Source organism: Syngnathus leptorhynchus, chromosome 11 (genome assembly GCF_054491065.1).
Source record: "Syngnathus leptorhynchus isolate UIUO chromosome 11, UIUO_Slep, whole genome shotgun sequence".
Classification (NCBI taxonomy): Eukaryota; Metazoa; Chordata; class Actinopteri; order Syngnathiformes; family Syngnathidae; genus Syngnathus; species Syngnathus leptorhynchus.
The window spans coordinates 10,823,137-10,884,084 of record NC_141205.1 but is presented as its reverse complement, the minus strand read 5'-3'; the positions used below and the strand labels follow the sequence as shown (position 1 = coordinate 10,884,084).

General features: G+C 41.2%; 1 protein-coding gene across 1 annotated transcript; it reads left to right on the top strand.

Annotated features, from left to right (window-relative positions):
- Window positions 1-1,864: 1,864 nt before the first annotated feature.
- cntn3b (contactin 3b) lies at window positions 1,865-28,329 on the top strand. The gene is made up of 23 exons (XM_085923520.1): window positions 1,865-2,010; window positions 6,558-6,695; window positions 7,977-8,112; window positions 10,755-10,930; window positions 12,704-12,802; window positions 14,212-14,415; window positions 14,851-14,953; window positions 15,172-15,356; window positions 15,638-15,774; window positions 16,297-16,426; window positions 16,858-17,008; window positions 17,595-17,722; window positions 17,909-18,084; window positions 19,514-19,631; window positions 20,309-20,467; window positions 20,737-20,886; window positions 21,727-21,797; window positions 22,119-22,353; window positions 22,729-22,838; window positions 24,460-24,646; window positions 24,906-25,018; window positions 25,102-25,267; window positions 25,943-28,329. Exons 2-23 carry the CDS (start codon window positions 6,641-6,643, stop codon window positions 26,032-26,034), a joined length of 3,081 nt encoding a protein of 1,026 aa, XP_085779646.1. The 5' UTR covers window positions 1,865-2,010; window positions 6,558-6,640; the 3' UTR covers window positions 26,035-28,329.
- Window positions 28,330-60,948: the final 32,619 nt, after the last annotated feature.

The following is a 60,948-nucleotide window of genomic DNA, read 5'->3' as shown; positions in this document are numbered from 1 at the left end:
CCTAAACACCTTTATATGAACTAACAGTGCCATCTAGAGGAGCCAAAAAACAACTGGTTCATAAAGCGAATTTAAAGCTTCATTTTCCCATAACAAAAACCAAGTGCCGACTCCATGGATAGTGCACAGATCTCAACTCGAGCTCGGCATTGCATACGCCCGGCTTCGGGTGAATTTCACATTTTTATTCTTCATTCTGACAATGAACAGCAGCATTGTTGTTGACAAGGTGAGCCAAGATAAAGGCAATGCTTTCTGGGAAGGGCGGTTTCAGAACAGCTCTGTCTTGAAATTGGAACGCCAGTTAAAGGTTAATGGAGCATTGATGATAAGTCTCATCCACCCACTCTCTTCCAGAATAATGGAACTTCACAAGCATTGTGTCATCTCCTGGACAAGAGGGATATTTGGGGTGTACACTCATATTGTTTTTTTTTTACAAAACATTTTTTTCTGTGAATTCCTTTTATGCTGTATTTGTGCTTTTTTTTCCCCACTTCTACTTTAACCGGCTGCCAAGCTCTCTCACTGCTGTTAGCCGCTCTCAACAAAATATCTTGTTTTATTTTACTTTGGACCACATAGTAATCAAAATGGACCAATGAAACATAAAATAAATAAAATGCTATTGTTGCCTGTAGATGTTGTTATAGTTCCGAACTTGAGAGAACTGGCAGTAACAACAATGAGAGCAGGACAGTATGCTGCCAAGCCTCAAGCAGAAAAAAAAAACCTCACCGTTCTCTCAGTCAAAGCGATATCTCACAGGGGAGCACAGCACAGCTTGAGGTGAATTTCTTCTTTGTGATCACTCCGCACCTGCCTTTGCTTTACCTCACTTTTCTCCTCTGACAATTTTTAACAAATAAGTTCAACTCACAGTCTAGAAAGGGTTTGTCACGCCACGGTTGTATTTAGCATGTGTATTGTACAGATGGAATTGTTGTCAATGGGAACAATTGTTTCGGAATCTAATGGCATGGAAAGGTGCGGATTTGAACTGCCGTTTTGAGACCCAGTAAGGAGCAGAAAAACGAAGCTTTCAAGGGGACATTTCAGTTGCTTGCATCATAAAAACAATGACCTGAAATTAGGCAACATCAAGGGGTGAATTAAACTCCCGTATGTGTTGTCTCATTCACTCTTTGGAGCAAATTGATCTCAATAGAAAACATTTATACTTAATGTAAGACCTTTTTCAACACATTTGAATTTGACTTAGGTCGTTTTTGACCTTCGTTTTGAAATTGTGCTCAGCAGCCTACCTGACACTAGTAGTGGGTAGGGGAGCAATTATATGAGTGCCCCCCCCCCCCCTAAAAAAAGTACTTATACTTACAACGTTAGCATAGGGAATGTCACGTCACAGATGTTTGTCGATTTAATCCATTAGTTGGTACATATAGGTGTCTAAATTTAACATGACATATTTTAGAATCTTTGCATATATTTTCCCCAATGTAATTAATAAAAAGGATTAAACTGCCTTTCTCTGCCACTTTGGCACATTTTGGTGCAAAATCCTCCAACTTCAAATCGAGACTTGCACTCAATTGAGTGAGTGTGAGGAGAGGCAGGTGCTGGTGGCGCATTACGGTGCCGCAGCACACACACAGCAGCGCATTTCCACGCGTCACCAGTGGGCGCATGTTTGTGCGCCACGCACAAAGAGAGCAGATCCCGCCGTGGGATGCGCACAACGAGAATCGCCGCTCAGTGGCACCGCTGTCCTCTCTGCTTGCTGGCCGCCTATCTCGTGGTGAGACAATCCGGGGAGAGGATCGAGGATCACCCCGTTAAACTGCGCTTTAGCACCCACAGACTGTGGAATCGCGGCGTGGGGGGGATTTGTGGAGGTGGGCGCGCACCTACAGGGAACAGGAAAGTGAAGAGCGCACGGGATTACATCTTTGGGTTTACAGACAAGCAAATGTTTTCAGCGCACTAGTGGACATTGGAATTACAATTAAAGCAGTTTTAGAAAAAGCAAAGAAGAGCAACAAAAGAGAAGTAAGTATCAATTCGCCGGTTTTAATTTGATGCATTACACGTTTGGGTGGGAAAAGACAAGTTGGCATTCAATTTGTATTGAAATAAAATGACAGGTCATTTACCTTAATTTATCAACGTTGGCAAATAAATGGCTCCAGCATGGGTTGGTTGAACTGATGAGGATATGTTAACAAAACGTTCTTAAATCAGGGGAAGGGACATCGATTCATGGATGTTGATAGTGGCCACTCATGCTCGATGCTGATGAATGCGTTTCGAGACAAGTCTCAAATGCTTTCAATAGTCCTACTGGGACTTAAATGGATGAGGCTCATTTCCTTCATCCAGCACACATTCCATATGGTACCACGCTGCTCAGTCATGCAGACAGAGAGCAGCAGGGCCAAAGGAAAGCTTACAACTTTCTTTGTTTTTAGACACACTGTTTACCCAACATACTAGCTTCTGTGCTTAATCACAAATTGGATTCTCCGAGGTGTCCATTGCAGAGCATCTTTGTTTCTCGTTTGGTTCAGTTGCTCCTGGGATGTTAAACACTCGGCACAAGTCAGCTCGAATATGAATTACTCTCAAAATCTAAATATTTACCTACTAACTTTTTTTTTTTTTTTAGACACAGACCTGATGGAAAATCGGCACCTTCAAAGTATCACATTATTCAGAAGGGATTACAATCCTTCGGCTTGACATTCATGTTTATTTATAGCTCTTTGCACATAATTTGAAAATATCAAGCAGCAGCTAAATGGGCGGTGAAACATGTCTTTGAAGCCATGCAAATTATTCCATAGCCCAGCAAAATCCAGCGTGCCAATGCAGGAATGACTTTTCATAGCATAATTTGCGTTCAAAACTATTTGGCAGAATATGAATGGCAAAGATGCATTGCAGTCAGTCAGAGATGAGGGGGTTGAAAAATGACGATGATTCTATGAGCACATGACCGTCAGGGGCTCCAGAAATTAGTATTTGCAGCAGTTACAGCGAGTGCTGGGATTCTAGTGTGCCCCCCATCCACCCACAAGCCCTGACAGCACTTTTCCAGCCAGCTCGGTCTGAGTTTGTTTTAAAACTGTAAAATTATTTTGTAAAGCTACACCAAGATAACGGGGGAGGACGGTGTTAAAGGCACCCTGTATGTTTCTTGTTGGTCATCCTTGACTGCCAGTCATGTGTTTGCGGCAGCACTATCTGAGATGAAGGTCTGGGGATGTGCCCGGCTGATGATGGGGTTGCGAAACGGATCACTGCTTCTCTGTCTTTTAAGTGCGCTCACTCCCATTCTGGGTGTCAAGCGGCAGCTGAGGGTTGCAGCCACACTCAACGCAGGAGGGACTCACTTGGGCCAATGTCTTTGTGTGAATCGGTTAATCGCACATTGAAAATGCACACTCGGCCATCTAATAGCTCAAAATGTATATTCTACCTTTTTACCACACTAATTATACTTTGTTTAATTTTCACACACCAGCCTTCTTTCACATTGGCCATCCATGTAATGCTTTCTCGCAGGATGAAAAAAAAAAAAGGGAGTGACTGTACAGCTCTTAGTGGTTATCACGTACTCGATAATGTGTCACGTCGGTAAAACTTTTAACCAGCAAGCCTATTCTGCAAATTAATTCAAGACAATTTTTGTGTATTTTAAAAGCACGGCACAATCAATACCTCACAATAACTTCTCGGCTTTTCTTTTCATCAAGGTTCTGCTGAAGTTAGCCTAAGTGGTGAAATACAGACATTAAAGCCCGCCTTTATTTGTTAATCGCTTCAGTTATTTTTTCGTCCTTGCTGGATTATGTGAAATGGGCTGCTGCGCAGGTCTTCAGTCAGAGTCAATTAGGAGGCATCAGTGCACGACTGCCTGGGAATCTTCATTCGTAGGCAAAGCGGCTGTGCTTGGCAGCCCTCACTGGTGGAAGCTTGTCTTCCAGGCTGCATGCAATTGAGAGACATTAGTCATTGGAAACTGAGTCCTGAAATGATATGCATTGAACCTTTTGAGGTTCAACATTGTGTTGACTCGCATGCAATCAAAATGCAGCTCCACTAGAAACATCATCCTCTTCTGACGCCATTATTAAATTCCTTTGCAACAATCCAACCCTGGAGGGTTGCAAAGATGTCGCTAACCAACAACAACGGGCCTATTAATCCTCGAGTCATCTCGCGGGATGCCTTTCAGCCAATCACACCAATGAAGTGGCGCTTCTGCAATGGTGAATACAGAACGACTCTTTTCATTCTGTACAGCAATTTGGTGCTCAGTGGTATATCTCGTTCAATCCATGGTTAAGAGAAACGTAAGTTGTATTGTGACGTCTATTCTTCTTTTTTGCAAACCCACTTTTGCAGTTCTTCATGAAGGTATATAACAAATACAGCAAGACAAAATAATATAGTTTCTTAGAATGGAAGCTCTTGAATTAAATATGTTTTTATGCTAAAAAGGAAGTGTTGTTTTTCTTGAATTTCAAAACGTAGGTTTTTTTCAGTGAATTTAAAAAAAAACCTGTGAAGTCCGTAATGCGCCTTTCTTTCTTAGCATGTCAAATTATATTTGTTTACTTGCATCCCTCAACAAAAAAAACTGTTTTTGATCATTTCCAGACTTTAGGAGAAAAAATCTCTTCAGTTTGACATTATTCATTTCTATTCAAAAATAGTAAAATGTTGGTATTGAAATTGAAAGAGCTTTCATCCAAGCCCTTTCACGATCCCCTTCGGCCTCTTTCTACCGAGCAATCTAACAACACATTTTCTCCACCAATGTGTCAAATCAGCAGAGATACTGTGCCACTGAAAACAACAAAACAAGAAACTTGCAGCCAAATTCATTCCGGTAGCTTTTCCCCACTCGAACTTGAAGCTTTTTGAACGGCTGGGTTAGGATATGGCGTTGGAGCCCATCGAGAGGCAGTTAATACCTCGTTCGGATCGTTTGTGTGTGGTAGAATCCGAAAGCGTGAAATTCAATGCGATGGCTTTTCAGAGTGGCGAAATTTGGAAATACAGCAAATCCACTCTTGCTGTGACTGCATTTACGTCACACTCGGAACCGTTCCGAGCAGCTTAGTTACAACAGCACCGCCAGTCAATTATGATGGAACTCTTCTTGTTTCCTCCTTGTTCTTCTTTTTATGACAGTGACGGCCTTCTCATGTCAAAATTGTGACTGACGGTATTTTAGGTCTATTTGAGGAGTTCCCAAAATAGCCCAGGGTTAATCACCACAACCGGGTTATGTTGTAAGGACGGCGGCTTGGGTCGGTTTCTTAATCCTGAGAGGCATATCGGTTTCCACTTGCTGTGATGTAGGTCAGAGCTTGAGCAAAGCCCCTTCTGTGCTACCGATACCACAATTACAGTCGTCAAGGTCCCAAGCGCATCCGCTGGTGAAAACTTTGGGGCTATTTAGGTCATTGATTGGCGGGTGGGATCTGGTAGATCTGGCAGATTGACTGCATGTTGAAAAAGAAAAAGTGAAAATAAAAAAAACATCTGTAAAGTCATTAAAAGTTGATGTATTGGTTTTGAATATATATGTAGTCTCCAGTATGAATATTTTTTATTGAATATTTTTGGCAATCGAGTGAGCCCGCATAGATGCGCAATTTGGAATTCACGCAATTGTGGATTTATTTTGGATCCTGCCCAAAGGCCAGAGCAATGACACAATTTAATGTGTTTAGAATATTTACTGTGGGTGCCAGTATGTCCCCCTCCCACCTCACGTGAATGCTGACTCTTGATCCGGAGCTTCATTTGGCTCTCTCTGGTGCACAAATGCGCGGTCCCGCCTCCACCTTTCAACCATAGAAAGCATTAACAGAACAGAGGTGAAGTACTGGCATCCGCAGTAAACCGTGAGCTGAAACCATTGCAGGCCTTTGAGTCTCTGGACCTCAGCAGGCACAACCCCCTCCAGTCCGTCACAGATACCATGCTAGACTGTGAGTAAGCCATTCATTCATACGGACTGAACCAATGTGAGTCTTCTCAAATTGTTTTTAAGACCTTTTAACATGATGGACAAATGTTTATTTTTGAATTATTGCAAATATAAAGACTGAGCACATAAATAGAGTTAGCTTGCTCTGCCTTGAACAGCAAACTCTTTGTTGGAGTGTGAAGTGGCGTTTTGCAGAGTGCTGGTATACACAGCCTGCCAGCTCCTATTAATAGTCAAATAGGGAGAGAGTAAGTCTCTTTTGAGGTCATTCATTCCCTTCCTCACTTCTCTTTTAAGCCGGAGATATGAGCTTGTTAGGCAGGATGAGAAACAAGCATAGTGGAAGAAAACGCACCCATTAAGCAGCTGTTTCTTCTTCAGTGCCACCTGAAAATTGCACTAACGCTTTGCATCCCCGATATTTTCTGTTACTTTCCGCAATGTAGCTTCCGGCTTCTTTTAGACTCTCTCCCCATGTTTTGACTTCCAAATAACTCATTTTTCAGGACTATCATCACTTTTTGTCATGCTCGTTGTACTGTATTTATATCCAAATGTCATCTTTTAATCATATATAATTGCTTCCCTTCAGATTAAAACTCTGGAATTCACAAGGAGCGAAGTCCATTCACAAGTAATTGGATGAGAGTCCCATTAGCCTTTTGCAACTAAAAGATGATGTTCCCATGGAAACAAATTGTTCTGCTATCACTCACAGGATGCCTTGCAGGTAAGAGATTTCAACTCATTGGTGCTGAGAGACGGTGTCCTTGTTGCTATTGTTTATCACACCGCAAAACAACTTGATGATTTTTTTTTGGACGGGGGGGGGGTGCAATCTATCTTTGAAGTAGATTTTCCAATTAAAAATCTTATTTTATAATGCCGACATGGAATATAAAATTCCTAATAAGGTAGAAATCCAATTAGTACATCTGTAAACAACCCCAAGACATCTCCAATGCCAGGATAGAAATACAGTCTGATGTCCTTCACACTCCCAGGAGGGCTGTGCTCACACACGTCAGCAGAAAGCTGTCAGCAACAACTGAGAGTCCAATCACCAATGCTGTTGGTGGACTGTCCAGATCATTATCAGGAACCATGCAATGAATATCGCCAGTCATTGAAGCTCGATTCAACTCTGCCCTTGTGGTCATTTGGGACCAGCACAAAATAACAAGCTTGTTTCAAACGACGTGGAAATTCCATTTGATTTTCATTGTCCCAGGAGATTTTTTTTTATGAGTTATTCTCCTCTAGAGGGCAATACATTTATTTATTTACACTCACACAGGCATGGACCGGGTGGCATTCCCATCCCTGATCGAATACGACTCATGTGTCCAAGGCACATGCGGCACCAATTAGTCCTACTCTGACCGCCTGTTGGCTCTGCCTTCATTTGATTCCAGAGTTTGTTCCACATGCTTACCTTTGAAGCTCTGAAAGATGTGTTCACCCATACAGCCCTTAGTTATGTGCACGCTGAGTCCGAAATATATTATCTGACTCTGCTTTATCTACTGTATTGCTTACAAGGAATTATTTATTAGTGCGACATTCCTCTTCATCAGTCGTCAACCTTCGTCTTTGCTATTGTTTTACTGTGCTTATTCATGTGGTGCCCGCATGCTACACAAACGTATACGACACATTCTATCTACCTCGTGTAGACTTTTCATAGTATTGGAATCAGCGTATGAGTTATTACCAACATTTGTAATCATTTGCATTTTCGTTTTGAAGCCGGGTGATACTGTGGAGGCAAATATGTCTGCATGTGCAGTTAAAGCCCAAGATAAGCGGGATGCATTTTGCTCACTGCAAGATAAGCAAATAATATACACACTGCACCATGGGAATAGTCCTGGTGCATTCCCTCTTAGAAAAAACAACCAGGTTCAAAGAAGCAATAGAATAAAAGAAGGAAAAACAAACAGAAAAAGGTGCAGTCACTATTGTTATGTTGTCCTCTCAGTCTTTGTGCAACTTCTGTCTTTGTCTGCAGCCTTTACAGACGATGTCATATTTCAAGGGCCGAGATTGAGAACGGAACCAGTTGACCTCATTTTGCCGATCAACTCTCCTAACCGACAGGCCACCATTACGTGTGATGCAGAAGGGAGCCCACCTCCACAGTACAGGTAAATAAATGACCCCATCAAATTTACCTGCCTCACAAAATCTGCTCTGTGCTCCACACGATTCTTCTTGAGTTGTTTGCAACGTTGTTTGCGTCATCTGGCAAAATCTCACGATGCATCTTCACTGCTGTGACCGATTCTTTTAATTTTCCCCAACGCTTGGAAACCGATTGAGGTTAACTTCATGAATAATGTCGCCAACATTTACTAATTACACATGTTCTGTAGAAAAGGGTTCGTTAGTCTACTTTGCAGCACGTGTTTTCAGCACTGTCTTTCCTGCAATGGGAGTCCACTTTAAATGACCTGCCGGCCATGTTGTGGTGGATTCTGTTTCGGTGCTGGGTCAGCACCATGTTAATGCATGGCTAGCGGGAGAGCGGGTGCACTAACCTCGTGAATGGCATTTCTTTAAACACAAAAATATATGAGCAATTTGCACCAAAAGAAAACATAAAACATGTAGGAGGAATGAAAACGCTGAAAAACCGCAACTTTGCCTACCTCTACTTATGAAATGTGACAATGTCGCTGCAAATACTGCCTGATTGGATGTTGGACATTGAATTTAGTTGCAAGTTGTGTTAAGGTTTGCAAAAATGTTCACTCCATCACCATCCAAGCTCCTTTCCCTGCTATTGTGGGTCCCTGCGAGTGTACGGAGAGGAGCCCTGACAGAGTCTCGTTTGATAAATAGTCCGGTGAAACCACGCAGCACATTCCCGACCTGCAAGCTGGGCTTTATGAATACACCTGTCACTGTGTTTACTATGAATCTGCTGTAACACAAGATCAAGGACACAGCAGTGATTGGAGGGGGAAAAAAAAACGCTGGATGGTCTCCTATCATGGAATGTGACATCAAGCAGATTTATGACTTTGGCTGTGTTTATGGCTCTGCACCAGGCATAATTACAAGTGAGGGTGTGTAAAGATGAAGATGTTTGTTCGGAATTCAGTCACAACACTTGGGCGCAAAAACATAGCCACTAGAATTATATAACCCGTTATCCTTTGAGACCAAAGTCTGCATTTATCGGCGCAAAATCTTTTAATATATTACGATATGAGTATTTGCCATACATGGTCTGTATACGCGCTCCTTTGCAAACACACACGACAATAAAAGTAGCTCAAGCGCTGTTTGTTATCAAATCACTGTCACATCATCCAGTCTGCCGAGATGATTAAGCAATGCAGTAATGTCACTGAAGATGTAGTAGCAGGTCTGCACCATTGCATTCACGATTGCAATGACAATGTGGAGCAGAGGTCAGTGAAAGCCAGATGTTCCGAGAAACATATGCTGAGTGAAAATGAATATATATATATTTTTATACGCCTGACTGCGCATGCAATGGATTGAATCTAAAACTCAATACCCAACATTCAGGTGAGTTTTATTTGCAATTAACCTGCTTCACCCGGTTCTAATAATGCAATATTTCAACATTAGTTAAAGTACGTAAACCCTCATCTGCAGGAACTATTGTGAAGACATTATTCCTTTTCAGGAATTACTATCGCCTTAGATTTAGCGTCAACTATTTTTCATAGAGCAGCAATGATAATCTCTGAAATATAAATGAAGATTCTTAGTGTGTGTGTGTGTGTGTGTGTGTGTGTGTGTGTGTGTGTGTGTGTGTGTGTGTGTGTGTGTGTGTGTGTGTGTGTGTGTGTGTGTGTGTGTGTGTGTGGCATGTGCGGTCTCTGTGGATGTCTGGCCGAAAGGAAATGTAGATGAGACAGTGCTACATTACAGTCCCCGGTCGTTTTGATGATACTTCATGCAAAATGTATGTGAAAGTCAAGGTTACGCTCAGGTCACCCGGGAGGCTCACATCTGCCCGTGCCTATGGTGCAGCTCAAAGAAGATAAGATGGAGATACAATGCAGTCTGTTTGATTTCGAGGTTCACATACTTTTAAGTCCTGACCGGCTTTTTTGTGAAGTTCGCCAAATTATGAAAAAGAATTCCTGCGCCTCTCGCTTTGAAATCATGTAGCTGTAGCTGTCTTCCAGCACACAGACAAATATGGTAGGAATACAGCAGAAAATATAGAATCAAATTCAAGGTACCAATATGTAAATGTCAAAATGTGTTTTGACGCATAATTTTCGATGTGACATTCTCACTGGAATATAGAAAATTGGTCAGATTTGTGATTGCCACAGACTTTTAGATGAATCAATCGTGCAGTCATGAAGATGAAAGACGGCCGTGTCTTGTCGGCAGTCAGGCGAGAAACCCAGTAGGCGTTGATTGGTTTTAAGTCAGTGTGAAGCATCATTCCAACTGCCTGTTAGCTTGACTAAAAGAATAAAGTAAAAGTTACTTTTTTTCTGAACAACTGTGATGTGATTCCTGGGCAAATCTGCATTTTTACATGAACGGAAGTCGAGAAAAGGTGGAAGGGATCAGGTAGATTTTTTTTTAAAATGGGACCCAAGGTGTACTCACAAAATAACATTACAAAAGTTGTAAAACGTGAAACCATAAGTATTCCTCGCACCAAAAAGAAGCTACATTCCCTCCCAACATCTTTTAGATGTGGGCCGAGCGAGATATTGATCTTTGTGATAAATACTGAGTGCGCATCTCCCGGGGGCTCAGCAACTGATTGTGTTTGCGTTTTTTACAGTTGGTCACTAAACGGAACACTCATTGATCTGGAGAATGACTACCGGCGTCGCATGTCTGGGGGCAGCCTGATCATTAGCAACCTGGACAAGGACCAAGATAGCGGCGTGTACCAGTGTAAAGCCTTCAACACTCGAGGCTCTGTCCTGAGCCGCAAGGCCAGCATCCAATTTGCATGTGAGTACTTGGAGGTCCGTCTACATTTGCATTTCATAATTTATGATTTAGATGCCTCCAAATAGATTTTAGCTGGCTTGATAGTAATTGAATGAAATGCCAGATGCAACAAACGCTGTGGGAAGAACAGCTTCGGAACAGCATTGATTCTAATTAGTGCTTCAGTGCTCAATTTAAACCGACAGATACTTTGCCAAGTAATCAGGAAGGCGCTGTGATCCACTCTTTAAAGGAGAGCAACTCCAGCAACGTTTACTACGTGAATATCAGTTACCTCTTTTTGTGGATTCGAAAGAACACATCTTATATGTTTGAAAGACTTTCTTCCATCTATACGAGTAAAGTCAGGCCGTGAAGTGAGGTGCTCGCTTCCTGCAAAGGAAGCACTATACTCTTGATCAAGATCTCTGACTATTGATTATATCCCAAGGATGAAGACCCTTTAGCTTCCTCTCACGAGCTGTCGTGCCGTTATCCATACAGGCCCGTAATGAATCTTACATGCGGGGGCTGGCTGAAGAGCGATGCTGCTTGACATTTATTGTCTGCCAAATGTACGCTGAGGGAGGTCTCAGAGATCAGTCGGGCTGATGCACTTTCTCGGTGTAATGAGGACAAAGTCCCTATATAGATAGAAATGCTGCACCTGCTTTCTCGCCGGTGTCCTTTTGAGCCCTTTTTCGAGAGCCAAAGTTCCAATGGTGCAAAGAGATTTGCATTCAGCACCTTTTAGATGTTGATGATAAATTATCAGTTCACTTCTAATCCTCCTTTAAAAATGAAATTTTGTTTAAATCAGCAAGTGTTTCTATTCTTTGGGTTGCATTAAACCTGAAAGTCTTTGTAATGTTCTCCCAATAATTTGTATTCGTGGCACGCATCTGCAATCAGCTGGGTATGTGAATCTCAGCATTGCTCGCAATTGTATATGAATGAAAGTGATGAACTCATCACAGCAGCCCCGCTGAGATCACAAGGAAGTCACCATTGTCTGGATTTCAAGTCAGCCCTCTCCTCCCGTGACCCCCGGCGTCCTGTCGTGACTTGGCACTGTTTGATTCCACTGGGTTCATCAGAGGCCTGCTCATTAATCTCAGCGATGCTCCGTCCCACTTCTCGCCATAATCTTCTCTCTCTTAATTTTCCTTATCGGTCACACGGACTTTCTTTTGTTTATGTTTGGAAGGTTTACACCGGTCTGTTAGCCAGAGGGTGCGGGCAGATTAGAGAACGGACAGCAGCAGCTTACCTCCATCGCTCATCAAGTCAGAGGTGCTTTATCATCCCAGGTTTCGGTTTTGTCCGACAGAAAGCGCTCATTAATTTGAAAGGGGGTAACTTGTGCTGCAAGTATGGACGGGGAAGCGAATACTTTTAAGTGCAAGATTACACCACATTTAATAATGATGCCACTTATGGCTGCTGGCAGCGCAAACTCATTTGTCATGCATGCTCCCAAGTGTTTGTTCAGTCCGCACGCCGCCTAATCTTTTCCTTGTGCAAAACAGTCAACGTCATCGGGCGCTATCTATTGCTTTCATCAGCACTCCAGATGCTTTCAAAGCATTACAGGCTGTCAGGAGATGTCCCAGGGCAACCAATGATGTCCTATTAAAGTCCCATGGCTCAAAGCGTAACATCAAATACATGCCTCAGTGAATAAGTGAAAGCTGGGGAGGGAAAGCACATGATCCCCAACAGATAGTCCAATACCGTCAGTGATTTTGTGTTTCGGAGCTGCCATCCAAATCTAATTTGACCTTATTTTCTCAGATCTCCATAACTTCAAAACGCAAACGGTGAGAAGTACGGTCAATGTTCGAGAAGGTCAAGGAGTGGTCCTTTTATGTGGACCGCCGGCGCATTCCGGAGGTAATTTGCTGTAACCTTTTCCAAGTTATTTTTAGCCCTGGTAATTTTCTATCTGCATAAATTCATCCATGGTCTTTTATTTGTGTTTGTTGTGAAATAGTCTACTTGATTTTGGTCAACGGACATTGTCGCAAGCATTGTCAACCATTTTTGTTCTTAATTGTCACCCACCCATTCTCACAAAGTTTTTGACAATGCAATTCTTTCACCAATTTTCTTGTCCTGGATTTGCCATGCCAGGCTGTTTGGCCTTCTGGTGCAAGCCCGTTATAAGACGTCACAGAAAGGCAAATGGTTGTTAGATGAAAAGGCCAACAAATATTTTATTAAATGACACCCCAAATAAAGATTTTATTTTTGCCTCTGTGTGGGCATCTGAGCGGCACGAACAATGGCCGCTGCTCAGTTTGCCTCTCCCTTCCTACAGTAGCTTGCAGATTGGAACAGAAATTTCCCACACAAGAAAAGCGGTTGTAGAAGGCTGCATTGTACAGCTGGTCTGCGGGATAATGGGCCAGAGTAGCCCGTGTGAAATACAGTTTGACAGCTTTCTTCTCCGACACAGCCTGATGCGCAGTTGCCTGCTGTAACCTAAGCTCTCGTCTGTATTCTCACATTTTCAGAAAATGAATGAAAGGCAAGCTGTGGGAGCTCTCTCCTGCTTTCCTTTGTTGGCCGTGGCTTGCTCCTTTTCTTTCGCATTTTGAAAGAAGCCACATGAGCGTAAACTTTATGTGACACCGGCAAACCGTAGTATGTACGCTGTGGGCTGATGCAGCGGGGAATCGAACCAATCAAGTATTATCAGGCACCGATTGTTGCACAATGAAGAAGAGGAAGGACAATCAACCCGGTTGATTGTAGAGCGATCAAATTAATTTCTAACAGTACTTCAAGCTCAAAATGGGTGACCATTGCAAATAAATCATCAGATTTATCTATCCAGGCTACTTTCACACTTGGAGTGTAGCAGTCACATCAACGTAGGTTCTGTCAAGTGGAGCGGTCACATCGTTTTACTGCAGGTTCTGTGAAGTGTGAACAATATGTGACACCTGCTTGCCAGCTTCGAAGGATTTTTGTGTCTGTTTAACTGTAACCAGGTGGGAACGTAGACTTACCTTTAAGTCTGAGCTTGAAATGACAGATGATTGACAGTTATTCCATACCAGTTTTGACTCATAACCTCTTACCTCAGAAGTGGAAAACGACACAGACCTAGTCTTTACCCCTTAAGATCTCTTCTCTGTGACTCTCTGAAAAATATATTTATTTAGCATCACAGAGGCAAGTATGATTTGGGTTTATCCTTTCACTGAGCTTCAGCTCATATGGTGGAAATGTGGCTGTACAAAACACTGGAAATGTCAATGGAGCGTACAATTTACTGCTTTTACTTTGTTTTTCAGAGCTGACTTTTGCATGGATCTTCAATCAATATCCCCACTTTGTCCAACAAGACAGCCGTCGCTTCGTCTCACAGGAGACGGGAAGTCTGTACATAGCCAAAGTCGAACCCTCGGATGTGGGCAACTACACCTGTGTGGTGAACAACACCATCACCAAGGAGAATGTGCTAAGCTCTCCGACACCACTGCTCCTAAGAAGTGATGGTAAATGGAACAATTTGGTTTCACTATCTTATTGGTCACCAGTTGACCAGGCCCACTATATGCGACATTGTGTTTTTACCGGCCCACAGTATCGTCAGATAACCACAGCCCGTCGAATTGATCTAAAGTAACAGATTAAAAAAAACTAGAGCAAAGTTTCTGTGCTTTTCCCGTGAGAAGAATATCAATATAGTCATAAATCATGTCTTTACAGGGCTTAGATCTTTACTAAGCAGGATTTTTCTTAATACGTTCTTTAAATCTTTCATAAGTCGGCTTTTATTTTTCTTTACCACACCCGCTGTGGTCAGTTATACTCTGCAGGCATAATGATTTTATTTGCTGCCCTCCAGGGTCCCTGCACTTTTTTTTGATTCAGTGTGTATGCCATGGCCGCAGTTCATTATTGATGTCAAAATGTTCTCCCTTTCCTAGGAGTAATGGGAGAATATGAACCCAAAATAGAAGTTCATTTCCCTGACTCAGTACCAGCTGCCAAGGAATCACTAGTAAAACTTGAATGTTTTGCTCTGGGAAAGTAAGTCAGCAATATTGTGGCTCTGACAGACGTTTGTCCATTTGGCTAAAGCATCACATTATTCCTTTTCATATTCATTGATATGTTTAAGTTATTTTTAAAGTTTTTGAAAGCTGATATGATCTTGTACTCTTGTCACATTGGCTTGGTGAGAACACAGCACTGTAGATTTTGATCCCCATAACAAGCCGTTGTCACATTTTTCTCTTCTTCTTCAGCCCTGTCCCAGAAATAAACTGGAGAAGAACAAGTGGTGTCCCCTTCCCAAGTAAAGTAAAAATGAAAAACTCCAACGCTGTTCTGGAAATACCAAATTTCCAGCAGGAAGATGCAGGAACCTATGAGTGCATTGCGGAAAACCGACGGGGCAAAAATGCCGCACGAGGTCGCATTTCTTTCCACGGTCAGTAAACACGCCACTTTTTGTCTTTAGTCTGTCACACTTTTACACCTGTTTGCTCACAAACCAAAAACATTCTTCGGTGCATCATGGTTGAGCTTTGTTATTCACGAAATAACTTCATCAACACAATATTCATGCTATTTTAATCCAGAGTCAACTAGGCAAAACAACAACAACGACGTGTCCGCTTTTACAGCTTTTTGATTTTTCATGTCACACTAATCCAGTGCCTGATACCGTAAACACATGTTTGACAAGTTAATCCTTTCTTTTCTTTCAAGCTAAACCTCAGTGGTTTCAGACAATGGCCGACACAGTTCTGTCCATCCACCAAAAGCTCTTCTGGGAATGTAAAGCCAATGGGAAGCCAAAACCGTCATACAGCTGGCTAAAGAATGGAGACCACTTGATCACAGAGGTAATAAAACTGAGGGGAATTCTCCTGCCAGTATGAACGCAGTTTGTAATGAATGCGATTGTTTGCTGTCTTATGTGAGCTGAGTCATTGACATTTAGGCTATTACGTTTGAAAATATGAGTATAACTGATTTGTATGAAGCTCCACATGTTCTGTGCTGTACTAAAAAAAAATGAATGGTGATACCCCCTAATCACATGTCACTGCTGGGTGGAGGGTAATCATGTCATATTAGTCCATGGCATCAGTCAGTCACATTAACCTCAACCTACAACAATCACAAATTACTTTCCAGCATGTCATAATGTATCATGAGAATGCAGAGGAGCAATTTACGTGACTGTGTTCTCATGCGTTCCAATGTGAACATACGTGGAGTGCCACAGGGCTCCTTAGGCCTTTATTTTTCCTTTCCTGCTGACTCGCTCTCCTTATGGTGCACAAGTAATTGGTTTTGTGCCTTCGGAGATAAAAGACCAGCATTGCAAGGGATTTGCTTAACTGTTTGTTTTTTCTCTGCAGGGCCGGGTGCAAATCGAAAATGGGGCCCTGTCCATAGCTGCGTTAAACCTGTCAGATTCCGGAATGTATCAGTGTGTAGCTGAAAACAAACACGGCGTTATTTATTCCTCTGCCCAACTAATGGTGTTAGGTAAGCGTGCCTCCTTCCTGGTACTTTTATGCTTCTTATCTGTCTGTGTATTTGATCATCTTCTGAGATTTAAAAAAAAAAAAATAGCAGGCAGCCACGTCTTGCCTCTGTAATCAGTCTGCACACTCATTTTATGGACAGCTCCGGCTAAACATGAATCCATAAGAGTGTCTTGTATTCGTCTCAGTCGTTTCATCCTATTGATTTGCATACTACAAGGAACACGTGAATATCGATGACGTAATGATTTATTTACAAGGATGACTTTCATCTGACTGAGTGCTTCTATTCTGGCCTGGTGTCTTGATAGCTTCTGTCTCTCTCCATATACATACTTAAAGAAATGTATAGCTGATCTGAAGAGGTTTGTTGCCCCTTTTTTATTTTTTGGGGCAATAACACATTTACTCTTCCTCTTCTCTCCCACGCAGCATCACCTCCCAGTTTCTCCAAAAGCCCATTAAAGGCTCTGCTAAAAGCTCGCTTAGGTGGCGAAGTCACCCTTGAATGCAAGCCCCAAGCCTCGCCCCCGGCAATTAGCCTGTGGAAAAAGGACAATGAGATGCTGCAGAGAAATGAAAGGTAAGGTAACAACAGCGCTCCCTCGCAGATTCCATTCACAATCGCGGTAAGGTTGGCATTTGTGTAGATGCATAAGGAAGGCACTAATGAGGAAAACTGGAAAGTTAATGAGAATTGAGAAATGGAGACCAAGGCGTCCTTCTGCAAAAATTTCTTGACGAGAGCACGTGACATTTAAAAAAGAGCACGTGACATTTAAAAATCGCTCGGTATGTGCGATGAGGATAGTCCGTCAAAACTGCACCAATAGTCAACAAGATAAGCAAATTGAGTTGGTGCTGAAGATACATGTCAGCCGCTTGTAGATTAGAGTATCGGAAACTTGGAGTGAAGCTATTGCACCTGTAATTAGAAACGAAATTGTGTTTTGCTTTATCGGGACATGCAAATAGACTGTGAGGTTTATCATCACAGAGCTTGCAGAGACAACGGCTTTGTTAAAGAGAGTTTTAGCAGCATCTTGACAGATTATAAAGTCCATGTAGGAACTCAACACTATCAAGCAGCGCCTAATTTATTTTGTTGTCCTTCTGTCTGATTATTTATTATAAAAATATTGACTGTCTGACTGATCTTCGCTCCACAGAATTACGCTGTTTTCCAGTGGAACATTAAAGATTACTAACGTAACCAGAAGTGATGCCGCCAGCTATACGTGCATTGCTAAGAATCAGTTTGGGTCGGCAAGCACCACTGGAAGGTTGCTCGTTACGGGTAAGTCTTCTTGATAAAACCCGTCATCTACAGACTGACCGTCCGCTGTTTTATATACGTGTAGTATATTTCAAAAAAAACAATTTCAAACTATACATTGTGATTTCTGTCGTAGTCAAAGTAGTCTTAAAGGGCAGCCCTCAGCATCAATAACACATTTTCAATGTCATGTGTTTCCCTGCTCAGAGCCAACCCGAATCATTGTGAAACCCACAAACATTGAGATTATTGTTGGCGAGAGCATCGTGTTGCCGTGCCAGATTGCCTGCGATCCAGCTCTGGATGTCTCTTTCTCATGGGCATTTAATGGCCAGCTCATCGACTTCCAGCAAGACAGCGATCATTTTGAGAGAGTGGGCGGGGTGAGTCAGCCCGAGTATTAAACTTAGATACTTTCAGGCTATTCCGAGATCAATTTGGACATACAGCGGAGTGTGCGAGGGGCCTGTTCAGCAGCCCCCTGGAGGATTACCAAGACGTGAATAATACTCAAGCAACTGCGGTCATTGAAGGAAGTTTCCATGTGTAATTTTTTTGCTTCATAAGAACATAAGAACTTTTACTAAGAACTTGATTTTAGAAGAATCTGGCGTTTAACGGCTTTCTTCCTCAATATCAATCATACAGTGTACTTTCCATCCTTAACATACGATCGTCTTTCTGTCCCTCATATGATTAGTATCTTATCTTCTTCCTTTGCAATAATTGAATTTGCATATCTATTTATAGATCTTGAGCTCCAAAAGGGTTTCAGTAATGAGCTTCCTGGCACACTCACTACGTACAGTACAGTGTGTGTTAGGTTCACACGCAATCAAAATGTTGCTACGCCACAAAATTCTGTCCAATTGCCAAGATGATATCGGTGTGAATTTCAGTAACAATTATTATTGACATGGAATTCGGCACGCGCCTGTAATGAGATAATTGTAACGGTTTCATGTTGCTCCTGTCCAGGGAAGTTGCCAGACTCTAGCTCAACAGCTTCTGGTGAATTCATTTACATAATTAAAGCAAATCTGTCTCTCTTGCCTCCTGCCAAGGCAGAGATGCCTTGCTTTCAGCCACTCGCTCTCAGGTTGGCCAGGTGGTCACTGACTTTAGAGACTGAACCCGTTTGAAAACGATGTGATGAAAAAGAGGAGAGGTAGATTCAGTCCACAATTATTCTCCTCGGCTCACGAGGTGCTGATCTCGTGGTTATCTTGGCATTTCTTCAAGAGTGGATGCATCTCTGATGAATGCCCGCTTGGACTGAGGACGTCTGATATGAATAGTCAGGTTCCATAATGGGCTCACCCCCGAGTGACTCCATTCCAGAGCAACAAGCATGTTTTTTTTAACCCCGGACTGATATGCTGCTGCAAAATGGTGCATCACTATGAGGACACAATACGTGTAAAACTGGAATATAAAAGTGAACCAAAGAGTACGCCGTTATATCATCCAGTTCCACTCCATTATTATTTTTGCTTCTGCTTCTGCAATTACGAGCTAATTAAGACTAGCTTAGCAATGGGTCTATTTGTTTTGTGTTTCCTGTGTGGAGCTTGTAGCTGTTTGTGGAGATGAGAAGCTGCGTGGTGGGATAAAGCCCGAAGGCTCGCCAATAGCTTTATGTGTGCTGGCTACAGCTGCCATGTCTGCTGTTGTTGTTTGAGAAGATGAAAACATTGGTGGTCCCCACAGAAGTGTCATAAATGTTAAAGCATACCCTCACCAAAAACGGAATGATGAAATCCACCATAATCTCTTTCTCAACTCATGTTCAATATTCATATTCCTTTCTAGAGTGTATCGGGGGATCTGATGATTCGTAACATTCAACTGAACCACGGTGGCAAGTACGTCTGCGTCATTGACACCGAGGTTGAGAATCTGTCCACTTCCGCCATTCTGGTTGTTAAAGGTAACCGCCGTTGACTGCATTTTATTTGTTCAATTTTAAATGATATAAGGATGCTTGGTGGGAAACTCCTGAGGCTTGCATGGCAAAACGGATGCACCCTCGTTTCTTTATACATTATGTATGTGTTGCGGGTAGAGAAAAAAAACAAACATGCGCACGCCTGCATGTGTGACTCGAGGCCCAGCTGAGGTTGCCTCATTGATATGTGCTTGTGTGTGCTATCTCGAGCGATTCACATTGCTATTCATGCCCTTAATAAACCTTAATAGCCATCCCAGGTGCTTTGAGGAGGTAATGTTTATCATAAAAAATGAGCCTAATTGGTTCATTTACACATCGGCGCAATATCAGGCAAAACATTTGAATAATGGAGCAACACATCAAACAACAACAGCGTTGTCACACCATAGAGGACGACGAGCACGCTCTCACCGTCCTCCTTATTTGGTTCCCTCGTAGCTCATCCACTTTCTAATCAACAATCCTCATTCAATATGTCTTATGCTTCCCGGTAAATCCATTTAGTGCCAGCGCATTATACACAACAAGTCCCTTCATGCACACATCAAGGACAGCGTGCTTAATTAAACTTAGCATGGTGGCCTTGATGAGTTTGATGGGAGGGCTTCTTGGAATGAAAGGGGGGGCTCACCCCGATCGTTGTCTCATTGATTTAGGTCCACCGAGCCCTCCAGACACAGTGACGGTGGAGGAAATCACAGACAGCACGGCACAGCTCTCCTGGACTCCCGGAAGGGACAATGGCAGCCCCATCACCGGTTACATCATCCAGGGTCGGACGCCATTCACAGTGGGCTGGCAGGCCGTTGAGACGGGTATCAGCAAACATCACCACTCGCATGCAACTCATAAAGAACCTTTGATTCATTCAAAATCCCCGTAAAATGAAATTAAAGTAGTGAAACAGTCAATGTTGCATGTTTTCAGTCATTATCTTCAAACATATATAATGTATCTAAAACAAATTTCTGTTTTCACTTTACATGGTGTTCAGGTTTATTTGTATTTAAAAACAAATTTCACTTTTTACTTTACAAAGTACCATGTACAGTTTCAATTCATTTTCTTCATTTTTGAATTGCAGTGCCTGAAATGGTAAATGGTAACACACTGACTGCGACGGTGGTGGGGCTCAACGCATGGGTGGAGTATGAGTTCAGAGTCGTGGCACGCAATAATGTGGGCCTTGGAGAACCCAGTCCAGCCTCAGCCAAAACCAGGACAGAGGACACCAGTAAGTCAAAACAATCACAATGGTCTCATACTGACCTACTTCACTGGGAAGAATGTGTGTGTGTGTGTGTGTGTGTGTGTGTGTGTGTGTGTGTGTGTGTGTGTGTGTGTGTGTCAACGTGAGTGTGAGTGTGAGTGTGAGTGTGTGTGTGTGTGTGTGTGTGTGTGTGTGTGTGTGTGTGTGTGTGTGTGTGTGTGTGTGTGTGTGTGTGTGTGTGTGTGTGTGTGTGTGTGTGTGTGTGCGTGCGTGTAAGTGTGTGTGTTCCTGTATTATTGTTGAGAAGACTAACTCCAATGTATTTTTTGATTATGATTAAATAATGATAAAATATGATTTTAATACTTGTTAACAAGCTTGTTTCCTGATGCCATCAACTATCAGATGACTGCTCTGAATTGTCATTTATTCACGGTATCTGGCGGAATTCTTGTACCGCCAAAATGATCACTTTTCTGGGGACCCCCAAAACGGCATGTTTGTTCAATTCATACATTACCCTTAGCAGGCATCAATTTGGCACCGTGTGAAAACAGCTCAAACATTGTCTCCTGTAGAGTAGGCTGAAACTAAGTCACCGTCAATGAAAATTAATCTCGTTCGCGGAAGTAAAACCAAACAAATTGTGTCAGACATGAATACTTGATTTCATGAAAGTTGAGTATAATAGACACATTTTGGGAACATTCAGGACCAAGGCATGGTATGAGTCACATGCTGTGACAGATGTGCAAGTTAGAAAATAAAAGTGTCTGCAGGCAGCCTGTTTTGAGCTTCAGTTGACTTTGTTGTATTTGGGCAACTGTCTTCTAATTGCTTCCTTCTGGGCTTTCCCGCCTTCAGTTCCTGATACAGCTCCCACTGATATTGGAGGTGGAGGCGGCACAAAGTCTGAATTAGTGATAACATGGGAGGTAAGTCATCTGTCACATTTTACCGTTCTTGCCATCGCTTAGAAATAGCTTTGCTTAATCGTGCAGATTGAGCTGTACAACGTCATGAGCCATCACCCTTCCCCGTAGCCTCAGAGTGCCATTTTGCCCTCCAAATGCACGGATGGAGAGCATTTGCTTTCAATGGACTACCATCACCGGGAAATATGAGGCTGCTTGCAAAGTGTTCTCAGCAGTTGAAGTGATTCTCTTATTTGTGGAAGCACAGCACCGAAAAGGCTCTGTCTGTTTCTCTGTCTGTATGCATTTTAATATCGCTGTAGTTTTGTGTTTTGCTCCCAGCCTGTGTCCGAGGAATTGCAGAACGGCGAGGGCTTCGGTTATATCGTGGCCCTCAGGCCCGCCGGCACGGTGACTTGGACACGAGCCATCATCTCCACGCCCGGTGTTGCACGTTATGTTTTTCACAATGACACCATCGCGCCGTTCTCCCCGTTTGATGTGAAAGTGGGAGCTTTCAACAACCGAGGGGAGGGGCCTTTCAGCTCCATCGCCACTGTGTATTCAGCAGAGGATGGTAGAGTATCCACCAACTGCCAATCAGCAACGACATGCTATCTCCTAACAACTTGACCTTGAAGTGAAACGTTCGGATGATTTCTACGCCGCTGTTGTTTCCTTACCCACTCAAGATAGGAACTTTATATTAGTGATCATGCTGGTAGATTATGGGAAATCCAAGCAGACACTCACCACGGTGTGTTGCCAGGGAGGTATAGTGTTAATTGAATTTGCAGGGCAGCAGTATTCCCTGACGCCAGTTACAGATCCCATTAAAAGAGCCAGGCAAAGAGCTTTTCGTGAAACGACGGCTGCTTTCACCGCTCTTTCTGCAGTTAGTGTGTGACATGCTGAGCCCCACCAATTCTCACTATGTGCTGTCTTTCGGCAGTCCCCAGTGTAGCCCCGAAGAGGGTTGTACCAAGGATTGTGTCTGCGACGCAAATGGAAGTGATCTGGGAACCTGTTCCAGCCATTCCTGAAAGAGTGCTTGGGTATGAGGTATGGAAGAACTAGTATTTTGTCTTGATATAGTTTAAACCAGGGATTGTCAACTGGCGGGCCCCGGTCCTCGAGTTGTCCGTGGCGGTATTGCAGGTGGTCCGCAAAATTGGAAATGGAAAATAATTGTAATGTTTTTGAAAATTCAATGGATTTATTATTTAGACTTAATTTATTTTCCAGCTACTTTTGTGAACAATCAAGAGACTTATTCTGTCCCTTCTTGGGGGTTTTATCAAGTGTTGCATATTTGAACAGGTTCCCCCCTCCCCAAGCAATGGTACAAGGGGCGTGGCTCGGTTATAGAGTGGGTTCAATCCTCTAATCAATTTAGACTTAGTTTATTTTCCAGCTAATTTTCTGAGTCATTTATCCATCCAAATTATGTCAAATGTACATAGCTGAGATTCCCAAAATAGACTTACAGATGCAAACAAATAGCCATCTTCTTCAAAATGAAATAATATTCTGCCAAAGCAGTGGTCGCTTTGTGGTAATAATGGTGGTCCCTTGGACAAAACCAGTTGAAAATACCTGGTTTAAACCATCCATCCATCCATTTTCTGTACCGATTTGTCCCCACGGGGGTCGCGGGCGTGCTGGAGCCTATCCCAGCGGTCATCGAGCAGTAGGCGGGGGACATCCTGAACCGGTTGCCAGCCAATCGCAGGGCACACAGACACGAACAACCATCTGCACACACACTCATACCTAGGGACAATTTAGAGTCTTCAATCGGCCTACCAAGCATGTTTTTGGGATGTGGGAGAAAACCGGAGTGCCCGGAGGAAACCCACCCGGGCTCGGGGAGAACATGCAAACTCCACACAGGGAGGGTCGGAGGTGGAATCAAACCGGCACCCTCCTAACTGTGAGGCCGACGCGCTAACCAGTGCGTCACCGAGCCGCCTCTGGTTTAAACCATGTTTTGTTAATATTATCAATAATACAAACTAGGCTACCCTGTGAAAACCAAGATCCTTCAACATTTGGAGATTTGCAAATAAGGCTCAGCTATTTTCTTTCTTTCTTTCTTTCTTTTCTTTCTTTCTCTATTTGTCACCTCGAGGGCCTGGTCACAAATATCTCCAATTGCCGCAGCACTGAACACATTGTCCTTTTAGCACTGAGCACTTTTATAGCCCTCAATCATTTTTCAATCCTGAATCTTAATGTACCACGAACAGCGGGTATCCAAAGATGTGAATTGCACGTGTGATATTCATCGTTTAATTAGAACGGCTTCGAATAGCTGTGTAGTTTAATTACCTATTACAGTACGACCCACGCAATTACTAGAAACTGCATTCCAGCAATGATCACACAGCTTTAATAGATTAAATAAATGTGAGCTGAAAGCATCCCTAAGGAGGACTTCACATCTCAATTTTATTATTCAATGGCAGTTTTTTTATTGTCGCATAATACAAATAAATGACTCTTGAAGTTATCATTTTTCTTTCAAGCTTTCAGAAGTCTGCACTTGCTCTTATAACCGCTGAGAAACACATTTTTTCAGATTTTATTTTTGATCATTCTTATAATTTAGATAATAACTTGAATATTACTGTAGTAATGCATAGATTTAATCAGATCTGTCTGGGCTTTGCTCATTTAACAGGTCATGTACTGGGAGGACGACACCAAGCCCGACACTGTTGGCAAAGTACGCATCTCGGGAAACGACACGGTTGTTAACATCACAGGGCTGAATGCGAATACAGCCTATTATCTTGCAGTGTCTGCCTGCAATACGGCTGGCCCCGGGCCACAGTCGGTGCCGATCAACATTACGACAAAGAAACCACGTAAGTGGGTGTGCTGCATTTATTCCTTCATCATTGATATGACCACCAATTTGGTGACAATAAAGGTAAAGGAAGATTCCAATAATCCCTTCAGGTTTCTCGAGAGATAAAAAAAAAAAACAAGAATCCATCTTTCATCCATCCAAGTTTGAATGTGATCTGAATCATGATATATTGTGTTTTACACAGCTAAAATTTAAGATTTTCTGAAATTAAAATTGTACGAAGAGTGATATAACACAGACTGATCATTATCCAGCTCCTGATCGGGCTCCTCTCAACGTGCAATGGTCCATGATTGGCTCCACGCTCTCACTGCAATGGAATCCTGTTGTAGCCTTGGAGAAAGAGTCAAAAGTCACTGGATACGTGGTAGGTCTCGTTTCCCCCGGAAAGATTGTCAGGACCTTTGCCTCACTTTGTTTTCATCTGACTTTCATCTCTGACTCCCCTAGGTGCTACTGAAAAGGCACCGTCATAATGATATGAACTATTTTGTCACCAATAAAACCTCGATGGAGCTAAGCCTGTCCAGCAATGACAACTATCTCATTCAGATCAAGGCCACGAGTGAGGGCGGTGAAGGTGCTGGCAGTGAACCCATCCACATCCACAAATTAAGTGAGTTCACACTGCCGTCTTGCTTGCACTATCCCTTCAGACTACGAATAGAATGTATGAATATTTGAACATTACATTCGTACTCCACTGTTTCTGTGTAGAGCTATAGGATGGCTCAAGTTATCCCACTTTAATGTCACACATAAACGAAGAACTGCAAAAAATAACATCAGTCTGAAAATGAATGGTCCCTCCTACTTTGTTAGCGCCATCTTATGTGCGGCTGTTGCCGTTCGAGGTTTGCTTGCGTAAGCTTTAGCTGCAATCCACAACGCACGGAAGGCGGAAATAGCTGACCGGCAAACACCGCCAAAAGCTAAGGGCAAATCAATGTTCCCCAGTCTTCGCAGAGTAATCTGACGTCACGCAACAATTATAGGACCTTCAGAGACACCCTTTTTGTTGTGCCATGAAAATGTCAGTCTATTATCACATGTGGAATGCAAGCTACTAGCCTTGGTGAGTTCACCAGTAATGGAATTTGCAATTAAAATCAAGAGCCCAAGCAGTTCAACTCTTGGGGTAGTAGAAATAAATGCTTACAGCTACTTTATTATAGTGCTTATAAGCAAGTCCAGTCAAGGGAACCTTTTTTATATTGCACTCAATGTAATGTTTTGCTATGACTTCTTAGGAATTTAGAAAAAGTTTCTTATACGTGTGTTTTCATTCCAGGTATGGGAGCGCGAGGCTCAGGGGCAAACTGTCTGAACCCATTCGACCTCTACGCAACACTCATCAGTGCACTGCTCTGCTTTATCTGGTGATGTCTAATCAGAAGCTCCAGTACTCCCAACAGCCCCTTGGGTCTGCCTGTCCGAATGTTATCCCTCCACTGGAGGGCCCAGGGTTCGGCAATAGGCTTCGGTTAATCCTTGAAAAGGTGCAACTGTTACGGAGTGCATATCAGTCGAGACGTAACAATTTGAGTGCATGATACCTTCCAAGATTTCATTTGGAGTTGCAAGTGCCACCATGCTGTTTCATTTGCAAGGTTGTGACATTGACATGACTTGTCCAAAGTGTCTGTAAAATATATGATTGCCTTAAAATCGATTTTAAGAAAAAGGAGACCTATGGAATAGTTGAAAGATGACCACTTTCTGATAGCAATTGTATTACTAATTGATCAGCTATGCCCCACACCAACATGATTCTGCATCCTAAAATAAGAATCAATCTTCTGTCCAGCTACAGACTCGTGTGCCCCAGGTCTTTCTCTACAATACCGTGAAAGATGTTGCGACTTTCTCCCCATCTCATAAACCTTAAATAATAAATGTCCATCACACTCGGCTTTCTCGGTCTGGTGAAAAGGTTGATTTTCACAGAGGCATGTGCTACCATGTCAGACAAAGCCCATGTGTATTGTTCTTTCACTTTTAGATGACCTACAGTAAGTTCTGTATTTCACAACATCGATGATTGCTTGGCCCAGGGCTCAACATGGACGATACCATTGACAGTGCCTTCACTTGAGCTCAAACTTAGAAATTCTTTCCGTTGCTCAGACTGCACATTGCAGAAAAGTCCTCATTCGCTTTTGCTTACAAAATTAGCATCATGATCAGGAGGAAAAATTAATCCTTTGAAATTGTAGTGAAGATGTCAATTTGATTATTGCTTATAAGGTCAATAAAATCTTGGGCCATTCCGACAACAGCGGTAACATTGCCCTGCCTGCAATTGGAGCAAAAGGCATGACTGCGGCTTTACTATTAACCAGAATAAATAACGAGAAAGGACAAAGAGGGATGTATGGATGCGGAATAACACATGCAAGTGCTAGACATCGCCGTGCCTTTGCTGAACGTGGGACTGCGCACAGTCATCAGCTTGAAGGTTGTTAGCATCCGTAGTTTTGCACTCTCCCACCACTCAAATTCAAAGACTAGCACAAGCAGCTGATGCAAGGTGACTGCATGTCCCCATTTTGCGGTCTGAACAGGTGCACAGAGCTCACAAGCCCCATAAAAAGTCCAAAAAGGCCGATATAATCAAGCCTGACCTGTCGGCTGCCCGACTGCTTTTGTGAGGCTGTGTGCTTGTTAGTCAATGGAATATTGATTTTGCTGTTCTGTTCTTATAGATGTCATTTTTGAGCTACCTGGGTGATTGATGGCCTTCTTAATGATCTCATTTGTGTGTCTGAGTGCGCGCTGTTTATTATACAATAAATGTTTTCTCAAAACTTTTTTTCAAATAGTGATAGTGCAGTGATTTACCGTTTTTCTTATTTATTGATTGTTGTAAATACATCTTCAAACACCGTCGCTATGGGATTGCTGTCCACACTTGCGCTGACTATTTTCAAAACCATACATATTTGGACACGCAAATATTCTTACATAAAATTCACTGGTGAAATATTTGACTGGGTGTTTCAAGTAGCTTGTTACAGTGTGTTACGTTGCCCGATAAACTGACCTCATCAAGAAATGCTTCACGGACAAGGTTAATGTTCACCACCACTAATTTTTGATGTAGTATTCTACAGTTTTCTGTTTTAGTATATCACCTGATTTTATTTTGTTGAAAATATCACACAGTCATGGTTAGTAGTACGATTAGTGGAATTACCTGAATTATTTGATTTATTTTTACTCAAAATCAAAACCATCTGGATCCAATTACATTTTTAGGTTGATGTATAGATTATCTTTTTCCAATACATAACACAGAGGCAATCATGCTATTCTGTGTTTTACTGTTTTGGAGTGAAGTGCGTTCGGCTGGAAACGTTACCTTTTTTTTTTTTTTTTGTGTTGTCAGTATCATCGTGGAAAAAGTTTGTAGTAGGCCTTACTCCAGAAGGTGATTCCACACATCAACAGAAAGTGTCCTAATTTCTAAATGCAGCAAATCAATTTGTTTCCACAAGGATGAAATTGTTGAAGTGCTTGTTGCTTGAAAGTGTTATTTCCTACAGTGTAAATATTTGCATATATTTTTCAACTATGGCCACCCAACACAACCTTATTACTCTTATATAGTGTGTCTCCTTCAGCCTAATACTGCTGTATTAATCAACGATCTCTGTGAGATACTGGCGTGTAGATTTGGATTTTCATATTGAAAAGTAACTGTTTTGTCTTGTATACTAAAATTGTGCATGGTAATCATTGTTTGTGAATTTGTGTTGGATTTTTCTAAAACATAACTTAATAAAATTGTTTATTCCCACCAACGTTGTCTTTGCCTGCTTATGATAAACATTTTATCATAATAAAACTAAGGTCTATCTTGTCCCATTTTTATGAAGTGAAAATTATCTGATTTCAAATTTGCTACATTTGAAGGATGCAAAAATGACCGATAAGACAATGGCTGAAAAAACGTTTATTTGGTCCGATAAAACGGAAATATCCCGGGCAGCATTAAGCCGACCTTTAAGTGATTAGCCGTCAACAGATGAGGAATTCTGCCATGGTAACATTAATTTCTTTTCAATGTCAACAGTAGTCCTTAATATCATCCCCTGGCATCGTATCGCACTTGGCTAATGAGGAGGGTGTCTCTTTGTAAAGACGACAAGGCAAGGGACACGGGAGGGAGAGATGGAAATTAATCACAGAGGTTTATTAATGAGGTGCTTTGTGCCCTTTGAGGCCAACGAACAATGTGAGAGAGTGATTGGTGGCAAGTGCCATCCATCACATTGGAAGCTGCGGACAACGGTGAGGGAAAGCCTTTCCAGGCAAGCCGTAATGTGAGCGCCAAACAGGGTAATATCGCACAGCTATTTACGTCTGGTTCTAGGCGTTCGGATTGATTGACGTCGGTTTATAACTTTATTGTGAAGCATTAGCTTCAAGTAGGCTGCAATGGACAATATGGAAATATCACTGATACGAACATGAATGTCCGTGCATTCTTCAACAACAAGAAGGTGGTCTGTGTCTTCATTGGGGAGTCTCAGTGAGTGATTTATTCCGATTCTGGTTCTTGACGCAGTGGCTCTCGTGTTCTCTGAGAGCAGAGCTTTCTTGATCAGACGCCGGCGTATCATGGCCAGACCTGGATTTAGTGAGGCCTGTCGGGGCACAAGAATGTAAATTACAGCTCAATGTTCCTAGACAGTGCTGAGCCGGTGGCTTCATCTGTTCTGACAGGCTCTTGACTGTATGTTATGATGAGAGACAGGTCCGGGTTGGCGCTGGGCTCCGACTCCTCGGCTGACAATGTGAATTATGGAGGCCCCAAGAAGCATGAGCATGCATCAGCAGACCCCAACTTCGATTAATCCCTCTCTCAAAGGTTCCACTGACCCAGCTCTGCCTCTGTACAATTTCATAGAAATAGCATAATCATGGAGGCAATGGACCTTAGGGCACCACTGAGCAGATCCAAATTAGTCTTACATGGATATTCCATACATAAATAGTTCATTCAGTTGTTTCATAGATAGATAGATAGATAGATAGATAGATAGATAGATAGATAGATAGATAGATAGATAGATAGATAGATAGATAGATAGATAGATAGATAGATAGATAGATAGATAGATAGATAGATAGATAGATAGATAGATAGATAGATAGATAGATAGATAGATAGATAGATAGATAGATAGATAGATAGATAGATAGATAGATAGATAGATAGATAGATAGATAGATAGATAGATAGATAGATAGATAGATAGATAGATAGATAGATAGATAGATAGATAGATAGATAGATAGATAGATAGATAGATAGATAGATAGATAGATAGATAGATAGATAGATAGAAAACAATGTGTGCCCATTTCTCATACTTTTCCTAATACATCTATTATATTGGGGTAACGCCATGTTATTTTGATGTCAGTGAAGCGTAACGGGAGTCCCTTCTGAAAATGGAGCTATTCCAGAAAAGGAGCTAAAGCCTATTGCATGTTTCTCCACTAATCCGTCTCTTGGACACTCAGCGCATCCCACAGCTTAGAAAGCCACCGCACAGGCTGAACTGTGATGAACAATCTCCTGGAAACAATCACACAGAATTTCGCTCATATCATGCCTTGGCCAAGTTCACATGCCCACACAGAAGCACTCCGGTGCCAGCAGCCGTCCCGCAAGATATCACAAGCCACTGTTTGAAGGACTGCTTAACAAAAACTGTGCAGCAAAATCATTCATGCTTGAAACACTGCAACATTGTGATTGAATTGCAGTCATCACATGGAAACAAAAGAAAGAATGGTGTGTAATTAAAAGAGGATTAACTCCAAGAGAATTTGAAAGTGACGCCACACCTAAAAGAGAATCTGACCAGTATGTGGAGAGTGTGCACCCGAGAGTATCCTCTTGCACTAATGCTCTCGGCAAATCGAATTTAGACGTGCAAACATCCGTCGCCTCTGCTGATATGTTGTCTCAACATTAACACACCCACGCATTCAAAGACCCCCCCACACACACACACACCACACACCACACACACACACACAGCCCAACTGTGATGTTACTGGATGTCTCAATTTTGCTGGTGTTCTTGTAAATGTGTCAATATTCATCTTCTCTCGACTCAAATGAAGGTTATGATTGATTTGTATTTTAAAGCACGCTTTGCTTTCCAGTCACAGTGGCAACATCAAAATTAAATACATTTTTGTAAACCTTTATGGGTGACTGGAATTTGTATGAAGTGTATCTTATCACTGAAAGATAATGTGATTTGTGCCTTGGATGGTCTCTGTGCATCTCGCTTTTAAATGCTAAATTGAATATAATGCTTGCTGCTCCGGTAAGAACATATTCCTCAATTGATTGTAATTTCCTGGTTCAATCCGCAATATATGCATCTTAAGTGCATGGAAGAAAATACCGTATGCCCACATTACAGCTTTGCATATCCTGGTATTTTCGCAGTCAACTTAGTGATTTGAGTAATGCTTGCTGACCCGGAATGACTTTTTGTTATGGAACGAGGCCACGTTTGTTGGCCTTGCCTCCATCTTGCAGCTCATTATACCTGAGCCAACACACCTGGACCCTGATTAGCTGAGAAGCTTTAAAAGACGCACTGGAACGAAGCGACTCATTCCCAGTTTGCTGTTGCAGCAGTGCATTGTTTTCAGTTTTCTTGTGTTGAAAATATTTTATTGTGTCATTATAGTTTTTTTCTTTCATTTTGGTGGTGACTTTTTGGACCTTTTTTGCCACACACCTGGTTTTTCGATCACGTGTTCCATTCTAATGTAACACATTCAATTCGCAGCTGTGCAATATCCACAATTATTAGTTTGAATATTTCATTGTTTGAAGCTGTTTCCAAACCTTTGACTGGTACTTTTTTGATGACCAGTTCACTTCTCATCTTTCATGATTGTGCTGAGGACTGAAGTAAACAAACAAGACCACCTCGCTGACCTCTCAGATTGACCCTATTTGTTTTTTTCGTGCCCCCCCCCAGCCCTTCATGCCAAACACTGCTGGCGCTGTCATATAGGCACCCCAAATACATACAGACATGGCCTGTCCATCAAAACAGCACAGTCAGCTCGATTCCCGGTGTGCAATGAGACTGTCCGCATGCCCCCATCCCCCTTTCCTACCCCCACATTTTTCTCTAATAGCATTCCACTTCATGTGTGAGAAGCACAGCTTGAGGTAGACCACAAAGCATTAAATCACTATTTGCTGATAAAACACTCAACACAGTAATGGTGTACAGGGAGTCCATCTCCATAGAGACAAAGTGGCTCTTACTGGTCAGTTTCATTATAGGTGCCATTTACGATGAATGTCAACTTTTGTGGCCATGTTGAGTTTAGCTTAATGCTGCTTAATGCTGCCGATTCCACAAAGGCTGACATTGGGAAAATGGTCATGAAAAAAAAAAAAAAAAAAACTCAAGTCACCTTCAACATCGTCATGCTAATCACAGAACATGACATAATATTCTCGAAAATGTTGTTGGTTGATTGTTTGTCTGACAATCACATTATATTGCATAAATCCATTTTATCTACGATTGGCTGTAATGCGGGTGGTTCGGTGGAGCACTGGTTAGAACGTCCGCCTCACAGTTAGGAAAGTGCGGGTTTGATTACACCTCCGACCCTCCCTGTGTGGAGTTTGCATGTTCTCCCCGTGCCTGCATGGGTTTTTCTCCTGGCACTCCAGTTTCCTCCTACATCCCCAAAACATGCTTGGTAGGCCGATTGTCCCGAGGTGTGAGTGCGAGTGCGGATGGTTGTTCGTCTCTGTGTGCCCTGCGATCGGCTGGCAACCGGTTCAGGGTGTCCCCCGCCTACTGCCCGATGACCACTGGTATAGGCTCCGTCACGCCCACGACCCCCGTGGGAACAAAGCGGAACAGAAAATGGATCTATCTATCTACATATCTATTCCCTCAAACAAAACAAGCACATCAACTGTAGTTTGACAGAAATGTTTGGCAACATAGTTTGTATAGCACTGGTCCCAACCCAGTCAAGTCCGATGCCATCAGCACTCAATCCAAATGGCTTCCAACCGTTCTTCAGAGATTGATAGTGCATGGTGAAGAGCAAGCTGGCTTTTATTTATTGAATCGCCCGACCTTCGCCTAGAAATCAATACTTGGATTTATGAGCAAATCTGAAACACATTTTCTCACACCCTGAGACTGGAGGGCAGTTTAATTGGCAAAATCTATTCATCTGATTAGATATTATTCACATTGGGCATTGTTTAACTCACTTGTAATTGCATGGCTTAATAAAAGGGACAGGACTGCTCAATTAATTAACACCCTCGGATGTGAAAAAATCAGCATGGGTTTTCTCATTCAAAATGAAATGTGGCAAAAGTAAAGTATAGCTAACATTTACTGTATTTTGTTTTGGTTTCTCTTTGCTGCAATAAATAAATAGATACATAAATAAATAGTAAGGTATAGCTAATATTTACTGTATTTTGTTTTGGTTTCTCTTTGCTGCAATAAATAAAGTCCACATAGCTAAATGCCATTCTTCGGATGCTGGAAGTGAGATTGTAATCCCAAGAGGAAAGTGAGTCCTCAGCAATCCATCTGATAAACAATGACATAAGAATCGCTTTACAGAACGCAAAAGCAGCAGCTCTTGTTAAAGCAACGTCTGCAGATTTATATTTATGCCATTTAAAAACAAAAAGAAAATAAGTCCTGACAGTAGACTGAGTCCATTAAATGTCATTGTTCTTTGGGGAAGGAAAGCAGACCGCCATCCTTGTCCTTGATCTAAGTATAGAATTAGCTTGGCTATATAAATCTGAGTTTTATTCATGTGCTTTCAGAAACTCTGTTTGTAAAGATTAGTAAAAATGCACCATATCTAAAAATGCACCATTCATTAGACGACTGAACACTGTCACATATTTCAGGGTTAGGTAATGGAACAATGCCAAGCCAGAAAACAAACTAATGTTATTCTTTCTTCTAAATATCCAGGTCGACAGTAAGACTACCAGTGCAGCTTCATTATTTCTGCTTTCACCATTTTAGGAAAACAACTCCTCATTATCATCAATAAACAAACTTGGTGATATAAAACAGAATATGCACAAAGAGAAAACTGTGTTACAACATAACGAGGTTCTCGGCAGAAAAAGTTGATTTGCTCAATACAGTACATTCACCGGGGCCAGTGAAAGATATATTGTGGAAATGCAGGGCTTAAATTTTGCTTCCCTTGTACCAGATGTAATAGATCCTAACTCGGAAAGGTCTGTTTTTCTGGCAGGGATTCGCGTTATGAAGTCTCCGATGAGCGAGGAAACAGACGGGATGAGGGTTCTTATCACTGCTCTGGCAGTTAATTCGTAAGTGTGTGTGTAGATGTGTGTGTATTATATATATGCGGGCGTGCGTGCGTGCGTGCGTGCGTGTGTGTGTGCGTGTGTGTGTGTGTGTGTGTGAGAGAGAGTGTGTAGCACTCTCATGTCCAGCGTGCTGCTCTTGTGTGCAACCTCTCACTTACTGGCTCAGAGGCAGCAGGTGTTGCGGACAAAGTAAACAGAGGAGAACCAAGGGAGCGAGATTGAATAGCCATCACATGGCTACGATTATGTGGGAGCCAAAACAAGAGGTCACCTCTCTTGGTATGCAAAACCTGTTTAACCTTTGCTGTCCAAGAACGAGGCCGAGGCCCAAGGTCACACAACCGGGCTAGCCTTTCCAAATGTTGTTTTATCCCTGAGGCAGACATCAGTGGCAACAGGCACGTTGTGTTTTCTCTGTGTTCTTTTGTGAGGTTGGCCTTGTTCTCCTCCTCTGCAGAACAATATTTTAAAGTGTGGACTATCTATTCAAATAGCATTTCAAATATTCTTTGGAGAATATAAAATAATGCGACCTTGAATTCAAAGAAAACTGCCATTTATCATCACAAGAAAAAAGTCCTTGAATGCTCCGTGGATAAAAAAAATTGCAATATTGCAATATTTCAGTATTAAAAAGTAATGGCTAGATTTTTCAAAAGCAATCACATTTGCATTAAAATGTACGTTGTTCTAATAATTCTTTCCGCATAAAGTGGATATCATTTTCTACTTGCGTGACTTTTCAGCCCATTAGTACTGAAGTGGTTCCTACTTAACTTTTGCACAGCTGGGACAGGCTCAAAGGGAATAGCAAATAAAAAATACAGAGCTTTTTGTTGGTTAATCAGAGCATATCAAAGCACTCCCAAGATACCAAGTTAAGATGCACCCAAGAGACGGCGAGCAGTTAGACGACGCCATCAAAGCGAGGATGCCGACTACATTGCGGACCTTCTGATCAAACTTCCTTCCATCCGTTTTCAACCGCTTACCACATTTGAAACTTGCCACCTTCGTTGTGATGGCAACAGATTGAGGTGCGAAACTGAAAAGAACTTCAAAGGCAATTTTATGTCAATTTGGGTGCAGTTTAATGACCATACTGTAAGATGTCATCTCAATTTACTGCTGTGACCATCAACACTACTCACACTTTCTCGTACTGTCAAACATATCCTTCATCTTTACATGCCACTATTCTCTTAAGGAATAACGCGGCCGACGTTTCCTTGTAAATCACTAGGAACTTTTACTATATTTTATTACATTTATGATATAATGTATCTTTCTTGTTATTGTTAACCTTTCGCACATATTGTACACTTCATCTGTCCATTGATTAGGTAATGTTGTGTGTACTCACTACTTTCCATGGTTTGTGTGTTTTGGCTAAATTGGCATTGTGGAATATTTAATAATACATTTCTTCTTGAGCTACCCGCAATTGGCTCGGTGAAGCATCTCAATGACTTTCATTGATCCTCTGACGTTTCCTCTGGTTATGTTCCTGTTTGACATCTGGTGTGCCGAGTTTGGAAATAACAGTCTGGAAAGGTAGGAAGAGAAGTTAATGATTTCCCCAGTGCTGGACATGTCATAGCTTGTTCTCATATGTTTCCATGTGGCACCGTCATCAGGTCAAAGCTGTCCAAGTCAGTGATTGAATCGCAAATATCTGCTCAACAGATGGTAGCAAAATTATTCCCAAATTAAACATTCAACACTGTAGTCATTATTATTGTTACATGTTCTCTGTATTTTTTAGTAGTTTAACAGGCCTGAATTTCATTTTACACTGAATCGTGAAAGACTTCACAAATGCTGTACTATGGTTTGAATGTGAAGATGAAGATGAAAAGATTTTAGTCCTCTTGGGTGTTTGACCAGAGGTGTCAAATCACATCAGACAATCAGTACCGGTTTTCAGAGCAGTAGCTCCTTTTGTCCAGTCAACAATGGCCTCGTTTTTATTTCCAGCCATTAATGCGGGAGCAAAACTGTCCAAATAGATCTTGTGCAAGCTTTGGAAATAACAATGGCTGAATGGGAGCATGGGCTGCGAGGAGCTAATGGAGGGGAGCGGGGCAATATCGAAAATATAAAGCCTGGATAGGTTTATAAATGCTCAAACAGGATGTCAAATTGATGCGATCTCGCTGTAACCGTTGATGTATGGGGCAAAATATATGGCCAGATAACAAAGGATAGTGTTATCTGTTCGCTGGCTCAGAGCAGAGAAAAATGTGAAAAAGTGTTTTGTTTTTTTTCCCAAGAGTAATGGCTTCCACCGTGCACTCTGATAGCGAATCCCATTTTACAGATGTCATGTGCTGTGAGGGGGGGAGAATCGAGTCGAGCCTTTGCAATGCAGCCGGACCGTCTGCCTATTCTTCAGCAAAATTTAAAATAACTACATATTATTTGTCAGCAAAACAAATTGGTGTGCCTACAAAATTAAATAAATAAATAAAAAAGTCCTCCAGTATCTTATTTTTTCCTCAAGGTTTCAAAAACTTGAGGTTTAGCGAAAGTCAACAACATTTCGTTACACTGCAAGATTAATTAGGCAGGCTAAGAACTCTGCTTTTGTATGCTTAAAACATGTTTATTCAAATAAAAATACAATTATTATTTATAATATTTAATTTGACACAAGTGCAAGATAAATTGCAGTTGCCAAGCTGCACAGAATTACATTTTCCAATTTTTATATTTTTATATTAAACAATGTCTTTAATATTTCACAAATTCTGAGACAGTTCTTCCACTGATGCTCCATATCTTTTTTTGCATGAATTACATCCCAGGTTTTGGTTCAAATGGATAAAAAAACGACAAAACCATCCTACATCAGAGTTTTCAATCAACCTAGGGGGAAGTGGAGTACTGAGAGAAAACCTGTGTATGAATATTAAATTACGCACTAAAGAAGAAAGGAGCCATGGTTTTGGAAACAGCCCCACTGAAATTTACGAGGCATGTATGCTAAACAAATGGCAGGCTTGTGACTTGACTTACCAATTGACAATGGAAGGAAATGACGCTAAACAGAAACGCAGTTGCCTCGCATTCAGACCACATTTCAATTGAATTTATTTTATTTTTTATTTTGCTTTACTCAGCCATCCAAATGCACAATGCATAAAGAATCATGAACTTATTTGACCTTAGTCATCTTGCTTCAGATTTGGGCGTGGTGAATCAAAACCACTCTTGCTTTGTAGACAATACCATGAGAACAGAAATTAATTTTCACATTGTGTGTCTGCTCTTTCAAACAAAGCCCAAAGCAGAAATGCACAACACTCGAATATTAACACTTTTGTAACAGCTCTCTATTGTTACTTAACTGATGACTCCTATCTGCGATATAAATAGCAGAATGTTTTTTTTCTTCCTGCAATATGTCACATGTGGCAAGTTTGCCTGCTTTGTTGGCCACCAAAGTGTCTCCAGTGAGATTCCAAATGTCACCACAGCTCTTTTTTTTTCCTCCCCGGGCTTGATGTGAATGAAAGTCACTGAGGGCCGCTGATATTCTATCTCATTACTGGCAGCGCTGGTGGCTGCAATCAGAATATCTGAGCACTCAATAAGCCGTTGCTTTCTCTCGCCGCCCTGCTGAGTGGCCGAGCACGTCAAATGTCAAACACATCATGCCACGCATGGACATAAATGCTTACATGGAAAGCGTTTGCTCCTGATTGTGTTTTCACCAGAGTTAATTGGAAAAACGTTGCTTTTCAATGTGGGTCGAATTATGAACAACACAGCAGATGGCTGCTACGGTGAAAAACAAATATTTCACAGCACCGTGGAGAGCAGCTATCAATGACAAATAATAGGTAGGACGGATTGAGTGTAATCGTCTCAATGGAGGAACTTCATATTTAAATCCAACAGATCAATAATTGGAAAAGATTCTTGAGCAAGATTTCGAAAGGGGAGCCAAGTGTTGGCTTGCCAATCGCACATAAAGGCTGATAGTAATGTGACGTACAAAAAATGAAATTAAAAAAAGGCTTGGCAGAAAGAAAAGTGCTTGGCTGTGAAAAATGACTGGCGAGAATTTGTGAAGCTTTTCTGTTGTCTCTTTGTATGAGAGACAGTCTAGTCAAGCTGTGTCCTCATGTGATCATCCATCAATGCCAATTAACCGAAAAGAGACCTCAAACTGCTTTTGCACTTTTCTGGGGGTCTTTGTGTCTGCCATGTTTAATGAGCAGCAAGACAGAACAGGCAGAAAGTTGTGGAAACATTTTAATGCTTGTTTTGAGTTTATATTGGTTTCATTGTGTTCAACTGCAATGTAGTTCTCAGATAATCTAACTAGTTTCATTTTTGCTTTTGCTATTCTCTTTTTTTTTTATTATTTTGCCGCATCGTGGATGCCCTTTGGCACAATCTCAGGTCAGTCAGACATCTTGGGGGCGGAGATATTAGTTATGTGTGTGGTGTGCTGCGTTGGTCATTCCATATAGCGCACACACTACACACAAGCTGTCAGAACACACTCGTTCACATTATGGGTAAGGTCACTCCGTTTTTGAAAAAATATGCAAAATGTGAGGAATTGTGTGTACAAGGCTTTACTGTAGTCCAAACACACGGAATACGGAATACTTCTTTTTGGACACATGTCTTCTCCAATACTGCCCCTTGTAACCTTGGATGTTTTTTACTAATCAGTGTAGATTTTATTTTTTCCTGCGATGCCAAAATGAAAGCGGTGAAAGTGGCATTTTGTGTGATGTGTTGAGAGGTGCTTTCTTTAAATGGAAAGCTCTTCTTAAAATATAGCTACAGGGGCCTGAAAGGAAGCGCATTTACTATCTTGTTGTGCACATTTAGTCTTGAGGCCGCTGCGCCTCGGGAGAACAAAATGTGTTTTTAGATTCCGAGGAAGGAGCTGCCAAAATTTCTCCCCAGTTTGCAGTGTCTGTGAAACAGCTATGCAGCATGTGGTTCTTAATCTTGTTTTTTTTACCCCCAACAACCTCTAGCATAACGCCGATGATTTATAAAAGAGTATATATATATATATATATATATAATGATATATATATATATATATATTCATTATTTATTTATATTTTTTTATTTTTTTATATTGGCATAAGTAACAGGTGCATATATATGTATGCATATAATTTATTTTTTCTAGGCATAACAGATGCAGCCTGATTTTATGCAGTGGCCATGTTGTGAGATGGGCATCAAAGGCTCCTTTATTTTCTCCCCAAATTCCAAGGTTACTGCTCTGGTATGTGACCCACATTTTAAAGACTTAAGACATGAACGGCTCATGGCAAAAAGTGCAATCCTTTTACTTCCCTCAGCTGAAGGACTCATTTCCTAATAGGACCTCCTGGCATGCATTTTGGACAGTACTTGATCTTGGCAAAACATATTTAGCTATTCAGGCTCTCTGCTACCGCCAGTAATTAGCACAGCGTGACATATTATGCAGACACTCCTGCATGTTGAGTGCACTCCAGTGAAAGAATAGTGCTTACCTTTAATTAGGGGGGGTTAGGCTTGTTTACATCACACCCCTTGTTGGGTCTGCAGCGCACCTACTCGTGGTGGTGGTGGTGGTGGTGGTGGTATAGATGGTTGCTGACTGGATGGAAATGAATAGTCTGCCAACACTGGTCACAGGCACCCTTCATTAGGCAGTGTCTTTTAGCTGAACCCAAGCCCCTCCCCTCTCCTGCCTTGCCCCCGCTGGGGGTATGAAGCATTTTGCTCTCCTACTGCTGCACAATGGCTCCCGTTCTTTGTTGACAGCAGAAAAGAACACACCCCAGCCAGCCTTTACTGGCCTTTCATTAGGCAAGCTTTTACATTATCCAGGAGCAACACATTCAGTCTACCTCACTTATTATATGAGCCAAATATGATTACTACGCTTGCTCGGGAGAGAATTCTCTCTTTATGAAATTCCAAAGGGCTCGGCTTTATTGTTAACATTATTGTGTTCAACAATGCCTTGTTGATGCATTTTTGTCATTTATCTGAACTTTATTTTTCCTTGTGAACCCAACGGTGTTTGTGTTTCTCCTACACAAGCTGTTGAATTAAATATCAAATTTGTTTTTTATTACTGGCCTTGAATTGCTCCTGACCTAACTGGAATAATTGTATGTATTTTCGCTAATTGCATTGTGTCTACCAAAGCAAACAAACTCATTTACGTTGTCTGCCACGCATGCAAATAGTTACATACAGTACATCCACCCACTGCTACTGCTGCTTCTGTATAAAAACTTTCACCAACCTTGAGCCTTGCATAGTAACAGATTAATCTCTCACATTTTCATGTCTGGCGAGGGTACAGAAGCCTGCGCTCCCGCACCACCAGGCTCACCAACAGCTTCATACTCCAGGCTGTTAGGATTCTGAACTCTCTCCCCCCTCCACTCTCGGGTGCATAACGTCCTGGTCTTTTGGGCCACGTTGGCTGCCTTGCACTACTCCTCCTGTACTTTTGCGCTATGTTCTGACTGTCTGCTGTATGCACACTTGCTCCATTTCAACCATGTTGCTCTTAACTTATTCATTTATTTATTATTTATTCATTGCTCTTATTTATTCATTGTATGTGCCTTCTTCTTTTTACTATATGTATTGTTTACCTGGATGTTTTGTTTGTCCGTGGATCAATATATATATATATATATATATATATATATATATATATATATATATATATATATATATATATATATATATATATATATATATATATATATATATATATATATATATATATATATATAAAATGTGATATGTCACCCTGGGATAGTTGGAAAAAGCCATTTTGATCTCTTTGTGTGTCTTGACATGTGAAGTTGACAATAACGCAGAGTTTGACTTTGAAATGTAATTTTCAAACTTACACTTTATCACTTTGTGCCTTTTTTCACTAATAAGCTGTTTTTATGCTTTTGTTTGAGATCATTACAATCCATCACTCAATACTCACATTTCTGCTTTCATGGAGAAACCCAATTTTGAGCGTCATCTTTATATGTCAATTGCTTTCTCTAATAATAAAATAATATATATACTTTCCTTACGCAGCTTATTTGTTTATTAAAACAATGTGAGGACAATCAACTCCTGTCTTGACAGTCTCCTGAGTCTTCAAAGCCAAGTGAGTGGGGGTGATGAGGTTTGAAGCGTTTGTTGGAAGGACAGCCTGACAGCCTCCGCATTATTGAAACATATTATTATTATTGCTATTTTTTACGAACAATCACTTAACAGTACATACAAAAGAACAGGGAGAATCTGCATGTTCCAAATATCGTGTCCTTAATTGGACTGGCAAACTAATGTAAACAATCTTGGCTCTTCACGGCAGTCATTTTTACATTTTTATCCATGTCACACTGATGGTGCCACGAATCCCATCAGTTGCCCAACGGAGAAAAAAAAACCCAACAACCATAGGACAGACACACACAAACACACAGTCCTAAATAAATATTAAGGAGTGAATCCCTCTAAATAAATAAATGCTGAACTGTATGTCCATTTTTCTAATAGGGCTTCATTCTAAACTCAAATGCAGTGACACTATTAACAATATGCCGCCTACTGTCTACTCATTCCCATCTGCTATTCCCATACTCTTGAGTGTCAGACTCCCTCGACTGGCTTCCCTCCACTGCCAGCTTCCAGGCCCCAGGGACTGTCATCCTGTCAATGCATAAAAAAATAACAACCAATGGGACGCTCACATAATGTCAGCTGTCTTATTATAGCAACAATGGTTCTTTCTCAGAGCCACTTGACCTCTCCTTTGTATTTGTAGTCAGTGTAGTTGTCATTTTGCACGACTGTCCTCATCTGAACTGCAGTATCATACCACTGTGTTGCTTTAACATACATCTTATGTAAATTGTCTTCTTCACCATCACCAGATCAGCACCTGCTGACATGAAATTTATTTTGCAAATATCAATTATTTTGTATTATTGCTCAAGTACTTATTTTTTAGAATATTTTTTAGGTTTAAAAACATGTATATTGTACAAGTAACCGTACATTTTTGGCTACTCTAGTCTGCAATTTATGTAAAAAAAAATTTAGGTTATGCAGTGGAATGGCAAACCAAGAGTTCACCTAAGACAGAGGTCAATTTAGTGCCGCTCTTGTAGCCTTGACATTTCCACCTGACACGGGCATGCATTTTTGACACTTTTTGGACTATGTTACCTTCCAAATCTGATTTAAGGTCTGAATTCAGCCTCTATTTTTTATATTTAAAAAATGTTTCCATGGGGCCATGCTGTTTCCCAAAATAGACCAATATACATTACGGTGTTGTGAAAAACCTATTGACACAAAAAAAGTAAAAAATTTAAAATTTACACTGCAGTGAATAATCCATGTAATGTATTGTAATTTGCTTCATTGCAGCCGAATCCCAATTAAACTCATGGGAACACAATTAGGAAATGCAGAAGCTGTGACCTTTAAGGAATTGACCTTTAAAGGGTTATTTTACTTGTTGTATCAAGGTAATAAATCACATTTAGAGCTTCTACAAAAATCAAGCTTTAATAATGAATGTCCAATTTTTAGCGCTTTCACCTTGGCTGCGGATCAATATCTTTATGGCCAATTCCTCTTGTCACGCTGCACTGCGGGTGTTTCTGCACTGTATCGGTTCGAGTCACTCATTGTAACGACAGCATGAAGACTTCCAGCTATTGAAATACAAGACACAAACTGTTTACAATTATTACAATTACATCAATTATATTTTTGGGTGGTAAAATTATGCATTATAAAATTGTGTTTTTGCTTCTCTTTCTCTTGACATCACTTCAAAGTGGTCAATCATCTTTTAAATCACAACGTTACACTTGAAGAGCCTATTAGCAAGCAAAATCAACATATCCCGGATGGCAGTCCACAGTGGTGATTGCTTGTATCTGAGATCATGTTTACATACATCTCAAAGGGCTAATGACACTTGGAGGCTGATTTATGCAATAGTAAAGCAGCCAAGGTTGACAAGACATGCGTGCACGGTATGAAAAATGTATTTGCATGCAACGTCTTGTGAATACTAATGGACTTTGCATATTGTCTGCTTAGTTCTACGTTAAGCAAATATCAACATTTGCATTCAGTGCCTAAAGGTGCTGAAAAGAAGGGCTGGCCAGAACACCCCTCCCCCGTATCTAAAATCAGAGAAAAGAAATTGTGTGTATCATCACGTCAAATGCACATGATGCATGCCGGTACGTGTGTATCGTCACGTCAAGCGCACACGCCGGCACGATCGCTCCGATTCATGCTACGCAGGTGAGTCAGGCCGAGCGGCAAGGAGAGTCTTGACATAATGAGCTTAATAACGTCCAGAGTTCATTAAAACCTGGCTCACGGCCTCTCCGGAGGGTGTCATTGCTGTCAGATTAGTGGGGCTGAGATATGGCGGCGAGGGCCGAGAGGAAGCGGCCCATATGCTGCGTCTGCTTGACAACACAGTGACCCACAACAGATGTGCTGTTTTTTGCCTCCCTTGGTGTTACATTCCGTTCCTTTATCACACCTGTGTTTTCTTGTCGCACAATAACAAAAACTGTGAATGGGAAGCAAAAATCAAGGGTATACAATATAATTTCTTTTCTGGAAAATTCCCATGGTTGTGTCAATTCTTACAAAAGCCACGTGACACGCAGCCTTGCACCCACTGTCATTTTATTGAGCATGTGCATCTTGAGTGCAAAGGTTTAATTCATCTTTTTAATCCCCATAAGCTGTTTTTCTTTTTTGTTTGGCCTTTTAAAAGAGCATCAAGGACAGTATTTCTGAGGGCTTGCCACAGTTTTGAATTCAGGCACACATTCGTTTGTTTCTCCTCATGTAGTTGTCGTCTGACAGGGTGATGATGATGACGATGATGATGATGATGGGCTTCGTTCTCTACGGGTTTCATTACATCTGCCGCAAGACTTTTCTATGATGATCCTCGGCTGTCTGATTGAGACCTATCAGCTTCCCTAATGGATACGAGTCTGCCTCAATTTATTCAGTATCGTGAAGACGAACAACTATGTTCCCAGTCTTGTGGACAGGATTAAACTTTGATGTCTTCTGTGTAAATCACTGCGGCGATATGAATCCGCGTTCTCAGATTGAAGGTTTCACTCATTTCAATGATGTCAAATGTGCACATGCTCACAAATTATGCTCCCAGTCTGTCAGTTTGAAGCAGTGCTTCTTTCAGACTTTTTTTCTCCCCCACATGGTTTGATGTGGCTGCATTTTGGATCAACTTCAATCTGCAGACCCAAGACAATGTTGCCAGATAGTACTCGAGCAGTGATCACCAACCATGATTAAACAAAGGTACACATTTTACATTAAAAATCTCATGGCCAACTGTTGTATTTTTGGTGATGAATTAAAATGAGTGTCAAATGTATACATTTATGAGCGTCACAGCAGCCAAACATTAAAAAATGTTTAAATACAATAATCCCTCCTTTATCGCGGATAATTGGTTCCAAGACCACCCGCGGTATGTGAAAATCTGCGAAGTAGTGTCACCCTTTTTTTTAACATGCATACATTGTTTGTGTGTTATAAGTGTATATTAAACCATATAACTGCATGTTTTCAGTAGAATATTAAATAGTTTCAAAGATGTAAATACTATATTAATACGTACTATATGTAAATGACACCAAAAATAACGAATAAATAATATAAGTATAAATATGATATGTGTGTGTGTGCGTGACATATCTATATGTAGCTAAACTGTAAATATGTTTATAGAACGTTTTTATTATTATTATTATTATTATTATTATTATTATTATTATAACTTTTTTTATAACAAGGTACAAGTGTACATACTGTAAATATGTCTTTAGAACTCTTATTATAACAACTTTTATAAAACGGTACAAGTGTACGTACTGCAATTGTGTCGACACTCCCTGGCTTCTGCTGGCGTGTGGGAAACTTTCATGCCATAATTCATAATAATAATTTCAAAGGTTTATTTTGAATTTGTGATTTGTTTTTATTTTGGAGAAAAATCCACAATGTACTGAAGCCGCGATAATCGAACCGCGATGTAGCGAGAGATTACTGTAACATAAATAAGCATTCTTTTTACACCCACAGTATTTGTCCATAAAGAATGCTATGATTAACTTTTTAGAGAGCTGTTTTTCCTTTTTCACTCCGAGCCCAAGCGAAAGCGTGACAGCAGTGAATATAAACTGAATGGTTAAAAAATATATATATATTGTGTGTATGTGGTGTGAGCAAGCACTCGGGATTCTGAAGGCTTTGACGCAGATTACATTTATTTCGCAACACAGAGAGAAGAAGAAGCAGAATTCAACATTCAGACACAATGCGAAAAAAAAAGATGGTGGACTGTTGGAAATAAATTGTCGACATTGTAAATGAAGGTCAGTGCTTTTGAGCGCGTTTCAACCAGAAGAGAGCTTTGAAGTTCTTGACTGCATACCACTGGGGTTAAGAACGTCAAAAAATGCTGTGCAGCCGAAAAGACAAATATTTTGACATAGCTGATCAGAAACTGCTTTGACAGTTTTAAAAATTGAAGGGTAGAAAAAATTCAACAAATACTGTGATGAACCTTCTGCCGTCAATCTGTGTTGTCAATACGACTATCAGAGAAATCGAGCTGCCACTTGATGACAGCTTGAATGACGGGCCCGGTAACAGTCAAGACACAACGTTTGATGAAAACCTCAGTGTTGAGCAAATTGCGTGCCACAGCCTTGCACATCACAAACAGCAGACAGTTTGAAAATAACATCATCAGGGCAAGTTGACCTGCGAAAAGCAAAAACACCACGTACACAGATGAAGCCGAAATTAAAAGGACTTGACTTCACATCAAATATGAGAAGGCAGCAAAAGCCTCAGGTAAGAAATGTCTTCAAAGTTCTAAACTTGATGGATGCCTCTGCCATCTGGGTCAATCCAGGGTCATGTCAGTGCAACAGGTCTTCATTTCATCTCTCTGCTCATGACCAAATATAATACATTTATGCACAGCGAAGATACTCCAGTAAACCTTCTTGACCAGCAAATAGAAGTCTAGTGTTCATGGATTGAAGTGTTAAGTAGCAGCTGTCTGCGTTTACTAATCCGGTTGCTTGGTTTAAATGTCAATTCCTCCTTCATATGTGTACAGGCATAAAAGTCTGCTGTGGGCTGAGGTCACATCATGATTGTGGAGCGTTAGGGGTCAATGAATTTCTTTGCAGAAGCACAAGATTGGCGGTGATGGAAAAGGTCCACAGGCTTTGATGCACCTCTACTAGTAAAATGAAGACTCAGGATGTGTATGGATTAATCACCTGTGGGTCGTCTTATCCTCCATGATACACCTCGTACCTGAATCTTTGGTGGTCCCTAGACAGATAAAACCTTGAACTACTTTGGATCTATTTTTAAATGTCTAATTGCTGAGAGACAAATTATTTGGCATGGCTAATGGATGACCCAACATGTAAATTGATACTGGAGATTAATGTTGGGGGGGGGGGGGGGGGGGGTGTCACCGGTGGGGATGCTACTGGAGTGTCGTGAAGAAACTAGAGGCCAAATGGTTTCGTAATATGTCTTGCTTGAAGAATGTCTAGAAAATTGTGTTGCCCTATTTTTATGGGACATTTTGAAAAAGGAACAAAAGCAAAGCTAACATTTATCAGTGAACCAAACTGAGTAAATCCAAAACAAATTACTGGGAAAAAGAAATTATATAGCGCTAGCTCCGATCTATGCCTTCTCCAGACTGCATGTTTCAGCTCCTTTCGCAGATGTTTAGTCATATTTAAACCAGGTTTCAGGTTAGTTTCATATTCTGAGCAAAACTCGGAGATTCCACTCCTCATTGCACTCTTGTTGTTGTTCTCTTGTATGGCCTGAGGGTTAATACGGAAATAAAATAGACATGTGCTTGTCCAAGTTTTTTTTTATTGTTGTTATTTTTTGGTAAACTGCACCACCCTCTTCTTTCAGTTTTTGTATTGACTTGTTTCATGCTTAAAGTAGCGTTGCGGGATCTACCGGGAGTAAGCTGTCAATACAACTCATTGAAAGTTTGGAATAAATAGCAATTAGTTTGCTTTCTGAGGGGTGACCGTGCTTACATGCCAAATTCCAAAATCAATAACCTTGTTAACGGGCCTAGCGGCAGCGGCACACTGCTGTTGGAATATGCACAGTGTGAACAAGCCCAAAAATAATAACATTCTTGCTCATTTGCATGGTCATGTTGTGAATGGAAAGAGGCTGACAATGTAGTAGTCCTAAAGATTGGCCAACGAAATTGAAGAAACCATCTGAAGCCGAGTAGGCTGAAAGAGCCTGCTATGCTCGCTCACATGTTGGAATCCCTACGGCTGGAAATTCTACAGCCATGGAAATGGACAATTCTGGGCAAGAATCCAACAATAGGCTGTTATTACCTATCGCCCACTGAGCTCACCTGAGCTCACCTCCTTTTTAAGGAGAAGAAAAAAACAACTTCTGTCTGTTGTTTTTCTGTGTTTTTTCCTTATATTGGATCTAAAGTTTCAAACCGAGGAAATATATATATATTTTTTTTTTTTTGCTTTCCTGTTATTTATCCCTCAGACAGTGCATATTTTAAAAGATGCAATAAAATGAATAAGATGCAGCAACTTGGATCAGGAAAATACATTTCCTGGCCTTGTCATCTGTTGATCGTAACTCGGCTGCATCTCAATGAAACAAACAAAATGTATTAAGTCTTATCAGATGATTTTATTTTCAACAGATTTCGTACTTGATCATTAAATTTGTATTGAAAGAAAGAAAAAGCATGCAGACAGATAGGGGTGACGGGATCATGTGTTTCACAGGATCAACTTGAAAATGTGAGCCAGGTGAGATTTGTCTGAAATAGAAAGAGCAGGCGAAAAATGAGATGATAACACCCTGACATCTCCATCACTGCATTTTTCATCCTTCCGTGTCTGCGCGTCATTTTTCCTCTGTGGACAGAGTCTCTCATCTAAGCCTTTGAATTGAACCGTGATTAGGTTTCACTTATCAAACTTATCAAGATGTTTCAGCAAAGTCAATGTCATACATGACATATTTTCAAGTTGCAGGGAAAAGCTAAGAGTGTTGGACTGAGCTGTAATGATGTGGAAACTAGCAAAGCCTTGTGACTCTGCAAAAGGCAATCTCCTTGAGCCTCTCAGCCTCTTGCTTCCAGCCGAGGCTTCATCAGGCTTATGAGCGCTGCGTCATATCTGGATCATAGACTAATGAATGAGTCGGGACCCTCAAACTCACTGATGTGCTCATGGAAACAAAACAAAAAAACAAATGATGCTGTGGTGATTTCCACAAGCACGATGAGTCTTCGATTTGATAGGATGGAAGCATAGAGGCGCATCAGCTGTCAGTGGTCAAGAGATGAAAGTGGGGTTTTTTTGGGGCTCAGAGGAACTGATGAGACCCAAGGATGGAGGTGCTGTGGGTTGCAGAGCGTAGGCAAGCATGGAGAGCAGCTGTCATGTGCTCAGCCCTACAGCATTGCAGTGTGTGGACGCCGAGCACAAAAGTAGGAGCTGACGCACTCCTCCATCATCATTCCTGCACTTTCTCAATTAGAAGTCCAAATCTTTCAGGTTTGAATTTGGCTTTTTTGACCTTGTCATAATTTGGCCGTTTCATGAATATCAAAGGCTATTTTTGCTGTTGATTCCCCCCCCCCCCAGCCGTGGAGTCTATTTGATGTCCATGAACTCAGCTTGTCTACTCGTTATGTGCTATGGCCTACATTTTGCCGTGGGCCTTATCAAGCGTAACAGCCCTGCTCTTGTTATGTGCGCATGCTAGCATGTCAATAAAGACAAGCATCCACTTGCTCCTCAATTTCTCTGGCATATGACTCTGATGTTGTTACTTATGCTGGATGGATGGATGCAATAGCAACATCTGGGAATTGAAGTGGTCACAATTTTTGACAGCTTTCTCAAAATGGAGTTTAAAAATTCTGGCTGTCTCCGATAGAAGGGCCATGTGGCAATTGACGGTGGTGCCCGAATGATCTGAACAATAAAATAACAGCTGGAGCAAGTTTGACGTGGCGCTGGGTTGTGCAAGATATCACAAAAGCAATGTATGTTCTGAATGTGCAAGGTTACCAATGGCTGCAAGCGAACGGCGATGCTACCTGTCAAGTTTGTCCCTCGGGCTTTGTGAACTAATGTCATGTGACTTAACCAAATGAAAGCAGCAAAAACAAACGTGTCAACTTGATATGCTGTCAAGCGCAGTCAAGAGTGTGATTTCTGTAAAACTGGAAAAACTGAAAAAACTCCATCCTTGACCTTTTAAGGGAATAAACAAAGTCGAACAAAGAGCAGCAAAAACTAGATCATCCTTTTGAAGCAGCAAGCATGAGGCTTAAGCTTTTCAAGTCAAGGTTTCCAACAGTCTGAATTCAGGTTAGCCAGCACACGGTGCTTCTCAAGTCACAAAATGCTGAGCCTCCAAATGCAATTTTATCTTGCAAGTCTTTAATGTTTAATACAGTGGCGCAACCTTTGTCCTCTCAGAGAGCACAAAAGTCAATTTTGTGAAACGGGATCCAGCACTTAAAAGCCGTCCCCGTGTTCTGAGCGTAGTGTTGATTTTCAGTGCGCACGCAAAACAAGGCTTGATTTTATGCGTAGTATATCATTATTGGTTTCTCTATCATATTTCATGTCTTTGATATAGAGCTACAATTTCTATACTGTAAATCTATGACCAAAGTTTGGCTTCCGCTTGGAGTCAAAAATTTAAAAAAAGCATGGAAATAATTTGCAATGAATAGCACAAATACCATCATGCAACATTTTAGATGTAGCTAAATTTGAAAACAAGCCCTCGCTAATCAGGAAAATGGCACCATACATTGAAATGTGTACATCACAACTTCAATCAACTTAAAACATTATTTTTCAACAGTGGAACGCTTTCACAACTGAATTACCGATGGCGGTATCTTTGGTATCCCTTTCGGGATCAAAAGTCAAATAATAATTTTCCGCATTGTTTGCATGGCGACTTGCAGTCTCCATATCGTCTAGCAGAAATATTGATATTACCAGAAACAATTTTGCATCCTGGCAAACTGTTAGCTGGCCATAAAATACTAATGGGGAAAAAGGGATTATATATGAAATATCTTCAGCCTGCATCCTTTGTTTATATGGCACAACATCCTTCTTCTATTTGTTAATTTATATTTAAAAGAGCTATGCTGCAAAGCAGGGACATTTGAGCCAAGAGGGCGGTAGCACCAGGCATCCACAGCACAGAACCCTGATTGTGTATTTATGGGGACAGATTGAGGGACATGGACATGAGAAACGTCTCATCCACCTGCACAGGCTTTCAAATTTGGCTTTGACACTTTTGTTGGAGTTTCAAATTAGGGTTCCAAGCCGGTTATGCAACAGTCATCATCCCAACACAGTTTATTCGTAAACCAGAAAACATTTTATCCGTAGCACCGACTTTAGTACCCTAAATGAGCGCAACCAAAGAAAGCAGGTGGAATCTTTCCACAGGGATCACACTGAAAGGGAGGGGCCGAGCGGGAGGACAAGGAAGCTCCACGTTTGTATCTTGAGAAAAATGATGCATGGCCTCACTTTCGCATTCTGTTGACTGATTACTTGGCTACATGCACATACGAGAGCAATAAAAATGATCCTATCTGCCACATGTAGCTCTTTCACTGCCCTCCAGTGGTTCTCTAATAATAGCTAGCATGGTTCACAAGGTCCCCTGAGCCGAAATCCTCAGAGAAGAGCCAGTCAGTCTTTACTCATTTCAATTGATCTCATTTTTAAGGCCTTTTCTTCACAATTCCCGTTCAGTGCATTTCCAGAAGTCACCAATTACAAGCCTTGTAATTGCAGTATGCGGTGTACAAATAAGCAGAGTGAGTCACCATTTATCACTTGGAACCTAATTGTTAAGACCCGCTTGAATGTCGACAGATCCCAGCGGCAAAGCAAAACCAGATGTGGTTGAATGTTGTTGGGTTTTTTTCTCGCTCTCTCTCTCTCCCTTTCTGCACGCCAAAGCGTGAAGAATGCATCACTTTGGCAAGGTTTTTGAGATCAAGAATATATCAAGGCAAAAGAGGAAAGTTTGAACCGTTCGTGGTCATCCAATGGGCCTTCATGAAGGACGAGGGTCTCTCATCACATCACATGAGGCACAATGGAATGATGAGGAGGGTTGGTTGGAGGGGGTATTCGCTCCGACAGCAGGGGGCGGTGTTGTGTTTCTAGACTTGAGGTCAAGCCACATGGCTGGCTGTGAGCATTATTCTCTTGTGACAATTTTATTAGGATGTCATCACAGTAACAGAGCACACTATAACCATGATTGGCTCTGTCCACTGAAGCTTGTTTCTTCTAATATGGTACCTTCATTTTCACTTTCACTTGGGTCTCAGTTCATTCTAGAACTATATAGTGCTCTATTCTATACAAATCTGTTCAGTGCTTTAAGTCTGATTCATTTGAAAGCCCAGCTGACCTCGACATGTTGTATGCCACTGTGGAAAATGTCAAGGCTTTTCACACGTTAGGCTTACCAGGTGTTGACCCAGAAATCATTATCTCCCATTACAGCTGCATATGTGGGTGTCTGTAAAACATTAGGTAATGATATGTTTTACGATCTGTTTTTTTTTTCTGCCTCGTCTTTTCTAAAGGTCTCTTTGAAAACATTTTGGTATCGTGATACTGCAGAGGAATAATTTTCAAAAGGTCAACGCTATCACGTCTGTGTGGCAAAACACGATTAACTCAACTTCAAATGCGCTTTTTCCAAAACTGCACTGTACACTTTGCATTTTGTTGGCCACAATTTAATTTTCAACAACTTAACCGCTCCATGTCCCTTTATGTTCTCCGAGTGGACTTTTTTTCCAGCAAATTCCATTTCCTCATGCACCTGGTATCACCCGAGCAAAGCCATGACAAAAGATCAATTGAGGCATATCCTCTAAGAGGGTCATGTGTTCACATTTCCTTTCACTTTTCCTAACTTTGAACTTCAGATGGATACACATGAGCTTAAATGCCTCAGACCAAGAGGGTCAAGAAGGGAAAAACAGTTATTGCATCCTGTCACTCGTCAATTCAGAGCAACACCAAAAACATTTTGGTTTTCCTGAATGTTGTGGATCCCTTAAAGGTCGTGTCTTTATTCAAACAGGTGTGTCATCTTCTTTATGTCATGTTTACGACAAGCCTAGAGCAAGACGAGCGAGATGGTGAATGTGTTGAAAGTGCACCCTATGATTCCCTGACTGGCTGTTGAGACATGTCCCCACGTTTTGACTCCACACGTGCATATGGAGGAATTCCTGCATTACTTGTCATTTTCCATTTCCCTCTTCTACTTTTGATGTATTCTGTTGTCCTATTTCAAGTCAGAGAAAATCATATTGTGTTTGATGTATAATTGGACAAAACCATGCATTTTCATTGAGCTGTATTTTATTCAAGCAATAAAGTCGTCTTTATTGGGCCATAATTTGTGCTCACCTGTCAAGTCAAAGTTATTTATAGAGTGCAAATTCACTTCAGAAATTAGAGCGACGCACTTTACATATGAACTATGACTCACGCACATAAAGAAACCAATCAAGGAGGGTAAAAGGAATAAATGATGTCCTCTTTTAAATATGCGCATGAATTAGAAATACACTTCTCTTCTCATGCTGGCATCAATTAATTGAGTCATGATAATCACTTATGTGGTGCCCACTCGTCTGAGACGCAACTTTCTTTCAAATTTTATGAATGCGACAAAATTTCTTTCAACACTTCACTCGATGGAATATTCTCTGTGTAATTTTGTGGTTCCTTGTGGCTTGAATTGTGTGATGTCATAGACGGCAGAATGAGTGCTCTGAGGTCAGTTGATGTTTACTTTGAACGGTTTTCCACACAAGGAGAAAGGGAGCTTCGGCACACATGAATCATATTTGTAAAGAGAAAAAAAAATGCATTATGCAAATGTACTGAACAATGCAGTCCATGTCACATTGTCTTGCCAGGATGAAGCTTGAGCTTGACTGTCAGGGAAGAAATCCAATACAATGCGTGTAACAGCGACAATATGACTCCTATAGTTTCACTTTGGCTGCAGCCTGTTCAAGTCGGGAGCTTCCAAGAAGCTTGCGATGGAGTACGGCTGAGGAGATTGTCCTGTTAGACTCATCATCATCATCATCATCATCACAAGCCAATTTTCCCCTGGCCGCACGAGCTCTCTGCTCTGCTAATGCACTCCATCTGATTCTTTGACTTTTCATTTTCTTATTGAAAGGAAAGTCCCTCCATCTTTCCTCTCCATCTCCTGCTCACACGTGAGTAACTCAGGGGAGGAGGAGGAGGATACGTTAGAACTGACTTGACCTGGTTGACTATGTGCAAGCTTTGGTGAAGTAACTGCAGTAAATCTTCTTTGTCTAAGCCTGACTTGTTTCAAAAATCCCTACAAAGGCTTGTTAGGTTCACATACTTTTCGTTTAGCTCACAAAGAATGTTGCCAGCTTGCTAATGCGTCTTATTGTGTTACAACATTCTTGATATACGCAACAAAGCAGCTGGGATGGGGTCATTTGAGGTCAGCAAGGCAGTGAAGACACAAGACAGGTGGCTTCAGGGGAAGAGCAGCTGCACGCCAATTCTTCCGGCATGGAGGAAGTTGGAATGACAAACTGAATCAACGTTGGTAGCATCACCAACGTCAGGAACAGGAAATTTGGAAGTCTCTGCTCTTTGTCTCTCGTTTCTGTTTATATCGCCTTTGACAGGATAGCAACAACCCACGAGACATTTTCGGTTCTGTCTTTCTGATTTGTACAGTTGGGCTAAACTTCTAGTACTAGTCAATGATTGTTCCTCTAATTTTTTTCCCTCAAACAAGTTTAATATATGCTAGTAGCCATGTCTTTAATCCTCAAACGAAATAAAAAACTCACTACACAAAAACATTTCTAACCAAAACGAAGTGACATTATCAAGTCAAGTCATTCCAACAATCAACTAAAGAAAAACACAAGACATCTTGGGGAACATCTGCAAGAGATTTCTCTGTTCAGAGTGTTGCTCGTGTTCCTACAATCAAAATGGCAATTCCAAGAAAAGTGGCTATCTATACTTAACATATAGACACGGCAGATTTTCTCAGGACAAACGAGAGTATCTATTTTTACCCTCGTGTCAGATCAAAGTGGTCTTGTGTGTGCGTTGCTCAAGATAAAGAGCACTATAATCCTTCTTGTGTGTGTATTTAAGTGTGACCAGAGGAGTGACGTTACACCCATTACTCATAGAATACCATGAAAACAATTTTTGATAAGACTTGGAGTCAGCTGTAATTTCTGTCTTGGGCTGCTAATGTATGGCCAATAACTGCCTTCAAGTATTTACTTACATTACAGGATTAAAAAAAAAATGGATGTGGGAGTTTTCAAAAATGCAAAAACAAAAACTTTTCAACACTGTTCTCTTTCTGTGCAGAAAAACAAATCCTATGTGATTTAAAAAAAAATGAAGTGCCAAGAACTTTCACATGGGAAAAAAAATCAATTGAATGCTGTCAAAAAAAAAATTTATGAGGTGGTAATAATGTCAGTGATGCAAGAAAAAGAAACAAAAGAGCATGAAAAGGCATTACACATTCCTCTCGTCAGACGATTTTTTGAGGTGAGGCATTCCGGGATAACCTGACAGAGTGGATGGATAGCGTGTCTCATTTTGACAGGGCTTCACTCTCACATACTTTAAAAAAAAAAAAAAAAATTCCTAAATACAAAATAAGTAAAAAGTAGCACTGGCATTAGTCTTCAATGGCACATCATCTAAATGGATTCACTGCAAATGTTGAAGTACTTTTCCATTGGGCACTTAGGCGTGTAATGTCCTGAAAATGTATTTGCACTCATGTACAAACGATTTCCCATCCCGAGCCTCTTGAATGTCAAAAGGATGAGCAGCAAAGCCTTTAGGAAGCATTCACCAAGATTTGATGATGAGGCCCGGCTTGCCGGGCAGTGATGGCGAACAAGATTCATCATTCATGTGAGTGACATCTCGCGCCGGCAGCCATGTCTCATTAGACAGGTCAAGACCTGAGCAATTGCTTCTTATTTCCAAGGCTCCTCAAATAAGATTAGCAGCAGAAATTCTGGCAGCAGGAACGGACGTGTCCTCATGAGAGTCCAACATACAGTCGGCTTAGTGATAAAAGCGGCTCTTTTTATTTGCATTATTTTACTGCATTAGTTTCCATTTAAATTTCAGCTGTTCTTCAAATCCTACATGATATTCTGTCTATCATTTCCAACCAGTTTTCTTTACCCGGCACTCTGACCCAAGTCCCCCGGTGCTTCCTCTTCTTTGTAATACCAAGTGAGTTAAGCTTGGCAAAAATAAACTCTCTGTTTGAACACGACTCGCACGTGAGAGACGAGGCCAGCGGCAGCCCACAGGTCACAGCGTCAGGCGGGAAAACAAGCAGAATGTGACTTTGGAATTTCGCCCCTGGAGAAGAAATCCCATTGCCTTGGTAATTTGGGCCTGTTAGCAGGGGTCAGTCATGAAGCTTTTCACAAGAGCTCCTTGGCTTCGTCTGTCACTGGTGTTTACATTCCGCTTTCAACTTCTTCTCTTGCCTTTGACTTTCTTGTGATCATGGCAACAAATCCAACACCCGGCCAAGCACGCTGTTTATGTATTGCACAGTTGTTCCAGATGTTGGAACTGATGGAGAGTTCCCTTTTTTTCATCAGTGTCACATCTTTGATTCAAACTATTTCCATGTCTTACTTTGCTGATAGATTTGATTTGAGACTGGCTGGGTTCTGCTTCACAGTCAAACACACTTGCTCTTCAATATTTTACTTTTTGTTTGCCTCGATTCACTTGCTTTGACGACAGAATTCGTTATAATTAATTCCATAGTGATCGAGCGAGCATAAGCAGTACAGAAAAGGATGGATGGGGAAACATTAGAATTTTTCAGTCCAGATCCAATATTTGAGTGAAAGACAGCGGACCCCCCGTGACAGTTTTGATGGTCGATTGTATTTAATAATAAACAGTTGGAAAGCAGAAATTAGTCAATTTCAGGAATCTTCTTTCACAAGCAGACTGTCAAACCACAAGTCTTACAGAAATGTTTGAAAATGATGACCGTAATGGAAGACAGATGCCAAGCTGTCTGAAAGGAAGCACTTGAGCTAGAGTGGAGCACGTGACGGAAGCAGCCAAAACACTGATACATTTATCCACTTTTGGATTTTTCATTTTCTTTTCTGGATGCGCACAAGATATTTTGAGCAATGTGTCCTTTGACTTAAAGAGGATTAACATCCACATTTGGAATGCTGATATTCAGCAATGCTCATTGGGTATTCGATGCCAGATACGCTCAAGAGCACTTGTTGGAGTGTCTTGGTGTTTGGAACCGTTTTGAACTTGAACCGATTTCTCAGGCCTCTCCTCCTTACGTCTCTGCAGAGCTCAACCTTCCCCCACCGTCAACCAGGAAATGCGGTGAACCATTTCAAAATAAAATTGCTGTTAATTTCCAGTGATGGGAAAGTGATGCTTCAAAATTGCTTCATGAAACAGTTGTATTTTTGGAACTCCTCTAGATGGCACTATTTGTTCAATATTAAGCTGAAAGTACCCGATCCAGACGAAAGAAGCAAACTATGGCCTGTATTTTATTTTTATTTTTTTTAACTTGGCCTTGGGAAAAGTCTGCCCTGCACAGTAAACAATAACAGGACTGGAAAAATAGTTAAAATGTTATTTTTTAAGGACAAAAATTCATGAATATGTTAGTACAGATAACTTTGTTGGTATTAAAAGACAAGAAAAGAAAGAGCCTATCAGATGGAACTTTAATTTCAAGCACCGAGGGCTGCCAAGTGCGAAGACGCCACAATTTGTTGACAGCGTGATCGTTATCTTACTAATTGCAGGCCTGTAACTTTTCTCACGTCGCCTTTGAATGCACCCGAATATTTTGAAGACACTCACACAGCAAGCATTGATCACAGCTGTCAGTCTCACACTTTGTGAACATCTGAAGGACTGTTTTGGGGGTGTTGTTCTGCTTGAGATGAGCGCCACTTAATACCACCTCTGGAGCAAACAATGATGCTCCTCTTTTCATTTGTTTTGCTTTCCGGTTTGTGTTTGCCAATACAGTTTAAAGAATACATTTCTCCTGGAGACTTTTGTATGGAACATTGAGACTTTTGTGGAGCACTTTGATTTGCCTTGTGCATGAATTGTGCTCTACAGCTGTGAACTTTCCTTCCTTGTGTTGCAGTCGCATAAAATGCTCATTTTAGTAAAAAAAAATCTGAGAAATAAACAAGAAACACTTCAAGGTCAATCTTTTCCTTTCTGTTTGAGAGGTTATTCATTCTTTGCTCATTTAGTCCCTCAGAAGCAGGCCAGGAAATGAAATGCTAATAAGATATTTGTTCTGACGTGCAAAAAATGAACATCCTTTTGCACACATTTCTAGCCAAAGCCTCAGAATGTTATTTTGCCCACACACTGATCCTTTGTGAGACTTATCTTGCATCGCAATCAGCAAGACGAACAACCGGCATCGAAAATAGCACAAATAAAAGAGGGTGGGCTTTTTTTCCCATTTGTTTACAGGAAACCATGGAGTGGAAGTGTGTTTATTTTCACACTGCACTCAAGAATATAAGCAGAGTGGCTATCGCCATTCCCATCTCATCTGGCCAGGTAGAGCAGTCAGGCAAAGGCTCTTTTGGACAAAGTCGAGGTATTTGCCTCTCAGGCATCTGAAGCATTAGCCTGGGAGACCCGGCCTTGCAATCATCTGAGCTTTTAACGGGCGTATAAAAACGAGCCTTGTTACTAAATGTACAAAAAGACAATTGACAATAAAAGAAGATCAGAAATGATCTTCTTTTATGAAATGATCAAAAAGCGTCTTTTCTTTTATCTCTTTGTCAAATAAATGTTTTTGTTCCTCTGGAGGGAGAACAACAGCTATGACCTCAGTCTGTTATTTTGGTAACGGCTAATTAGAGGGGACTTGTTTCCGATTAGCTGGTCATGTTCCCTCCACAGCCCATTGCCTTGTTTCCGTGTATATTGAGTTATCCCTCGCTGAACCCGACCCCATGTTGCTCTCCTGAAATCGTTGCTGCTAGTAATCGGACCGCTTGCTTTTCTGTTTGATCAAATACAAAATAATGGCATTGGAAGTACCTTTTATTGACCCATGTTAAGCTAACACTGATGATATTTATCCTCCTTTTATTCTGTGCCTTTGTTGCTGAATTTAGAAATCGGCTGTTGCTCAGCTGTATTCCAAAGACTAAATGGAATCAAGTGTGGTGTTGGTATCTTGTACACGACATGGTCGCCAGCCATGCGTGAGAAGTTGCCATTCCGGGAGTATGTGCAAGTGTGAAGTACGCCGGTTGCACTGGCTGTCAACACTGATGTCAGCTTCACGGTGGCTGTTCTCATTATCAGCAAGCTTTGAGCAGAGCACCTTTTATCTGGCGCTCCAGTCCTGCTGTCACTCTCATTCGGGTGACAGGCTCCAACAAGAAGAGCTTTGCCTCTACCGGTGCAGCTTTTCCATCTGCGTAACTGATCTTGCAGACATATTAGGTTTTGTTTTTAATCCTCAGTAGGTTTCTCTAATTTGGCCAATCAGAATTGGCAAAGAAGTAAAATTTTCCTACTGGACCAGGGTAAATTGATGTTGCTCAGGGGTGTGTCGATGGACATTTAATGACAAGCACGTGCATAGCACGATGGTCAATTCGTGTAAATGATCTTAATATAGTGAATGTAATCGCTTTTTATGTTATCAAATGTGCTTCATATCAAGATGAAAGCAAACTTTGGAATGCTCTTTTCTTTTTCCCCCTTTTTTTTTTGCTACACTTGAATAAGCCTCTGAGATAAAGAGAGCCCATTTCACTATGTATGTTATTTATAGACCCAGTGGGAACAGAGCTTCCAGAAAATCAGCAGTACTTCTTAGGCTGCAGAAAGGAACTTATGATTGGAGATTCTCAAATGACCCCCCCCACACACACACACACACACCATCTAGCCCCCCCCCCCCCCCCTCTCCTCTGGTGGGAGTGGGACACTCATCTGTTCCTAATATTACACACTTGTGCCTTTGGAACCTCTGTGACTAATGCGTTGCAGGGTGCTAGTCCAGCATAAAATATCAAGACTTTTTTGAAACATATTCCCCACGTAGAAAAAATATCATAAGCGTAGTAACATAAAAGTCCGATGCCGCGTGGTTTACCTCAGCTTTTCCCATCCAACTCATTTATTTTAAACATTCAGCTCATTAGCATATAGTGTATAATTTGGGTTTGTTTTGGCATGTGAAATATGTGCTGCAAATGAATCCAGTATGGATTTTTTTTCTCTTTTATCTTCGCTTTCCTGCATTCCAATAAAAATAATGTTAAACAAATGGAAGACAATAATGATGCAAATTCTTGCTTTGGCCAGTGAAGCATTTAAGCCCACCAAGGTGCAGTGTCGACCATATGCCCTTCTCTTCCATGAAGATCTCATTAGTATGGAACTTCAGATCTAGGTCAGATTCAGTTTTTCACACTTTGACTTCCTGTTAAATGGAGTTTTCTGTACTTTTTTGGGTAAGTCCTCACATCACTGACCCACATCCCGTTTCTGGCCTCCCAGAGAGACTCACTGCAGTCTGTGGTAAGAAGTCATTTTATTCCCGATTGGAATAATAATCGACGGCATTTGGTAACTGATCTGTTGATGTGATTATGTCATGCACCTCATTTGTTTCAGAAACGCAGTGATTATGTTTATGCAATTTGAAAAGGCTATGTTTAACCTCTTTCAGTTAAAAAAAAAAATATATATGACAGCTCCAACTCACAATTATTTAGTTCACACCATCTGTCAGTGTACTCGATGAGCCCATTGATGCCTCGCTGGTTCCTGTGAGACATTTCCCAGTTGCACAGTCACTTAAGGCTTTGGAGCCACAAAAAAAGTGTCTACGACCACCAAAAGTAGCCGACAACAATGGTGATGAAAAAAAATAGTATAAAAATTCAACCATGCCTTTGTCAGCATTTTTTGTTAGAAATGTGAATAGGAGATATCAAATGTATTTTCTTCTGGAGTATATTGTGACACTTCACAACATGAGACAGCATTTTGAACAGCAGTAACTTATTTGGCAGGTTCCCGCATGACCCTCATGCTTTTTTCATATCTATGAAAAGGTGTTGATTATGCGATGGCCCAATTCCAAAAACCTTACAAAGTGCCCACATTGCTGATGTAAAGATTTGTCCTTTGCATTTGCAACAAAGGTGTCTGCTACGTTCAGTGATAGCAACGGAAACCAGCCATAGCTAACGGAGACAGCCTTTTTTTTGCCATATACATGTATTTTTTGTTTGTTCATTTTTTTTAGGGCACACAAACACAGAAACACACGCACAAACACACTCCCTCGTACAATTTCAGTGAGCTCTGGACATTTTGGTATTTTGCACAGGTATGAGGAATTTAAAAAAATCCTCTTTGCATACCAAAATTTGAACCAGCACAAGACAGCAGGCTTCCCAGAGAAGCCAAACATGAATCGGGCATAACATCCAGTGCCACTGAGACTAGCTGTTCAAGTGAATACCTAATTGACAACTTTTTCCTTTGACATGAGCTTGAAGGCTAAGTTGAAACTTTTCCTTTAACATGAGCTTGAAAGCTAAGTTTAATCCGCTTTAAAAACAACATTGTACAGTGGAG

What these genes read in the sequence shown, in the direction of transcription:
- cntn3b (XM_085923520.1), top strand. Translation starts at nt 6,641, where the DNA reads ATGATGTTCCCATGGAAACAAATTGTTCTGCTATCACTCACAGGATGC. An exon ending in TGCCCAACTAATGGTGTTAG is followed by an intron (nt 16,427 to 16,857) that starts GTAAGCGTGCCT and finishes TCTCCCACGCAG; the next exon opens with CATCACCTCCCAGTTTCTCC. An exon ending in ATGCTGCAGAGAAATGAAAG is followed by an intron (nt 17,009 to 17,594) that starts GTAAGGTAACAA and finishes TTCGCTCCACAG; the next exon opens with AATTACGCTGTTTTCCAGTG.